Genomic DNA, 72,089 nt, shown 5'->3' on the forward strand with positions numbered 1-72,089 from the left:
ATGTGGCCGACCATTGCTTGGTCACCAAGTAATGGTCCGACCCTCTTCTTGGACACCAAGAAGAGTCTTACATTTGGATGAACTTGAGGCTATAATGAGGCTACAACAGGGACCTAGAGGAGAAATTGGTTTTGGCCTTCCGATGAGCTTGAGTATCCCGTGTTCGCCCTGAACACACAACTCAAGTTCATCGATAATAACTCATTCCACTAGAGAGTTATTACCGCACTACTGCACCAATCCCAAATTACATTATGGGCTCCTTCTTATCATGAGTGTGTTGGTCTCCCTGTGTTTAAGATTACGAATGTCCACTAATTAAGTAAGTTACTGACAACTCACTTAATTAATATCTAGCTCCAAGCGTAATATCACTCAACTTTATTGTCATGTCGGACTAGGTCCACCTGTAGGATTTAACATGTCAATCCTTATGAGCTCCTCTTGGGGACATTCTCAACCTAGATAACTAGGACACAGATTCCTTCTATAATCAACAATACACACTATAAGTAATATCATTTCTCAACTTATCGGGCATATTGATTTATCGAGCTAAACCTCACCCTTTGATAAGTCAAAGAAATAAATATTAAATATATGTGCTTGTTATTATATTAGGATTAAGAGCATACACTTCCATAATAACTAATGTCTAGTTCTTTTACTAAGTCAGTACAAAAAGAACTTACCTAAATGATCCTACTCAATACACTTAAAGTGTATCAGTGTAATTTATTAGTCAAGATAAACTAATACTTAATTACACTACGACTATACTGATAGTTTGTTCCTTTCTATCTTAGTCGCGAGCAACTGTTTATAATTTATAGAGAACCAACAACATGATCTACTGAGTGTGACACCACACTCCATGTTGTCTACTATATAAATTAATTGAATAATTACATTTAATAAATAAATGCAGATATTGACCAATTGTGATTCTTTTATTTCAACAAATAAATGTTTACAAAAGCTAGGCTTTTAGTATACACTCTAATAAGAATAGCATCACCCGGCTGGCTCCCACGTGCCGCGCGGCCTGCAGGCCGGCTATGAGGGCCTCATACTCCGCTTCATTATTGGTTGCTCGGTAGTTCAGCCGGACGGACAAGTGCATCCGCTCTTCTTGAGGGGAAAGTAGCAGGATGTCAATTCCGCTTCTGAGCCGAGTGGACGATCCGTCCACAAATACTTTCCACATAGCTTCGGGTTCGGGATTTTGCACTTCGGTCACAAAATCTGCCAAGGACTGCGCCTTAATCGCCGAGCGGGGTTGATACTGAATGTCGAACTCACTCAGCTCCGTTGTCCACTTGATGAGCCGCCCGGACGCTTCTGGATTCAGGAGCACCCTTCCTAGCGGGTTGTTCGTCATTACGATGATTGTATGCGCCAAAAAATAAGGACGCAATCTCAGCGCGACGAGGATCAAGGCAAACGCTAATTTCTCCAGACCAGTGTAGCGAGATTCAGCATCTTTTAGAATGTGGCTTAAGAAGTACACGGGCTGCTCTTCGCTGTTTGGACTCACTAATGCCGAGCCCATAGCATGCTCGGTCGAAGACAAGTAAATACGGAGCGGCTCTCCTACAACCGGTTTGGCCAGCACGGGCAAAGAATTGAGATAAGTCTTCAGCTCCTCGAACGCCCGATCGTATTCCTCATCCCATTGAAACTTGGTAGCTTTGCGCAGAATCTTGAAAAAAGGGAGGCTTCGGTCGGGCGTTCGGGAGATGAATCGTGATAGCTCCATTATCTGACCGGTGAGGCGCTGTACTTCTCGAAGATTTCTGGGAGGAGGCATATCTTGCAATGCTTTCACCTTGTTGGGGTTCGCCTCTATGCCCCGCTCGGTCACAATATAGCCCAAGAAACGCCCGCCTTTTGCTCCGAACAAGAACTTCTGGGGGTTCAGCTTGACCCCATATCTCCTCAGTGTCTGGAAAGTTTCTTCCAAATCCGCATAAAGGTCTGCCGCTCGGAAAGATTTGATAAATATATCATCTACATATATTTCCAAGTTACGCCCGATCTGCTCCCGGAATACTTTATTCATCAGCCGCTGGTAGGTAGCTCCTGCGTTCTTCAGCCCGAACGGCATTACGTTGTAACAGTAAGTGTCGTCCGCAGTGATGAAACTGACCTTCTCTTGGTCTCCTCGTGTAACGCCCGCCCTCCCTGCTAACCCTAAGGGACGGGGCTACGATACTCTACGTACAAATTACAGCGGAAGACTTAAAATAATTTTTCTTAGATTAATAAAACTTTTCTTTTGTTTGCATATCCGAACTACACTAATATGGTTTCCATAACATGATAACAAGATAAATATAAACATAACATCAAGTCACCCATTTAGTACTACAATTTATGAAACCAAAGCGAAATTCTTAAAAGTTCTTAAAGCAGGTTCTTATTTGGTTGCCTAGCCACAACCACACACATCTCCTTGCCTCTCCTGCTGCTCCTTTAGCACATCCAGCTTTTTCCTTTATCTGCGGTACAAGGAAAAGTAAGCTGTGAGCACTCATGGCTCAGTAAGTTCCTTTCCTACTCACTAAAACCGAAAATCATCATATGATCAAAGAATATCTCAACATAACATGATTTCAACTAGTCATGGCATAACATATCATACTCTTTAAGCATATCATGCAACATAACAAAAATCATAACTAGTCATGACATATCATCTCTTAAAGCATAGCATGATACATAACATAATCATATCTAATCATGGCATATCATAGCATCATCATAAGGTAGCATGACATATCAAGCATAGCATGAAACATAACATAATCATATCTAATCATGGCATATCATAGATCATAGCATCATCACAACATGATCATAAGGTATATGCAATATGATTTTGAAAACATGTATCCGAAAAAACATGTGTATGTCTCATGATCTTTAAAACCATTTCTTCTTACATATATACTTGAACGTAATATCAACATATTCAGGGCCCCGGCTTAGTACCACATACATACATAATGCGCGCATCCTAAGTAGATCCAAGGTAGCTAGTCTTGATCCTACTAGGAAACTAGGCCCGTAGCTCGACCTAGGGGCACGTAAGGAGCCCACCCTTTACTAGGCCGATAATTCGACCTAGGGGCGCATAAGGAGCCCACCCTTTTGGTACAAGCCATTCAAAGTAAAATACATGTCATACTTATACATATCATACATCATACAAGCATGCATCACTTAGGCATACATCATATAAAAGTATGCATCACTTAGGCATACATCATGTCATAAAAGTATGCATCACTTAGGCATACATCATATAAAAGTATGCATCACTTAGGCATACATCATATTAACATGCATATCATAAAAGCATACATATTTTAAGCATATAGCATATCATCAAAAAATGCATATTTCCTTCCACATAGCATATCATAAAAAGCATGCATATTCTAAGCATATAGCATATCATGAAGCATGCATATTCTAAGTACATAATATATCATCAAAGCATGCATATTTCTAAACACATATCATATCATAAAAACATGCATATTCTAAGCATATAGCATATCATCAAGCATGCATATTCTAAGCACATAACATATCATCAAAGCATGCATATTTCTAAACATGTATCATATCATAAAAACATGCATATTTTAAGCACATAACATATCATCAAAGCATACATATTTCTAAGCACATATCATATCATGGAAAGTAGAAATCACAAGCATACATATTTAAGCATAAGGGTGTATCATGTAATTATACTATCATAAGAAATATGGTAACATAGTTAGCTTGAGTTCTAAGCTTCCTAATCTCTTGGGTTCTTATCATGGCCGAACCCCCCTTAGATCTCAATTTAGGTAAAAACAACCTCCAAGTATGTGGAACCTAAATTATCATTACATAAATTTCATAGGAAGCATTATAAGTATGATTTACTTGGTTTCTAAGTTCTCCAAGTCCCTAAACTTCATGTGGCCGAACCCTATCAGGTGTGAAACAAGGTCCCAAATGTCATGAAAGCATGGAAACCTTAAACCACATTTATAGCATTTTTTTCCAAGTAACATAGTAAACATATTGAGCTAGTTCCTAAGTCCTTCAAGCCCTTAACATATGTCATGGTCAAACTTTTAACAAGTGTTCATTAGGGCTAAAAACAAATATACAATCATGTGAACTTGAACTAACATCATGTATAAATTCATAACAAGACATTATACAATATGTATGACCGAAACTTACCCTAGCCTCAAATAGGTCATTAACCAGCATATAGCATAGGAACTTTGTCTTTCTACTTATCATATTTCATGTAGAGTGACATAAGCATATTTAATTTTTGTTCTAGGGTTTCTAGGGCCTCTATCCCTTCATGGCCGAAACATACAATGGTCCATTTAGGTCATGGAAAAATTGTACAAGCATGTGACACAATCAACACATTATCATCTTTCCATAAGAAGCATTTTTAACACCTTTGGTTTCATTTCTAAGGCCTCTAGGTCTTTTAAACCCTACTTGGCCGAAACTCAACAGTATATAAACTTGCTTCAAATAGCCTAAAAGCATAAGAAATCATACAAGTTTCATAGCATGTATAAAGACAAGCATAATAAACATACATGTGAATTGTGTCTTAGGCTTCCTAGGTTTCTTTCCCTTTTTCTTTTATTTTTCCTCATGGCCGAAACCTACCAATCTTTAAACTAGGCTTTAAGTGGCCTAAAGCATGGAAAACCTAAGTAAGTTTCATGGCAAAAATTACTAAGAACATCATATACAAAGTGGGTTCATAAACAAGCTAGGACCCTTGTGATCTTACATGTCATATATCATGTAACAAATTTTCTATACTCCAATTAAACATGAGAGCATTAAACAACTTTCATATCATGATATCACAGAGGTCTTGAGCATATTAGAATTTTGTTCAAGCTTTTCTAAACTATCCATCTTATCATGGCCGAAAATCTAAAATAAGAGTTCATGAATTTCTAACAATGTTCAACATGCAATTCTTTAAGAGAACTCTATATTCTATCATACAAACATGGTTACTTAAATTTAAAGGTCTTCCTAACCCTAAGCCCTTTTTCTTGGCCGAAACATATAAATGGATTTCTTTTGGTTCCAAGTAACTTTCAAGCAAGAAAACCAATAAAAGACCCTTAGTAGTTCATGGAGGGAATCTTGTACTAGTTTGGTTACACCATGTTTTCCCTAACCTCCTTAAAATATTTTTGGCCGAAATTCTAGAGTTAGGCACTCCTCTGATCAAGCATCAATTAGGTATAAAAATATGAAGAAAATCCTTCCTACATAGCATAGAAAACATATCATAAAATAAAGACTTGTTTAAACCTTCCTAGATTTGAAAACCCTTTCTTTAGCCGAATTTTCTAAAATTCTTTTCTAGGTTTTCTAATCCTCATAAAATCTGAAAATCACATAAAAAGCCTTGTACCACAGGTGAGGGGAAGCTTACATCCTTTTCGCTTGTGGATCTAAGGTATGGTGATGGAAGAAGTAGCCTCTTCTTCTAGTTCCTTTCCCTTGATTCCCTTGCTAAGTCCTCCTTGTATCTTAGGCTTTCTTAGGGGAGAAACCTTGGCTTTGGGGCCGAAGATGGAGGAGTGGGGACTGATGTTTTCGGTGAGGGAGAGGAAGAATGAGAGAAAATGAGAGAAAAATAAACTTCTCTTTTCTTGCTCCCTTTTATGTTAAGGGGGAAGAGGTAGCAAGATTGGTTTTTGCTTTCCTTCTCCCTTAACTCATTTTCTATTTTTATTTCATTTATTTTATTTTCTAATTTATTCTCATCATTCATGATGAAATAAGGGGGAATGAATCCCCTTAATTCTTCATTTAAGGTCACGGCAAGAGAGGGAAAAGAGAGAGGAAGGGAGGAAGGCAAGTTGTCTTTCTCTTGCTCTTTTCTTGCTTTCTCTTCTTAGATCTTTACTCCTATCTTTATCATGCATTCCCTTTCCTTGCTATCAATATCTTCTCTCTATCCCAATTGGTTTCTACTAATTAATTCTATAAATTATAGTATAAGAGGTTCAAGGTTCAATCCTTAACCTTCACTTTTTTTTATTTCATTTTATTCCTTTTTGCTTCAACTCACTTCCTATTATTTTTCTAAGGCAAAATCCCACATTCATATATTTATCTTACAAGCTTAGTGGCTATTACAGTACCCCGTACCTCATAAAAAGTTCGTCCTCAAACTTTAAAATAGCTCCGGGTACTTTTGTTTCATATCGTCCTCGCGTTCCCAGGTGGCTTCTTCAAATCGTTGATTCCGCCATAGAACCTTTACTAAGGGTATCTCTTTGTTCCTTAACCTCTTGACTTCTCGGTCCAAGATTTGAATAGGTCTACTTTCATAACTTAGGTCCTCTTGAACCTGTATCGATTGTGGCTCAATTACTTGATCTGTGCTGGGAATACACTTCTTGAGCATCGATACATGGAACACATTGTGAATGGCTGTCATGTCTGGAGGTAGTTCTAGTCTGTATGCGACTTGGCCCACTCTTTCTAAAATCCGGTACGGTCCTACGTATCGTGGGCTTAACTTGCTCTTCTTTCCGAACCTCATTATCCCTTTCATGGGGGATACTTTAAGGAATACCAAGTCTCCGATGTTGAATTCTAGCGGCCTGCGCCGTTTATCGGCATAATTCTTCTGCCGACTCTAAACAGTTTCTATTCGTTGACGGATCTTTTGTATAGCTTGGGTGGTGTCATCAATAAGTTCCATTCGAAACCCCATTTCCTTCTTTTCACCACTTTCATACCAGCATATAGGAGATCTACACTTCCTCCCATATAGAGCTTCGTAAGATGTCATTCCAATAGTAGCTTGGTGGCTATTATTGTAGGCGAATTCTGCCAGGTATAAATATCGGCACCAGCTCCCCTTGAAGTCCAGGGCACATGCTCTTAACATATCCTCCAATATTTGATTTACTCTTTCAGTCTGCCCATCAGTCTGTGGGTGGAAGGCTGTGCTAAACAACAACTTCGTGCCGAGGGCCTTCTGAACGCACTCCCAAAAGTGCGAGACAAAACGTCCGTCTCTATCAGAAATAATGGTTTTAGGGATACCATGTAATCTGACGATTTCCTTAACATATAGCTGAGCTAGTTGTTCAGTTGAATAAGTCATCTTGATCGCCAAAAAGTGTGCAGACTTCGTCAATCTGTCAACGATCACCCATATAGCATCATATCCGTTTGTCGTCTTGGGTAGACCTGAAATGAAATCCATGGAGATTTCTTCCCATTTCCATTCTGGAATTTGGACAGGTTGTAATAATCCGCCGGGTCTCTGGTGTTCAGCTTTCACCCTTTGGCACGTCAGACAAGTACTGACGTATTGAGCCACTTCTCTTTTCATACCGGACCACCAAAATTTCTTTTTCAGGTCCTGGTACATCTTAGTGGAACCCGGGTGCATTGCATAAGGCGTTGTATGGGCTTCTTCCAGTATCTTCTTTCGCAACTCTGGATCCTCTGGAATACATAATCGATCCCTGAGGTATAATATTCCATCGTCTGCAATACGGAACTCGTCATTCTTTCCTTCTGCGGTCTCTTGCTTAATTCTTTGAAGGCTCGGGTCCCTGATTTGCTTCTCTAACATGTTCTCGAATAACGTTGGTGTTATGGTGAGGGTAGAGAGTCGTCCGGACATGGTTTCAACTAACGGATACGAAACATGTTTCAGTTTCTCGATGGATTCCCTCATCAGTTCGCTTTCAACATTGAATAAAAATTCTAGCATACTGACTGAAATTAGATAGCTGACCTGTGACGATAGTAGAGGCGTTCGCCACGTCATCTTGAGCGAGAGAGTAGACTCTGGCGTTTGTCATAGCGGGAGGGGCTTCCAATCTTCCTTGGCTGATTGAAGTCCCTTCTATGGCAGCTTGCATCTGGTGAAGCTGTGCGGGGGCACTCCTGTTCTGAAAGTTCTGCGGAGGTGGTGCCTGAGGTTGAGTTGGGCAATTTCTCACTAGATGACCTTCCTTTCCGCAGTTATAGCACTTTCTGGTACTTAGGAGACATACTCCAGAATGCATCTTCCCACATGTGGCACACTGAGGGTACTTGGTCTGCTTATTGGCCAGACCACCTTTTGTTTTATTTCACTGTTTCCTCTTTCCACTTGAGTTTCCTTTCCAGTCGGTTCTAGTATTGTGCGATTTTTGTCCTCCGGTCAGTGCTTGGTTCATGCCCTTGTTCATTGCTTTCGGTAGTGCTCGCATTAGGGCACCGCCGACTAGCTCCTCCGCAGTCATGGGTCTATTAACTCCGCCGGCTACGTTCAGAGCTATCTCGGGTCGGAGCATCTTTAACATTAACCGTACCCTTTCTCTTTCAGTACGGACCAGTTCTGGGCACAGACGGGCTAGGCGGTTGAACCTCTTGACGGCTTCGTTAACTGACAGATCACCTTGCCAGAACTCAGTGAACTCGTCATAGTGCTTGTTGGTCACTTGCATATGGAAAAATTCCTCTAAGAACTCTGTCTCAAAATCTATCCACTGCATTTGGTTTATTTGTCTTTTCGCCTTCACTCGGTCCCACCACATTCGGGCATCTCCGGTAAGGCAGAACGACGCGCATTTGACCTTCTCGTGTTCAGGTCAATCCAGTAGTTCCATTATGCTTTCGATGGTTTTGAGCCAGGCTTGCGCATCCCATGGTTCGCAGTTTCCCGAGAATGCTTCCGACTTAAGCCTTTGCCACTGAATCAGATAGGTCTCTTGTCGGACCATCGGAGTAGGGGCTGCGCGCGGCTGTAGGTATAACCGTAGTGCATTCTGATTTGCCGGTGTGGGTTGCCTTGCTGACCCATTAAGGTAGTGATCAGCTGCTGTTGCTCGGCAATCTGATGCTGGAGATTTGCGACTACCTGCGTAAGGTCTGGTGGAGTCACTGTTCCCTCGGTTCGGGTATTGCGTGTCCTAACCATGTTTATCTAAATAAGGACAATTAGACTAGTGTAAGTGGTTATCGTTTTTAGCCTGGTATTATTCCTAACCTACCAATATGAAATCTTAATCTAAATTTATAAGTAAAAGCATAGAATAAAGCATTAAACATAAGCAAGTAAAACATGAAGCTAAAACATAAACAACATAAAGAAATGTAAGAAGTAGAGTGACAACAATATGACATAAGGAAATAAAGCATAAACAATATAGCAAAGAAAATAAAGCATAAATCGTATAACATGAAACTAAGCATAAGCATATAAGAAATTCAAAAAATAAATCAAGCAAATAGTATAACACAAGAAAATAAACATGAGCATATAAAATTAAACATAAACATTTTTACTTGGAGTGGCAGGTCGGACGCTTGATGTGTGTGTAGTGAGCTGGCAATAACTTTGGCTCTGATACGAACCTGTACCGCCCGCCCTCCCTGCTAACCCTAAGGGACGGGGCTACGATACTCTACGTACATATTACAGCGGAAGACTTAAAATAATTTTTCTTAGATTAATAAAACTTTTCTTTTGTTTGCATATCCGAACTACACTAATATGGTTTCCATAACATGATAACAAGATAAATATAAACATAACATCAAGTCACCCATTTAGTACTACAATTTATGAAACCAAAGCGTAATTCTTAAAAGTTCTTAAATCAGGTTCTTATTTGGTTGTCTAGCCACAGCCACACACATCTCCTTGCCTCTCCTGCTGCTCCTTTAGCACATCCAGCTTTTTCCTTTATCTGCGGTACAAGGAAAAGTAAGCTGTGAGCACTCATGGCTCAGTAAGTTCCTTTCCTACTCACTAAAACCGAAAATCATCATATGATCAAAGAATATCTCAACATAACATGATTTCAACTAGTCATGGCATAACATATCATACTCTTTAAGCATATCATGCAACATAACAAAAATCATAACTAGTCATGACATATCATCTCTTAAAGCATAGCATGATACATAACATAATCATATCTAATCATGGCATATCATAGCATCATCATAAGGTAGCATGGCATATCAAGCATAGCATGAAACATAACATAATCATATCTAATCATGGCATATCATAGATCATAGCATCATCACAACATGATCATAAGGTATATGCAATATGATTTTGAAAACATGTATCCGAAAAAACATGTGTATGTCTCATGATCTTTAAAACCATTTCTTCTTACATATATACTTGAACGTAATATCAACATATTCAGGGCCCCGGCTTAGTACCACATACATACATAATGCGCGCATCCTAAGTAGATCCAAGGTAGCTAGTCTTGATCCTACTAGGAAACTAGGCCCGTAGCTCGACCTAGGGGCACGTAAGGAGCCCACCCTTTACTAGGCCCGTAATTCTACCTAGGGGCGCATAAGGAGCCCACCCTTTTGGTACAAGCCATTCAAAGTAAAATACATGTCATACTTATACATATCATACATCATACAAGCATGCATCACTTAGGCATACATCATATAAAAGTATGCATCACTTAGGCATACATCATGTCATAAAAGTATGCATCACTTAGGCATACATCATATAAAAGTATGCATCACTTAGGCATACATCATGTCATAAAAGTATGCATCACTTAGGCATACATCATATAAAAGTATGCATCACTTAGGCATACATCATATTAACATACATATCATAAAAGCATACATATTTTAAGCATATAGCATATCATCAAAAAATGCATATTTCCTTCCACATAGCATATCATAAAAAGCATGCATATTCTAAGCATATCATGAAGCATGCATATTCTAAGCACATAATATATCATCAAAGCATGCATATTTCTAAACACATATCATATCATAAAAACATGCATATTCTAAGCATATAGCATATCATCAAGCATGCATATTCTAAGCACATAACATATCATCAAAGCATGCATATTTCTAAACACGTATCATATCATAAAAACATGCATATTTTAAACACATAGCATATCATCAAAGCATGCATATTTCTAAGCACATATCATATCATGGAAAGTAGAAATCACAAGCAAACATGTTTAAGTATAAGGGTGTATCATGTAATTATACTATCATAAGAAATATGGTAACATAGTTAGCTTGGGTTTTAAGCTTCCTAATCTCTTGGGTTCTTATCATGGCCGAACCCCCCTTAGATCTCAATTTAGGTAAAAACAACCTCCAAGCATGTGGAACTTAAATTATCATTACATAAATTTCATAGGAAGCATTATAAGTATGATTTACTTGGTTTCTAAGTTCTCCAAGTCCCTAAACTTCATGTGGCCGAACCCTATCAGGTGTGAAACAAGGTCCCAAATGTCATGAAAGCATGGAAACCTTAAACCACATTTATAGCATTTTTTTCCAAGTAACATAGTAAACATATTGAGCTAGTTCCTAAGTCCTTCAAGCCCTTAACATATGTCATGGTCAAACTTTTAACAAGTGTTCATTAGGGCTAAAAATAAATATACAATCATATGAACTTGAACTAACATCATGTATAAATTCATAACAAGACATTATACAATATGTATGGCCGAAACTTACCCTAGCCTCAAATAGGTCATTAACCAGCATATAGCATAGGAACTTTGTCTTTTTACTTATCATATTTCATGTAGAGTGACATAAGCATATTTAATTTTTGTTCTAGGGTTTCTAGGGCCTCTATCCCTTCATGGTCGAAACATACAATGGTCCATTTAGGTCATGGAAAAATTGTACAAGCATGTGACACAATCAACACATTATCATCTTTCCATAAGAAGCATTTTTAACACCTTTGGTTTCATTTCTAAGGCCTCTAGGTCTTTTAAACCCTACTTGGCCGAAACTCAACAGTATATAAACTTGCTTCAAATAGCCTAAAAGCATAAGAAATCATACAAGTTTCATAGCATGTATAAAGACAAGCATAATAAACATACATGTGAATTGTGTCTTAGGCTTCCTAGGTTTCTTTCCCTTTTTCTTTTATTTTTCCTCATGGCCAAAACCTACCAATCTTTAAACTAGGTTTTAAGTGGCCTAAAGCATGGAAAACCTAAGTAAGTTTCATGGCAAAAATTACTAAGAACATCATATACAAAGTGGGTTCATAAACAAGCTAGGACCCTTGTGATCTTACATGTCATATATCATGTAACAAATTTTCTATACTCCAATTAAACATGAGAGCATTAAACAACTTTCATATCATGATATCACAGAGGTCTTGAGCATATTAGAATTTTGTTCAAGCTTTTCTAAACTATCCATCTTATCATGGCCGAAAATCTAAAATAAGAGTTCATGAATTTCTAACAATGTTCAACATGCAATTCTTTAAGAGAACTCTATATTCTATCATACAAACATGGTTACTTAAATTTAAAGGTCTTCCTAACCCTAAGCCCTTTTTCTTGGCCGAAACATATAAATGGATTTCTTTTGGTTCCAAGTAACTTTCAAGCAAGAAAACCAATAAAAGACCCTTAGTAGTTCATGGAGGGAATCTTGTACTAGTTTGGTTACACCATGTTTTCCCTAACCTCCTTAAAATATTTTTGGCCGAAATTCTAGGGTTAGGCACTCCTCTGATCAAGCATCAATTAGGTATAAAAACATGAAGAAAATCCTTCCTACATAGCATAGAAAACATATCATAAAATAAAGACTTGTTTAAACCTTCCTAGATTTGAAAACCCTTTCTTTAGCCGAATTTTCTAAAATTCTTTTCTAGGTTTTCTAATCCTCATAAAATCCGAAAATCACATAAAAAGCCTTGTACCACAGGTGAGGGGAAGCTTACATCCTTTTCGCTTATGGATCTAAGGTATGGTGATGGAAGAAGTAGTCTCTTCTTCTAGTTCCTTTCCCTTGATTCCCTTGCTAAGTCCTCCTTATATCTTAGGCTTTCTTAGGGGAGAAACCTTGGCTTTGGGGCCGAAGATGGAGGAGAGGGGACTGATGGTTTCGGTGAGGGAGAGGAAGAATGAGAGAAAATGAGAGAAAAATAAACTTCTCTTTTCTTGCTCCCTTTTATGTTAAGGGGGAAGAGGTAGCAAGATTGGTTTTTGCTTTCCTTCTCCCTTAACCCATTTTCTATTTTTATTTCATTTATTTTATTTTCTAATTTATTCTCATCATTCATGATGAAATAAGGGGGAATGAATCCCCTTAATTCTTCATTTAAGGTCACGGCAAGAGAGGGAAAAGAGAGAGGAAGGGAGGAAGGCAAGTTGCCTTTCTCTTGCTCTTTTCTTGCTTTCTCTTCTTAGATCTTTACTCCTATATTTATCATGCATTCCCTTTCCTTGCTATCAATATCTTCTCTCTATCCCAATTGGTTTCTACTAATTAATTCTATAAATATAGTATAAGAGGTTCAAGGTTCAATCCTTAACCTTCACTTTTTTTTATTTCATTTTATTCCTTTTTGCTTCAACTCACTTCCTATTATTTTTCTAAGGCAAAATCCCACATTCATATATTTATCTTACAAGCTTAGTGGGTATTACACCTCGGGCAAGCGACACTTGATGGTAGCCCTGGTAAGCATCCAACATGTATATCAGCTCGCACCCGGATGTGGAGTCTACTAGTTGATCGATTCGGGGCAAAGGGTAGAAGTCCTTCGGGCAGACCTTGTTCAGATCCCGGAAGTCAATGCAGACTCTCCATTTGTTGCCTGGTTTGGAGACCAGCACTACGTTTGCGAGCCAGCTTGGGAACTGCACCTCCCTTATATGGCCGGCCTCCAAGAGCTTTTCCACCTCCGCTCAGATGATGATATTTTGTTCAGCACTAAAGTCCATCTTCCTTTGCTTTACCGGCCGAGCATCCGGTTGGACGTGAAGCTCGTGCTGCGCTATGCTCGGCGAGACTCCCGGCAGCTCGCGGGTTGACCAAGCGAAAACGTCGTAATTTTTCTAGAGGCATCCGATCAGCTTCTCTTTCTGGCTCGCTTCCAGGTCGGATGCTATGAATGTCGTGGCCTCCGGTCGGGTAGGGTGGATCTGTACCTCCTCCTTTTCTTCATAAACTAGAGAGGGTGGCTTTTCGGTTATAGCGTTTACCTCGACTCGTGGCATTTTCCGAGCGGATTTAGCCTCGGCTCGGACCATCTCTACGTAGCATTGCCGGGCGGACAGCTGATCTCCTCGGACCTCCCCAACTTAGTCTTCCACCGGGAACTTGATCTTTCTGGCAGAAGGTGGAGACGACCGCTCGGAACTCGTTGAGAGCCGGTCGCCCCAAGATAACATTGTACGCGGAGGGAGCGTCGACCACGATGAAGTTGGCAGTCTGTGTTCTTCTGAGCGGCTCCTCTCCCAACGAGATAGCCAGTCGGACCTGTCCGACCCGCAAAACTTCATTACCGGTGAACCCGTAGAGGGGGGTTGTCATCGGCAGCAACTCGGCTCGGTCAATTTGTAATTGGTCGAAGGCCTTCCGGAAGATTATGTTGACCGAGCTGCCTGTATTAATAAAGACGCGGTGAATAGTATAGTTAGCTATTACCGCTCGGATGATGAGAGCGTCATCATGCGGGACTTCGACTCCTTCGAGGTCCTTAGGCCCAAAGTTGATCTCGGGCCCGTTCGCCTGCTCCTGACTGCAGCCAACCGCATGGATCGTCAGCTGCCTGGCATGCGCCTTCCTTGCCCTGTTGGAGTCGCCTCCGGTCGGCCCTCCGGCGATGATGTTGATTTCACCCCTCGACGCATTGCCTCTATTCTCCTCCTCCCGAGTGGATGGTCGGGGTCCTTCATGCGATGCCCGAGGAATGACCCTGTGCTGCTGGTTATGTTACCGCTCGGGAGATCTTTCTGTACGCCGGGCGGGACTTTGGTGTTGACGTCGTCGATTCGGCGAAGGTGATCAACGGCGATAGCTCCTTAGTGTAGGATGGGTGATTGGGGGGAGGCTCCGACAGTCGCGGGTGTTGTGAGTAGCTGACTGATGGAGCGAACAAAACATGGGAGTCCATACCTTCCTTTTCGATTTAGGCCGATCGGCCGCTACTTGTTGGACGGCGTGCGACCTTGCTTGCTGATGAGACCTGGCGACTTCTGCGCGGGGTCCTCTCGGTGGTTGATAATTGGAAGGCGGCTTCCGTTCGGCTTGAGCTGGTGGCTCGGCTGGTGCTTCCTTTTTCCTCGCCATCTGCGCTTCCTCCACGTTGATGAACTCGTTAGCCTTGTTCAACATGTGGTCATAGCTGCGAGGTGGCTTTCTGATGAGCGAACGGAAGAACTCACCGTCTACAAGCCCCTGTGTGAACGCGTTCATCATAGTTTCCGAGGTGACCGTTGGGATATCCATGGCCACCTGGTTGAAACGTTGGATGTAAGCTCGGAGCGACTCCCTCGATCCTTGCTTGATGGCGAATAGACTGACGCTGTTCTTCTGGTAGCGCCTGCTGCTCACGAAGTGATGGAGGAATGCCATGCGGAACTCTTTGAAGCTTGTGATAGATCCGTCCGGCAACCTCCGGAACCATCGTTGCGCCGATCCCGAGAGGGTGGTGAGGAACACTCAACACTTCACCCCATCTGTATATTGATGTAAAGTGGCGGTGTTGTCGAACTTACCCAGATGGTCGTCTGGGTCAGTGGTCCCGTTGTATTCCCCGATCGGCGGGGGCGCGTAATGCCTTGGTAGTGGGTCGCGCAGGATGGTCTCGGAGAACTGTCTATTGATCCGCTCAGGAGACGAGTTTGTCCGTGGCGCCTTGCCTTTTCTATTGTCCCGCGCGGGGGCTTCGTCTGACGAAGATCCTCGGTCGAGGTTGGCCTGAGAGACTTCCGACGGCGTTTGGAATAAAGCCTGATGGAACGATATCGGGGCAGGTGGAGCTTCCATCTGAGTGCCGGTCGGACCTTTGTTCTGGCCCCATATTGAGAGCTGCTCCGGCCGGTCGTCTGGTACCGCCCGACCGCCTGATGTCGACGTTGCCTATTGCGCTAACCGATCGGCTTAAGCTTTTTGCTGTTGCTCGACTATCTTGGCCGCCCGCGCTTGGATGAGCGTGTCTAGTTCCTCGGGAGAGAGTGTCACCATGAGTTGGCGTCCAACTTCTTCCATCGCCTTTGCTCGGATTCATGTGCGTTCCCACAGACGGCGCCAATTTGATCTTGTCCGAGCGCTGAGTCGATGGGCACTGGGGACGTGGCACTCTCCGCTGTCTTCTACGGGTGATGTGGATCTCCGGCGAACCTGCAAAGTGTTAGGATCCTACGTACTCGGCTAGAGAGGGGGGTGTGAATAGCCGCCCCAATTCACTCGTTTCTTCCTACAATTCGTTAGCGCAGCGGAAAAATAAACTAGAAACGACAGGAAGAATATCAAACCTTAACACAGCGATGTACGAGGTTCGGAGATGATGCTCCTACTCCTCGGCGTGTCCGTAAGGTGGACAAGCCCTATCAATCCGTCGGTGGATGAGTCCCCGGAGAACCGGCTAATATACACTCCTTCGGGGTGGAGAAACCTCACCACAATCATTGCAATAGCAATAAGGAGTACAAGAAGAACAAGAACACAAGAACAACAGGAATGTAAAAACACTTGCTTGCATCTTGTTGTCGATTGGAACCCAGATGAAACAGCAACTTCTAGGATCCAAACTCAGCTAGAAAACCAGCAGGAAACTTACGCAGAGCTTCAGCACAATGAGAGCTCAGCAAAGCTCTAATCACAGTAATCAGGAAGAAGAAGAAGTTGCACCAAAGCCTTGATCTCCTTTTATAACCTGCGAACCTGCACAGTGAAGACAGAAGCCAGCGACCCGTTGTAACTCAACGGTCGAGTCGTGGACCGATCAGGCTCCACCGTGATCGGTCCTATTCCATTCGATCTGGGACGCTCTGATCGGTCCCTAGACCGATCAGAATGCTTCACGAAAGTTGCCCAACTGTAGTGTTTCTGATCGGTCCTCGGACCGATCAGGGAACTTCCACCTCTCTTCTGCGTCTCCGATCGGTCGTGGAGACCGATCAGCATGCATCGATCGGTCCCCGCACCGACCGTAAGCTGTAACCGATGATCACCTTCGTTGTCATCCGATCGGTCACGGATCGATCGGATACACAATCCATCGATCTGCAGATCGATCCGAGCTTGGTTTTGCCCAAACCAAGTCCCAAACCTTCCAAACCAATATCCGTCAACCTTGACCTATTGGTACATCATGCTTAACATACGGTCACTCCCTTGACCTGCTAAGACTCCCACCAGTGTCCGGTCAATCCCTTCGACCCACTTGGACTTTCCTCTTCGTGCAAGTATCCGGTCACCCATGACCTACTTGGACTTCCCATCACCGGATGTCCGATCACCCCGATCCATCCGGATTTTCCCTGCAGCTTCACTCACGGGACTTTCACCTAGCTTCAGTCACTAGGGTTTTCACACTGCCTAACATCCCAGTTAGGACTTTCTCACTGCCTGGCTTCACTCACCAGGACTTTCCAACTGCCTAACATCCCAGTTAGGACTTTCCCACTGCCTGGCTTCACTCACTCACCAGGACTTTCCAACTGCCTAACATCCCAGTTAGGACTTTCCCACTGCCTGGCTTCACTCACCAGGACTTTCCACACTGCCTAACATCCCAATTAGGACTTTTCCGTGCCAAGTCTCCATACTTGGACTTTTCCAGTGCCAAGTCTCCATACTTGTACTTTTCCCGTGCCAAGTCTCCATACTTGGACTTTTCGCGTGCCAAGCTCCCTGCTTGGACTTTTCCAGTGCCAAGTCTCCATACTTGGACTTTTCTAGTGCCAAGCTCCCTGCTTGGACTTTTCGGTTGTCAAGTCTCCATATTTGGACTTTTTCCCGAATCAGGTCAACCAGGTCAACCTTGACCTACGGTTGCCCCAATAATCTCCCAAACATCTATTCTTGTCCCATATCAAGAATACAACTCTTCCACGAGTGTCAAACATCAACATGCAACTCAACTAGGTCAACCTTGACCTAAGGTTGCACCGACAATCTTCCTAAGTCAAACATCAAAATACAACTCGAGTTAGGTCAACTCGAGTCAGGTCAACCAGGTCAACCTTGACCTAAGGTTGCACCAACAATCTCCCCCTTTTTGATGTTTGACAAAACCCATAATCAAGTTAGGTTAACCCGATAACCTAACTTAGGTTTTCCAGTGCCATCTTCCAATGTCCAATGTTCTTTCCTTGAACATTCTCTGGACCTTCTCCCCTTAGGTTAACCCGATAACCTAACTTGGGTTCTCCAATAATTCTCCCCCTTTTTGACACACATCAAAAAGAATTCCAATGTTCTTTCTCGAACATTCCTTGATATTCTTCCCCTAGCTTAGGTTAACCCGATAACCTAACTTGGGTTCTCCAATAATTCTCCAATGAACACTCTCCCCTTTTTGACACACATCAAAAAGAAAAAGGAGGGTATCAAGGTCAAGAGTTTCTTCCTAATGAAAGTCCCATACCTTTCATTGAAACTCTTAATTTCCCCCTTGATACTAAACTCAACAATCAACTTAGTGATAATCCCATATCACTAATCCTCAAAAGTCTTAAGGAGTAAAAACTCCCCCTAAAAGTCAACTCCCCCTTGACAATTAGGTAAAACTCCCCCTAAAGGTCAACTCCCCCTTGATCATTGCACCAACAATGTCTTGGAGAGTTTCAAACCTTTAGAAACCCGAAACTCAACTCCCATAGCTGAAATTTCAGACCACAGTCGAAATTCAGCAAATTCAGCACGCCTGATCGGTCACCGGACCGATCAGAACCCCTCTGGATCGGTCCCCAGACCGATCCAGCCTTCCCTGGATCGGTCCAGTGACCGATCCAGCCTTGGATAGACTCGAGTTCTGATTTCCTTCTCCCGAAATTCAGAAACTCACAACAAATTCCAGAAAATTCGAAAAATTGTAAAATTTTGAGGATACATTCCTCATATCATACACTATCAAGGAAAAATAGTTTTCTATGAAAATAGTTTCCATTTTTCAATCTTGATACAAAGTTCAAAAACTTTGAAATAGTTCAAGTTTAACTCAACTTTGTATCACAATGTTCAATGATGAATGCAATCACTAGGAAGGCTTCATCAAGGTTTTTCAAAACAATTTTAAAATGCTTTTAAAACCATTTGAATTTAGGACCATAATCTTAGGGTTAGATGTACATGACTTGTACACAAGCTTTCCCTATGATCCTTAATTTCTTGAATTAGGGTCATCTAGGTACAAGGACTATGCACCTTGATCCTAACTCATGATCCTAATATCTCACACACATCTAAGGTATATCAAACCACACTCAAGTCAATTTGATGTGAGATATGGATTAAGGTCAACTTAGGCTAAGTTCTCATGCATTTTCTAAACACCAATTTGATCTCAATATCAAATTATATGTTTGTCCTTAAATCAATTTCATTGATTATAATGCAAGAGATGATGACATGACATATAATGATATCATAAGTAAAAACATGTGCCAATGTCATGATGTCATGGCATAAAGTTTGAAAACTCAAATAAAGCATGACATATAAACTAGCCTAAGCATTATCATGACATTTCAAATGATAATAAAACTAAACATGATGTCATGACATGTGAGGGCAAACAATCATGTCAAGATTCAGCATAAATAAATATACCTAGATTACTTATCTAAGTATCCTTAACCACTTTGCTAACCTAAAATTTAATCCTAGATTGCCCCAAAATGCCAAAATCCTAATTTTGACACTTCTTGAACTCTAGATTAATTCATGCCACTTTAAGATCAAATTTATCCTCAAAACTTGGCATGTTTCATTTTTCCTCGAGAGTTCTCTAAATTTTCCCAAATTGTGCCAATTGAGATTAAAAATGAAATTTCCAATCTTTAGGCACATTTAACTCTTCAAAGGAGTAAATGACAATTCCATTTCATTTTCAAAAGTTCTCAAAACCTTGAAAATGCTCCTTGAGTGTCAATTTCCTCAAAGTTGGGTTAACTACCCTTCTTATTGGAGTTGACACTCTCTAACCCATCTATGGGGTAGAGAAGATGCTCCTAGGAACCCAATACCTATTTGAACTCATTGGGTTCACTAAATATTCACTAGGGATAACTTCCCTAGCAACCCTCCTAATGACCCTTTTAGGCTTTGAAGCCTTGGTCATTTGGGACTCATCAAGATCAACTCTAGGGGTGACTCCCCTTGTGACCTTGGTGGTGGTCTTCCTAGCCCTAAGTTTTGTTCCATAATCGAATGGAACATTGTGGTAAGTGGGCTTGACCACTTGGGACTTAGATTTGTGACTCAAACCTTTCTTGTCCTGAGACTTTTGACCCTTAGGCCCTAGAGTTGACTTCTTTAAATTTTTAAGGGCCTTTTCTAGGGTATCAAGCCTTGACCTCAAGACTTGATTCTCCTTTTCTAATACCTCAAGTTTTGATTTGTCATTCTTTCTTGAGGTGTTCCTAGGCATGTGTCTAGTTGATTTAAGGTTTCTACCTAGGTTTTCCTTAACCTTAGAAGTGTTAATCCTAGGGTTAGCATTCCTAGTAGTATTCCTATCTAGGTTGACATGTTTAGCACCTAAGCACATGTATTGATTTCTAGTGTTAACATGCTTATCATTATTGACTAATGCAATAAAATTACTAGCATGTATCCTACTAGAATTGCACGAATGAACCTTAGAGGTTACCTTAGGGTTTGCCTTAGCTCTCCCTATGGATGTGCCCGGTCTCTTGCCCTTGTGAGGTTGCCTCCCCCTCGGACAATGGCTCCTATAGTGTCCCCTTTGCTTGCATTGGAAGCACACGATGTGCTCCTTGCCCTTGCGTTTCGGGACTCCGGCTTCCTTGACCTTTGGCGCCGGTGGAGTCTTTCTTACCCTCTTTGGACACTTACTCTTGTAATGTCCATGTTCCCTACACTCAAAGCACATAATGTGTAATTTAATTGAACTTAAATTGCTTGAGTTATCTAGGGTTGAGGGTAGATGCGAGCTCTCTTCTTCATCTCTTTCGGAGGTAGAAGCTTCTTCTTCTTGCTCCGAACTTGAAGAAGAACTCTCCTCCTCTTCGTCCTTAGATGTTGAGTAACCCTCAACTTCTAATTCCTCTCCTCCATGATGTGAGCTACTTGATGACTCACTTGTCTCCTGTTCATGACTTGAAGTGGAGCTCTCCTCATGGTACTTGGTCAAGTTATCCCACAACTCCTTGGCATTGTTGTATTTACCTATCTTACACAAAACATTAGTAGGTAATGAAAATTCAATTGTTTTAGTTACCTTATTGTTGATCGTGGATTGGTGGACTTGTTCCTTCGTCCACTTGTTCTTCTTTAGAGGCTCTCCTTCTTTATCCATTGGAGGAGTAAACCCTTCTTGTACACAAAACCAGTTCCACATATTAGTCCTAAGAAAATACATCATCCTTACCTTCCAATATGCGAAGTTGTCGTTGTAGAAGGGTGGAATGGTGATGTCTTCTCCGAATTGATCCATCTCTAGCTTGTGCTCCCACGGGTGTGAATCCGATGAAGAGCGACCTTGCTCTGATACCACTTGTTAGGATCCTACGTACTCGGCTAGAGAGGGGGGTGTGAATAGCCGCCCCAATTCACTCGTTTCTTCCTACAATTCGTTAGCGCAGCGGAAAAATAAACTAGAAACGACAGGAAGAATATCAAACCTTAACACAGCGATGTACGAGGTTCGGAGATGATGCTCCTACTCCTTGGCGTGTCCGTAAGGTGGACAAGCCCTATCAATCCGTCGGTGGATGAGTCCCCGGAGAACCGGCTAATATACACTCCTTCGGGGTGGAGAAACCTCACCACAATCTTTGCAACAGCAATAAGGAGTACAAGAAGAACAAGAACACAAGAACAACAGGAATGTAAAAACACTTGCTTGCCTCTTGTTGTCGATTGGAACCCAGATGAAACAGCAGCTTCTAGGATCCAAACTCAGCTAGAAAACCAGCAGGAAACTCACGCAGAGCTTCAGCACAATGAGAGCTCAGCAAAGCTCTAATCACAGTAATCAGGAAGAAGAAGAAGTTGCACCAAAGCCTTGATCTCCTTTTATAACCTGCGAACCTGCACAGTGAAGGCAGAAGCCAGCGGAGAAGACGGAGCGACCCGTTGTAACTCAACGGTCGAGTCGTGGACCGATCAGGCTCCACCCTGATCGGTTCAGGACCCTTCTGATCGGTCTCGGGGACCGATCAGGCTCTGGGCTGATCGGTCCCTAGACCGATCAGAATGCTTCACAGAAAGTTGCCCAACTTTCTGTCCGTTTCCTGATCGGTCCCTGGACCGATCAGGCCACAGCTGGATCGGTCCACAGACCGATCCCACCTCTCTCGGCTGCGTCTCTGATCGGTCGTGGAGACCGATCAGGCTTCATGCTGATCGGTCCCCAGTAAGCCCACAGAACCGATGATCACCTTCTGTTTGTCATCTGATCGGTCACCAGATCGATCAGATACACAAACGTATCACTGGATCGGTCTGCAGACCGATCCAGAGCTTGGTTTTTGCCCAAACCAAGTCCCAAACCTTCCAAACCAATATCCGGTCAACCTTGACCTATTGGTACATCATGCTTAACATACGGTCACTCCCTTGACCTGCTAAGACTCCCCACCAAGTGTCCGGTCAATCCCTTTGACCCACTTGGACTTTCCTCTTCGTGCCAAGTATCCGGTCACTCCTATGACCTACTTGGACTTCCCATCACCAGATGTCCGATCACCCTTGATCCATCTGGATTTTCCCTTGCCTGGCTTCACTCACCAGGACTTTCACCTAGCTTCAGTCACTAGGGTTTTCACACTGCCTAACATCCCAGTTAGGACTTTCTCACTGCCTGGCTTCACTCACCAGGACTTTCCAACTGCCTAACATCCCAGTTAGGACTTTCCCACTGCCTGGCTTCACTCACCAGGACTTTCCACACTGCCTAACATCCCAGTTAGGACTTTTCCGTGCCAAGTCTCCATACTTGGACTTTTCCAGTGCCAAGTCTCCATACTTGTACTTTTCCCGTGCCAAGTCTCCATACTTGGACTTTTCGCGTGCCAAGCTCCCTGCTTGGACTTTTCCAGTGCCAAGTCTCCATACTTGGACTTTTCTAGTGCCAAGCTCCCTGCTTGGACTTTTCGGTTGCCAAGTCTCCATACTTGGACTTTTTCCCGAATCAGGTCAACCAGGTCAAGCTTGACCTACGGTTGCCCCAATAATCTCCCAAACATCTATTCTTGTCCCATATCAAGAATACAACTCTTCCACGAGTGTCAAACATCAACATGCAACTCAACTAGGTCAACCTTGACCTAAGGTTGCACCGACAATCTTCCTAAGTCAAACATCAAAATACAACTCGAGTCAGGTCAACTCGAGTCAGGTCAACTAGGTCAACCTTGACCTAAGGTTGCACCAACACAAAGAAGCCGAGCCGGGAGGAGTTTCCCGGCGACGACCCTACGACGCTCAAGTCAGGCAGTGAAGAAGAAGAGGAGCAAAGTAACGCTACTGTGGCTACAGTGATGAGAAATAACATACATCCGTCAAAGTCTGGGGGTCCTTATATAGGACCCCGGGGAGGCGCGGGCACGCTTCCCCAAATATACCTCAGCAGGGTTGTGTCAGAAAAGTATGCCTGACTCCATTCCGCAATCGGCAGAGCATATCCCAGATGTGACGGTGGAAACTTCCACCGTACGATATTCTGTCCGCTCCGACCGTCGACCATGCTGTTTGTCGGCGGCAGGTGTCTCGAGGATGATGTTACCAGCTGTCCCTTTTGTCCCTTTTCGCCTCTTGCCTATTCCCAAGTCGAGCGGACTGGTCGCTCGGCGCTCATGGCCTTCGGGAATGCGCGTACCTCGGACCGGGCGGAGAAGCCCTGCTCATGTGCTCGGCTGGGATTACGCCTTATTATCCTGTGGCTCGGCCGAGCGGCCTATCCGCTCGGCCCAAAGACTCTTTTACCTTAGCGTCGGAAACCCGACTCCTGGTCGGGTTGTCTTTCGTCCGGCCTGGGAGCCTCCCAGCCGACTGCTCGGTCGGCCCGCCAGTCCGCTCGGCACGACCTCAGGGTTGACCCTCTTGACCCTTGACCTCCACGTGTCGTTGACCTCCCGCCAACGAGGGTCTCCCGTCCTTACCACCGGATCACTATGAAAATATTTTGGTATCCAAAGTTTCAATAGATTTTTATGAATTTTTTTAGAAATCTTTGAATATAAATTTTAACTAATAAGAGCTCTCCAAAATATTTGGTACAATTTTAAAAATAAAATAAAAAGTTTTCTCCTCACCCTTGAGATTTCTATAGATTTCAAATCGCTTTAATTTTTAAAAATAAGTCATCTTTTCGCTTCTCGATTTTGATTATTTCTTTGATCTTAAAGGTCCCGTCCTTGTTCAACCTCTCGACGACCTGCATCAACCTCTCCGACGTTATATGCGAAGCTGAGAGTCCTCTGAAATGTCATTCTTCGACGTTATAATAGTAAAAGAATGGATTGAAACGACTGGAATGGAACAACAATCGCTTGCAGCCTTTTCTCCAGCAGTGGCTCACGACGACAGGCTGTAGGCGGAGATTTTTTCTCTAGTTGCTCGTGATGGGAAATAATGAGTGTCATCCAGAGAAGCCTGTGGGGCGTTGGAAAAGGAGAAAAATAAATAGAAAAATTATTTGAGGCAGTCGGTGATGTTTCTGTCAGCTACTTACGAGTAGGTCAAAGTCGATTTGGACGATAGTACTGTGCGTAGAGGGAAAAGAAACTTGAGACATTAGGTTTTAATATAAAATATGTATTAATAAATCAAATTAATTCTCAACTTAATTAATAGATAGTTTAATAAAATCTAATAAAATTTGACCCTAAAAATATTCTATAAAATTTATTAAATTTTAAAAATTTCTAAATAAATTTTATATATTTATATTTATTTATTTTAATAATATTATTACTAATCAAATTAATAATATTATTATTAATTTTATTACTAATCAAATTTATCAATTCAAGACGTTATTTTCTATTTATTTTTAGTCAAAACAAGAGAAAAGTATAAAAAGTTGAAAAAATTTTTATGGATAAGTATGCTATTTATTATTTTATTGATAAAATAAATTTAATAAGATATTTTAGGTTTTATTTGAAAATAATCATCGTACGAGACCAGACCATGACCATCGAGATGAGATCCTCTGGTCTGCAAAAGTTGAACCAGTCCTTAGAGCCTTTGCATTGGTGGGGGGCAAGCCTTTACATTGGTGGAGGGCAATGACCCTCACCTGTTAATAGGTGGAGGTTATTGTCTCCCACCAATCCCTTTTTCTTGGTCCAGGAGCGAATCAGGAAAAGAGGTCCAAAGAATTTCATCCCATGCCCGTTTACTATTTTCTAAGATTGAATACACTCTTTTAAATCCACAAGTTTCTATGAAATTTTAAAAATGTCTGTAAAAGTTTTAAAAAAATCTATAGAACTCTATGAAATTCTTTTCACAATTATATGAGATTCTATAAAAGTTAATAAAAAACTATTAACTCCATAAAAATCTATCATTAAAAAAAATTAATAAAAGTCATTCAATCAAGAGATTGAACCTACCCCGTTAATTTGTCTTAGTTTTTGGGGAGCAAAACCAACAACTACAATATGATTGAGTTCAGATCAACACAACCTTCATGCAGTGAAAATTCAAAAGCAGTCATCAACTCATACAAAGGATAATGATATAACTGAGAAATTATTTAACACCTAAGAAATTATCCTTTTTTCTTTTTTTTTTCTCAAAGCATGACTGAAATTTTAGCAACAGATCAAGTTCATCCATCATCTAAAAGCTACACAAAGGAATTCCACACTATTACCACACATTAACAGATAGAGATTGAATATATTCAGCCTAAATGAAAGAAAACATTAAGAACATCACTTTAAGCATGGAAACTAATCGTGCGATAAAGAAGTACCAAAAAAACTTCAGCACAGGTCAAGTTCATCCAACATCTCAAGGTCATAGAGATTGAACTCATCCTAACCGAAAGAGAATATCAAGAATATCACAGTATTGTTAAGCATGGAAACGATCATCTCATACAAAGAAGCACCACATTTTCTTCAAACATATGTACTCTGAATACTCAATACCTAATAAATTTCCCCTTTTTTTTTTCTCAAAGCACAGCAGATCACACAAGTTAACAGCCGACGACAATAATAACAACAACAATCAAACTTTTATCCCACTAATGTGCCTATAAGATGAGAGGAACAAGTCATTAGAACCAAATAGTAGATTGTATATATTCATCCTAACTGTGAGAAAACATCAAGAACACAACATTGTATTGTTAAGAATGGAAACCAATATCTCATATAAAGTGCTAAATATTTTCTGGTAGATATTTACTCACAATAATCAACATGCAAGAAATTTCCTATTTTTCAGCTGAGAAACTTCAACAACGGGGCCATGTTCATCCAAGAAGATTTTTGTGTTTTTTTTTTTTGCTTTAAGAGATCACGACAATTGAGAAACTTTAGCAACAGGTCACGTTCATCCAACATTTAGAAGCCACAAGATATATCAACAGTGATGGTGATGGGGGTGATGGTGGTCGCGCTCCAAGCCAAGGCACCGTAAGATGGGGTAACATGACACGAAGATGCAGCTTCCAATTCCTCTAAGTACGGAACTCACAAGCAAGCATGGGCAGCAGCAGCAGAACAAGAAGGGATTCTCATATGGGTTGATTCCGTCATGGTGGTGGTGGTGGTGATGGTGACCCATTTGCCTGAAAAATTAGGGCTTTAGCAGAAACCCCCAAAACCAATGTCGAACAGGAGACACAATAAAAACCCAAAACAGATCACAGACGAACATAGATGTATTAGAGAAAAAGGTACTTTTTCATTTAGATCTCCGAGAAAGCACGCCTTAAAGCGATCGTTTGCTATAAAAAAAAAACCCTAAAGTCCAATTATTTACTGCGAGAAGAAAACATTCCTATCCAAATCACAATCAAAAGCCGATACGCAGATCGAAATCATAGTTTTACTAGCAGAAGATGATTATAGAAAAAGGGATCATCTATATACCTCGAGGGAATCGAACTCTTTTTCCGATGATTCAAAGAGATGCTGCAGTCGATCCAGAAATGATCTCCAAATCCCACAAGATTGCAGCTTTATAATCCGATTGGAGCGCACGCGGATTAGGGGCGAAGGAAGGCGAATCGGGAATGGATTCCAATTGAAGCAAACGACTATTGTTCTCGTCGTCGAGTGCCAGCGAAGATTTACGCGTCCTGCGGCAGTTAATGTTGGACCAATCCGTTAATTGTCAATCAACAGGGATGTAAATGAAAACATTGCCATGTATTGTAATCTTCCAGGTTGTTTACTCGAGGGTATGACTCAGACCATATCGGGTCGGGTCGGGTCGGGTCCTGCGGCGGTTTGCGTTCGGTTTAAAATTCCCCTCCCACGTTAAAATCGACAAGGTAGATTATCCGCTAGCTAGGACATTCCCATATCAAACGGAGCCGACCGAATCCGACGGCTGCTAACCGATCCATCATCGAGGCTTCACCGTCCTCTCTTTTTCCTCCGCCCCACTTCCTCCGCACCACCTCCGCCTCCCGTCCCTCTCTCCGAGGGCGAGTGGTCGACCGCCTCCTTTTGAACCCTAGAAACCAGAGAGAGAGAGAGAGAGAGAGAGAGAGAGATCGGATCCAACGTCTCGTCTCCTCCTCCATGGAATTCCACGACTGTTCCACCGACTTTCTCGTCGCCTCCGGCTTCGTTGCTGCGTTCCTCCTCGGCGGCCTCCTCTTTGCCGGGTCCCTTTCCCTCCTCTCGATCCGCCTCCTTCCTCCGTTTTCCCTTTCTCGGATGCGGCGGCGGAGGAAGAAGCCTGTCCGGGTTTACATGGATGGGTGCTTCGACATGATGCATTACGGGCACTGCAACGCGCTTCGGCAAGCTCGGATGCTTGGGGACCAACTCGTGGTTGGGGTCATCAGCGACGAAGAGATCAAGGTTAACAAGGGGCCTCCTGTCACTTCCCTCAGGGATAGGTATATAGATCGAACTATTTTTTTTTTTTGTTTTCTGATGATTAATGTTTTAATATTTCTTGCGTTTCGTGCTGAAAAAATTTCGATAGTGTTCTTCGTTCCTATACTATCATTTTTCATCATAGACGTTCTTTCCATTAGTGGCAATGTGCAACCCCAGCTTGGTTAATGCATTTAATTCGTATGTTTATTTTGTCTTTCCAATTAAATTGAAGCATTTCCCCATCCCTCCACTCATCAGTGTTTTCTGCAATTTGATAATTCTCCCTCTTTGTTTTTTGTTGTCGCATTTTTTTCGTTTGCTGTTTACTTGTAGCATTCAAAATTCCATAGTGGTTTACATGGTCTTCTTAGTTTGTACATTTTAGATATGTTAGCGTGAGATTTCCTTGAATACATGACTTGTTGTTCTGGTTGTTGCTGCGTTCTTATATTTTGTTGGGCTAATGAACTATGCTATATCTTATAAACTATCTGTTGCCGTACTTTGTTGGGCTGATGAATTATGCAATATCATCTACTAGTCTGGTATGAAAATGCCAAAATCCTTGCTTAATTGTCTTTTCAAATATGCATTTCCTTCTTTGTGGATAATTACACTACTTTAGATACTACTGGTTTTTGTTTCTATCATCATAAACTATGTTCCACCCATGTTTCCAGCCTTTCCATTTCAACACGTCCAGTGGAAAGGGTTTAGTTTATCTGTTTCAAATAGAAGCTTAGCTTTTATAGTTTATTATAAGATAGATTTGTTTGTTTCTATCTCACAAGTCAAGAATGTTCAAGGCTGTTTACTTTGGACAAATTCTAGAACTACCATTAATCAGAGATTTGTATATTCTTCTATATGTGATTCTATATATATTCTTTATGGTAGGATGTTAATGGTAGGTGCAGTGAAGTGGGTTGATGAGGTCATTCCAGATGCTCCTTATGCTATCACTGAAGAATTTATGAACAAGCTATTCACTAAATATGACATAGATTATGTTATCCATGGGGATGATCCTTGTGTACTTCCAGATGGCAGGGATGCATATGCCCTGGCCAAAAAGGCTGGTCGCTATAAGCAAATCAAAAGAACTGAAGGAGTGTCAAGCACAGACATTGTTGGTAGTCATTCTGCTCCTGCTTTTAATCATATCTGTATATAGATAACTCTTAATTTTTCTGTCAGCTAGCATAAAAGAATTGGACGAATTTGTTTGTATCTTGGGATGTATCATATTTGGTATTTGCATGGAAGATAGAACTCCTTATTTATTTGGTTTTTCTATTTGGTACCATCTTCACTCTAACCTTCCTAGTTCAAAATTTACTAGACTCTTGATTATCAATTCTTTGATCTAACATTTGCATGTCACAAAATCCTCATAGTCAAATTATAAAATTGCATACTTTCCCTAATTTTCTCAATTCTATTGTTTGCCATAGGATGGTTTATAATGTGGGTGCTCCAGTCTTCTAGTTTTCTTGTATTATCCATTTGACTGACTGGCTACATTTTACTTCCTTTACTTTTTTATAATTGTACTAAACGCATACTGCTTATGTATAGCAACCAGGTCACTTTAGGGGAGTTCTGTCCCTATTTATAAATGATGCTACTGGTTTATAATGTGTTTCAACCTTGTCTGATGAGGGCAGGGTGTGGCTTTTGGCAGGCTTTTAGGATGCTAGGGCAAGGAATGAATTGAGACACACATTGAAGTGGGGAAAGTATGAGCTATGGTTGTAAAATTCCTTAAATGGATTATGTACTCTAAACAACAAAGTGCGTTTTGATGAAATTGGCTTAGTTTTCCATAAAAATTCCATGGTTACTATGTTTGGTGTGGAGCATTTTAAGGATGAATGGTTAATTGGGAAGCTTCTTATCTTGAAATAAAATTCCACTTGTGACAAAATTTGTGAGGTCAATAGTATGGGGTATTGATTAAAGCAGACAATACCTCGACGTGTTGAGTGCTGGATTTGTTACAATATATGCATGATTCACCACTGGCTAACAATATTTGACTTACAGACTTTTTACTAATTATACTTCAAGCATACTATATGTAAAATAACCAAGCCGCATCAAGGACATTAATAAATATGCATTATTGAATCATGAAAAATTCGTCAAAAGGATTACACTTTAATATGATGACATAGTTTTTCTTTAGTCTACATCTTATCATCTTTAGCTAGTTTATATAGTAGCTTACGTTTCTTTTCATACTTTCAAAGCTTGTTTCAATGATCCCATATATAATTAATAGGCCGCATGCTTCTTTGTGTGAGGGAGAGATCACTTGGTGGCAGACATAGTCCTTCTTCTTTGCAAAGGCAGTTCAGCCGTGGGCACAACCAGAAGCTTGATGATTTGGGTTTTAGGACTCCAACTCGGATATCACATTTCTTGCCTACATCTCGTCGAATAGTACAATTTTCAAATGGCAAGGTATTCCCACCATAACTTTCCTAGTTAGACTACATAATTAATCATCTTAAATGCAATCTAAATTTTTCTTTATGAATATTTCCTTTAGAAAATCATTTTCTTGGTTTTGTTTTATTTCAGAAAGCTAAAAGTGGCACCTAAATTTGAAATTTGTTGCAATTTTTGTAATCATTTCATGGCAATCTTGTCCAACAAGAGAACTGCACACTGGTCCATACCTTTTTACCAGTTGTGCAGAAAATTTAACTTCTTTTACTATTGTTTTTTCTTCCTTCACTGGAATTTTGTTATGTCACCATTGAGATCTTCTTTAAACAAGCATTCTATACTAACCTGGCATTTGGCATTCTTATAAAGGGTCCAGGTCCTGATGCTCGCATAGTTTACATAGACGGCGCATTTGATTTGTTCCATGCAGGACATGTGGAGGTACATCACTGCTTTTTTTTTCTCCTCCTTAGGCACATCAACAATGAACATTAGTTGTAAAAACATACCAAAATTTTATTGCAAATGAGCATATATGACAGTTTGCTTTATTCATCCTTGTTTCATTTGGAATTTTGTAATATTCATTCCTCATTCATGACACTTCAAATATAATCACCCCCTTCTTACACGGCCATTCGGAATCGATTGCTAGAATGAGCCTCTTTTTTTCCTCCATACTTTTTAGTCTTACTAGACTTTATTAGTTTATATGTAAAATTGTGCTTTGACTTAGAATTTCTGAAGTTAAGGTATATTGCGTTGTAAACATTTCTTACTATCCCATTTTTTATATATTTGTTTTTTTTGTGGGTGCGCGTCTATAGTTCTTGCCAGCTCGAAATGGCCAAATACTCTTTGAGTCTAACCTTGATTACTGGGTTAGACGAGGTGTATAGCTGAATGAAAACCTGCTGTTAAAGGATATAATAAATCATTGCGAAGGTTCAAAAAGATTTTGCATCAGCAGGGATGGTTGGGAACAGGAAGTGAAATAGACTAACAATATTCTCAATTTTTATGAATGAATTACATATGTTCTTCTAGTGACAAAAGTACATGTGTTCTTCTAGTTATTTGATTAATTGGTCTATGGTATTAGGACGTTTAACTAATAAGAAAGTAGCATAAAAAAATAATTTGTCACTGATAACTATGCAAGTAATATAACATTTATGTCACGATAAATTTATTGATGGGATTGGCGTCCCTCGTAGTTATTGTTTATATGCTAATGCTGCTAAAAGGAGCCATGATAGCTCAACTAGTTTGAACTCCGAACTCTGGAAAAGTGGACCTTATTTCTCTGAGATCTGATGACAAAGTGAACACCAACTGGTAATGAATATAATGCCAAGAAGATGTTGCAGCAGTAGGGATAGTTGGGAACAGGAAAGTGAGTTAGACTCACAATTTTCTCAATTTTATGAATGAATTACAATTTTTTCTAGTTATTTGATTAATTAGTCTAAGTATGCTATTAGGATGTTTAACTAGTAAGCAACTAGCATAAAAAAATAGTCAGTGATACTATGTAATTAATATAACATTTTATGACATGATAAACTTATAGATGGGATGGGAGTCCCTAGTGCTAGTAGTCATTGTTTGTATGCTTAAAGGAGACATGATAGCTCAACTAGTCCGAATTCTGTACTCTGGAATGTGTCAATATACCTTACTAGTATTTAGGTTATGACAATAAAATGACTATCTTTTATGGTATAAATACTCCTTGCGGAACAAAAGTATGCATTTGGGCTACACACTTTACTGCCGTCAAAATCTTCCCTTTAACTGATTGACTTAGGCATTGGAGTTGGACCATTCTGCAGCAATTCCTACTGTCTGTTCCTCTGTGATGGGTGCCAATCCTAGAGAGGTCCATTGCACCACCTAATAGTAGAAACCTTCAGGTACATATCCTATATCCTCCAGAGACAACACTTGAGAAGGATTAGCATGCGTTGCAACACCTGAATGCCCTGAACATTAATGAGTGAAATTCTATTCCTAGGTGATTCACACTCTAGTTCGAGTAGCCTGCTCTACCACATCTTGTGCCTGCAATGTTAACCATTTGACATAGTGTTTAACTTGCACTCTGGATTTTAATATGAAAGCCTGCTACACATATCCTTGGAAAAACAATGTGTTGTAAACAAATTACTATTGTTCCAAAGCTAGACAGCCACCTAGAATATTATGAAGTTTTCTGTCACATGTTTTTTTTCTCCATGATACTATTAGAAATTTTTGGATGGATTCATAGACAATTTTTCTATTTTGAAATAGTGTTTTTGATTTTGTCATGGCCTTTGCTAATGATGACTGGTTTTAATTTTGCTTATAGATACTCCGACTTGCAAGAGAACTTGGAGATTTTCTACTTGTAGGAATTCATACAGATGAAACCATCAGGTTTCTCAAACTACTGAAGCTTCTGTCTTATCTGTTATTTGTCATTTATTAAAATTACAATTCAATATATCTATGATGCTGCTAGATTGTTTATAGATTTTACAAATACTGACTAGTAGTATGTTAAAGTGCTATACAAGGTGCCCATCGTCCAATTATGAATCTTCATGAGAGAAGCTTGAGTGTCTTGGCTTGTCGTTATGTAGATGAAGTGATTATTGGCGCTCCTTGGGAAGTTTCAAAAGATATGGTTAGTTTTTACACTGATGTCAGTTTCTATCCTGCAATCTTTAGTAGAAGAAAACAACTGATTTATGATCACTTTAAAAAACTGTGAAGTGAAATTCCTTTATTAATGAATGTTGGATTCTGGTTGCTTAAAGTTATCAATAATGTGAATGATTTTCATGGTTTTGACACTAATTGGATGTAGCTTGGACTAGCGCCAATCATCAAAACATCCTAATATTGGCTTGATCTATCCAAAATATAAGCGATCTTCTGCTTTGATCCAGAATCTGATTGTAACTCAATGTTTGTTGAGGTCTCTTTTGAGACCAGTCATTGCTACATCTCAAAACTCCGAAGATGATATGAGACTTATGTAAAGGCTGTTTTATGATTCTCAACTGGTTTTCATTACATAACATGACACTTCTTATTGCTTTTAGGCTATTTTATGATTCTCAACTGCTTTTCTTCACCTAAGATAACACTTCTTCTTATTGCCTCTGATGTTAACATGAAAATTTTAATATTTATCTCCAGATTACTACCTTCAACATTTCTTTGGTCGTTCATGGTACAATTGCTGAAAATATGAATTTCCGAAAGGTACTTTACTGATTTTTTATTTTATTTTACGTAGCACCATAATATTGTGACTAACTGACTATTCATACTATCGTCTGCTAAATTTGCAGGAAGAGACGGATCCATATGCCATTCCAATGGCTATGGGAATTTATAAGCAGTTAACAAGTCCTTTAGATATCACAACAAGCACAATTATAAGGAGGATTGTTTCAAATCATGAAGCTTATCAGGTACTTCTGCATTGTTGCTCATGTCAAGCCAAGTTTTGTTTTAATCATATATGCTGCTTATTCCTGCCGTGCTGGAGTGCTAAAATATATAGTTGGCCTTGCCACATTATTCATGAACAAAATTGACCAGTTAGGTGCTACTGTTGTAAATTGAATCTGTAGGTGATTTATTCAATAGGTAGTTCTTATTGCTAACACTTTGCTGATGTCGCCCGCTTTTGATGTTTGTTAGTAAATACTAAGATGATTTACAGCGTATAACTATATCGGACCATCTTTTCATATCGGGTTAACCTTTGATTGCTGGATTGAATATTGTGCATATACAAGGTTCCATGCAATTGCTGGCCACTGGTATATTCCTTGCGCTTGAGAGATTGGTATCAGTATGAAACATTGATGTAGAAACACAATTAGTGGAGACTTGTCTTTTCATGAAGATCTTATTAACTGCATTAAGAAATTAGAAAAATAAAGGGAAAATCTGTTTTTTTTGGTAGACAGTAGAAGATAATACAGCTTAGCCTTAAAAGAATCAGCCCATAGATAGCAACTATTAAATTTTGGTTCAAGTTGCAACTGTTTGGGTCACTAAATCATCTTCTTTGTATCGCGTGTACAGAAACGAAATGAAATGAAGGAAGCCAGTGAAAAGAGTTACTACGATAACAAAACATACATTTCTGGAGACTGACTCCTTGGATTTCAACTACTCACATTTCTAACACCAACAAAGATATGTCGGTTGGTGCGATAAGCCCAGGGTAATTGATCTGAGTTCTCATTCTTTTGTTTTCTTCATTAATGTACAATATGGTTCGATCAACAGGCTGGAAGCTTGATGTTTCGCTCTATAGCATTGTTTTTTTTGTCCATCTTGTTTCCTATTCCAGCTCTATTTGTTTTGTTATTGTTAAACGTTCTCTGGGCCATACAAATTCTTCAATGATGGATGCCCATTTCCTACATGTCTCATCTTAAGTTTTGAGTATTCGTTCATCGATATGTCGAATTCCTATGTATTATTTATTTTTTATGATGACGAGACATTATGATGCATTTGAGGTAAAAGATGCAATGAAGGGAATGTTTCGTTTTTATTATGGAATATGTTAACAATCAAATTTACAAACATCTATTTCAAATTTCAATAACTTTCTTTTTTATTTTTTATTTTTGGCAAGATTCTATTATTTCCTATATAATTCATATAAATTTATCCTTGCAAATGAACAAAAACTTGTGATACAAACTTAAATTATTATATCAATTATATGAATTCTAAAACGTGGAACTTCGTAGATAAATCACTTATGTAGCCATCTCAAAAACTTAAAAAAAAAAAACACAGCACGTCTTCTCTACAGTAGAGGATCAAATCATTTCCAGTAAACAAAGTATAAAAATGATTTTTTCAAAAGAAAATAAAAGAATAAAAAGAATTTTCTAGCACGTCAAAATTCTGAATCAGAGACAACAGCAAACAAATCATAAGAAATTCAGGAGCACTGAATCTCATTGTTCCAATGGTATTCATTTACACACGGTTCACTATGATAAAATCTGAAACTTATATCATTAAACTGTTGTTACAACAAGGAAAGGAGAAAAAAAACCCACAAACTTGAGCAAGAGGAAGAAGACAAGAGACTGGAATTAAAAGAAATACCACCACCTCCTGTTTCTGGTGGCCGGAGAAGTGACGGTGCTCTGAGACCTCTGAGGAAGTTGTTCCCTAGTATTGTGCTGGATTCTCACATCACCGGTAGGTTTTTTCAACCAGAAAGCCAAAGCGATCCCGACAATACTAACAATTGGAGCGGCAGCTAGAAACAGCCATCGGATTCTGTTACCTTCGCCTCTCGGTTGATTCAGCTCCTGTGGGTTCTCCACTCTACCTGGCTCAGTGCTTGTGCCATTGAAGTCGGGAGCTTCCTCGGTGTCCAGCTCAGTAAATGCATAATAGATTTCTGCATCTGTGTTGGGTGGCTGAGGCTCATGTCTTGCAGTAATGCTGTAGTTCCTTTTCGTCTCTTCGTACTCTGGATCATCGGTTGGAAGTTCATGCCGGCAAACTGGGCACGAGTTCCTCAACTTTAACCATGGCACGATACAGAAAGAATGGTACAGGTGATTGCAGGGAAGCTGCTTTGCTTCTGTATCAACGGCCAATGGATCCTTGCAAACCGCACAGATCTGAGTACCATGCCTCTCGTGGTTGTCCGAAATGACTACCGATGGAAGATCCCTCACTGAGGATGCTGCTGCAGGAGGTGCACCTCTTCTTGAGTTGTCAGCAGCCGCTAGCTGCTCGAGTAGTTCCTCAAAGCCTCTTGCATCGACATAGTCCTCCGGGTTCCCCACATACGCTGGTTGAAATCCTGATTCTTCAAAGTCATTATCACCATACCGTGCTTGTGCTTCGCCTACCCTGAAGTGAAACCAGGCATCATCTCGAGCTACTCTGCCATCGCCATTGGGACTGATGTTAGTAGCATCCTGGAATTGCTGGTGTGGGTAGACAGATCTGTGTTCTTCCCAAATAGCCTCTTCCCAATATCGTTCTTCATCCTCTTGGTCATCAGAGTTCCACTGATCTAGTCCTGCGTGCATTGGGTCGATGTCTGTGTCACTTGACCCAGAGCTTCCATTCTCGAGTTGCAAAAACAAATCTCTGTCAAATAAACTATGCCGATCCACAGAGGCATCCGAGTCTCCACCATAACCGCCAAAACTTAAGTTTGAGTCAGATTCTCCAAATATGGAGTCTGATTGATCAAGAACATCACTGTCATTATCAGATAATACAACCTGTTGTCTCCTGTACCTACTTCGAGCTGCATAATAGCTTCCACGTCGCCGAGTAGCAGGAGTATTGCTGCCTCCAACTTGTGTTTCATCATGACGGTTGGCCAAATTAATCAGTTGTGAAAATCTGCGAGAGAATGAATCCTCCATTGACTCCAAGCTCCTAAACCTGTCTCTGCTGTGTCGCCTTAATCGACGAATATCTCTCATGCTCAAATTTGTCTGATTATCATCAAGGATCATGATTTTACACTCTCTACAAATGTGGATTGCTTCAAAACCATCATTCACTTCGGCTTCCAAAGAAAAACTTCTTCGGCATAATAAGCATCGTACTCCTGTTGGGCTCGAATGAGGAAATAAACTTTGGTTTTGGGGCGAATGGTCTCCAGACAATGGCGACTCAAGGTAGAATTCCTGGGATTCACCATCCATCTGGGAACCTGATTTGATAGAAAATGATTCTCAATTCCAAGCGAAAGCAAATAAAAAAATTGTTATGAAACTGTTCAATAATGCCAAAAATTCATTATCAATTTCTTAAAGCTAGATGAAGCAAACAAGCAATACAGGCGATGACTAATGTGTTTTACTTAAATTATTAACATTTACATGTAAAATCATGTCAGAAAAAAAAAAACTGCTTGCTATCAAGCTCAACTATGTAAACATTTTTTTTTTTTTGATGAATGAGATCAACTATGTAAACATGGTGGCATGAGGTCATGCCACCATGTTTACATAGTTGATCTCATTCATCAAAAAAAAAAAAAAAGGCTTGACAGAAAGTAGACAACAATTATTCCACAAACATTAGTCTTCAACTTCTGGAAGATATAAAGAGAAAGATATTTATAAGAAGATAAATGTAACTTATTAAATGCTCACTATATGAGATAAAGTTGAGAAGGATAAACTATTACATTATTATTGTATAGAATTACAACTCATGCACTTTTAGCCGTCCAACATAACTTATTCTATTTGAAACTTAGACATAGAATCTAGGTCATTTGACACTCCTCTAATTACATAACTAGAAAATATTTCACTAGAAAAAAATATACATTAATAAAAAAAATAAACACAAAAATAGTGCAACATAATGAAAACACAAGGTCTTGGATTCATCTTTCAAGAGTTGTCCACTGGACTTATGGTTGTAAAGAGACAAGAACTTTGAAATGTGAAGTTGGTGACAATTTTTAAAAGACAAGATAATCTTCTTTGGCTGCTTCTCAGACTAAAGACAGCATAGGATCCTAAAGTTTTTTGAGGATAGATTACAATTGCTCTTCAAATGAGGAGTTAAAATACGAGAACTTATGTAAAAACTGATATTACAGTGAGAGTTGAGGATGTTAGAGAGATTGATTAAAATTTTAACATCTACTCCAGAGAAAGAGGATGATGAACAAGAGATATAACATCCTCTTTCTCTGGAGTAGATGTTAAAATCTAATATACTTTTAATTAGGTCCTATTTGGACCAGTCCTAGCAGGACTTGTTAAGGATTTGCTTCCAGTGGGTAAGAGATGAACCCCACTAAGGTCAGTGTTGCCACTGCCATATAACAAATCCATGTTCCTCTACACAAGCTCATTTCCCAGGTGGATGGAAGTGATTAGATGGCTTGATCACTTCTCAAAACTGCAACAACAAAAAACGCAAGGTCCTCTTGAAGCACAAGAATGAGGAGACCACTTGGAAGGATACTTGGGGGTTCCAAATGGATTCCATAGATCTTAAAAGTCCTTCAAATTCCATTGGCAAGTGGAGAAGAGGCTAGACAAATGGTGTATGGGAGGAAAGCTATGTCAGAACATGGAAAGAAAGAAGAGACTTTATCCAAGTGAAGAAAGTGATATCAAAGACCAGAAAGGATGATGATGATCCAACACCATAACTAGCTCTATGTCCATCATCTAGAGGAGATGTTGCAGTGGAGGGAAGAATGATGCTATCGAGGACTCTGATGCTTTGGCATTGCAAGGACACTAGCAATTTGTGTTGCTAATATCGTGCTTTTATAGGAGAGAGGAGCACCACAAGCAAAAGGGGAAACCAATTAGGAGAAAAGGCTATACATTGGAGAAAAAGGTTAGAGAGGAAAGAAAATTAAGTTTTATAAAGGAAAAGAAGTGTGATTTGGTCAGCAACGGAGGAAGGAAGGAAGGAAGGCCTTCTGCTTAGCAAATTGAAGAAGGAAAACCTAACCATAGCAGAGTAACCCACTCAGATATTAAGTTGAAAGGAATAAAATATTGCATTAATATTGTAGAGCTGCAACTCGTGTATTTTAGTCCCCTCCAACAAAACTAATTTGATGTTAAACTTAAGTATAAGACTAAGCTATTTTTTGTATCTAAAAAGATAAATAGTTATCACCATCCATCAGTGTTAATGCCATAAGATTTAGACACTTTCAACATCAGCAAGGCTTAGCCAATCCTCCACTTTTTTTCATATAAGCTTGGGACTGACATTTACAGTTTTAAATAACATCTAGTGAGCAAATGAAGGCAAATGGGAAGAAAAACCCGAGTTTTGTCAGCAAAGGAACCTCTTATCTTGCTCCAGTAATTTTTATATTTGATAAATTCATTTCTTTGACACAAGAAGATTTATACAAGAGTTCATTATTCTCAAAACTGGAAAAAAAACAACGTGCAGTCCTATGGGTGATTGGAAATTTTACAATGCAATACTAGTTCAACTGTTAATGTAAGAGTTAAACAAAAGAGATTAAGAATGTCAGTAGATGCCCAACCTGTAGAGCTGAACCTTATATGCTAGTGAATCAAGATATTGCCTATCATCAATAAAGGTTATCTTCTATACTATTTGTTTGCACAACAAAGTTACAAATAGTACACATACATTGTTGAATTTTTTTACAGTTGCAAGATATTAACAAACAATTTCATGTCATCAGAAACTCATAATCCTTCTGATTATATAAGTCATATTCGTGAAGTGCCAAGAACAGCATAGTACAAAAATAAATAAGCTCTCATTCAAGGCAATTAAGTGCAAACATAAGTCATCTTTCATTAAACCTAAGTGTTATATAAGCATCACCAGAATGATAAATGACAATAAAACTTCCCAAAAAAAAAACAGAGGAAATCCTAGCCCCATCATATTAGGCACATCTAATTAAGTCATCAAGTTCCTACATAAAGAACAAGACATGCTTAGCACAATGAGTAAAAAATAATTGAGACCTCAGGAACTAAAATAGCTGGAATAACTAAAATCAAACAAGTGAAAGTAAGAGTTTTTACAAACTACAACTAAGGATATTGAAATAATTTATGAATACAATCAAGAAATCAAGCTTACTTGTCCTATTCACCTAAGGTGATAAATCATAACGTTTGAAAACAACAAACATTTTCATATAGTGTGTTGGCATCATCCAACCTTGATGCACAACTCGTGCAAGGCTGCTGTCCACCGAATGATGCTTGAAAACAAGGTGCTAGATTGTCGAACAAGAATTAGTGCCAAACATGAGTTGTCAAACAGACAAGGATGCATATGATAGAGGCAATGCATGCAGGCTAGGAGGATAAGTCAAGCAGTAAGAGGAATATAACTGTGAATTCATTTCCTGTCTACATATCACTTCCAAGATAGCTTTTGGCAATGTCATATTGGATAGTATCATAGTATTAGATCTAGTATAAGAAAGCCGATGTAGTGTTAGGTTGGATTGTGTCAGATTTATTACTGAGACAAGTCAGATTTTCCCTTCTAATTGAAATGGAAATAAGCAATAAACTATCCAAATCGCTCAGGTAACAAGCTACAGGGAAATCACATTTTTTCTCAAACATTCAGCCCCATCACCTATCATCTTAACTTCGTGAACATAGATAAAATGTGTAATGTTGACTGCCACAAATGCAAACATGCTTAGAATTATTTATCAATCAGACTATTTAATTGGACAAACAAACTTTGTTTCTTTGATGAGCTAACGATCTCTGAAATGGGATCACATTTCAGATTTTACTAGAAATAAAATCTTTGTCTGATTACTATTGGTTGAACAATATTTAGAGAAGTCTGTATCCAATAATGGAGCATTATCACTACCATTCTCATATCTCCAAGTTTGAGTAGTGAATTGGTCCTACAATTTTCAGGCATTTTCAATTGATGGAACAAATATAATGGTATCTCAAAAGCCTGATATTTTTATCCACATATTTCCTCTATGTTCTCATATTTGTTATGCCTTGTATTTGTTCCTTCCACAAACTTGAAAAGAAAATATCAATTACCATTTTCTCCTAGCTTTTTTAATGTTAAGTATCCCTGTGCAATGGCAAATCCCAATAGAGCTCACTGGGAACAATTGCACCAACTGAGCTCTAGGTGTCAACGGTGACGATAAATCTATCAAAGGAATTTATGTAAATTTTATTTATCATTACACCCAGCAGTTAGTCATCTGGTCATGCTAGTTGCATTCCTTTTTGTATTTACGTTAACAAAGGTTCAAGTACCTACTAGCATAATACACTATCTTTTTAATAAAATCTCTATCAAGCCATTTTTTTCAGTAATATCTATGTTTAGCGTTTATAATATTCAAAAATATTATGTACCAATTTTTTATCTAATAAAAAAATATATTTCTAAACTTTAGTATTAACAAATTTTTCACAAATGTTATTTTATTGATATTCTCATCATGCTTTGTATTATATGTGATTCCAAAATTCTTGCTCCTAATGAGTCAATCCTCTTTTTTATTAAGTAAAAAAATCTATTACCTTACCAATTTTATTATGTTTAGTGTATTGTTTTTGTTATAAAATAATAGATAAGATGGAAAATTGAATAATTGAAAAATTATGGTAATATATTAAATGCTATTAATGATTGGCAATCTTAACTTATAAAAGTTCCTAATATACTTTTTTACTTTGAAACTCTAGTTGCAAATGATAATGTTATTTTCTTTGGTCAGATATAATTTGCTTGTTATTTATATTTACTTTCAACTAGTTAACTAATCACATCACATATTCACATGCATCACAAAAATTTAATCATTCTCAAAATGTTCATACTATCTGAATAATATCCAATTTAACTCTAATGGAAACAATTAAAGTAAAATCTTACTAAAACTTAGTTTACTTCAATTCAACTAGAGTGAAAATATGAAATATTTTGCCCAAAATGATAATTATCCAACACGATGTCCAATTGAACTTTTTTTTGCTGTGATTTCTTAATAATTAAGCAGTTTGCTCATTATTAAAAAAGGGAATACCCTTATAAAATATACTAATCAAGCATAACCTACTTAAATAATTAAAAATAGATATACAATTGATGTAAATTCATCTTAAAGTTATATACCTTATGGTAGTGTATCATATCTGAATAATATCCAATTTAACTATAATGGAAACAATTAAAGTAAAATCTTACTAAAACTTAGTTTACTTCAATTCAACTAGAGTGAAAATATGAAATATTTTGCCCAAAATGATAATTATCCAACACGATGCCCAATTGAACTTTTTTTTTTTTGCTGTGATTTCTAAATAATTAAGCAGTTTGTTCATTATTAAAAAGGGAATACCCTTATAAAATATACTAATCAAGCATAACCTACTTAAATAATTAAAAAATAGATATACAATTGATGTAAATTCATCTTAAAGTTATATACTTTATGGTAGTGTATCATATCTACCCTTGAATATGTATATTCTAAAATGTGAAAAGATTATCAATACTCTGTATATTTCCTGTTGTAAAGGCATAATTAGATATAAGAATGTTTTTATGGTTAATGCTTTTATAGTAATGACTTTGCTCCACAAATCTTTGGGTCTAGAACCTGTGACAATGTAAAGTTCCTATGGCTAATTTAATCCATTTCACAGATGTGAAAAAAAAAAAAAAAAAGAAATATTCTACCTTTCCAATCAAAAGCTAATTTTGAGTATGAGGTAAGTTAAACAATTCCAGTGAGAGGGATTTTAGTCCCACATTGACTTGAGATGAGAGACTTTATTATAGTGTATCAAGTAACTCCCTCCTTCCCCTTGAGGCGCATTTTAAGAGTGGGAGAAGCCAAAAAATAAAGTTGAGATGAGAAGGGAAGCCTTGACGCAACGGTAAAGTTGTTGCTTTGTGACCAAAAGGTCACGGGTTCGAATTCTGGAAACAGCCGCTTGTAAAAAGCAGGGTAAGGTTGCGTACAATGGATCCTTCCCCGGGACCACGCATGGTGGGAGCTTCGTGCACTGGACTTCCCTTGAGGCACATTTTAAGAGAGGGAGAAGCCAAAAAATAAATGCTCTAAAAATAAACATTTCCTCGAGGAGGTGATGTGTTTGTGCTAGCATGCAAAAGATGTTCTCTTCAGTTATTATCACTTATAGGTACAATAAAAATGCTTTTGTTTTTTCAACTAAAGGTGGCTAATAAGAGGAACACAAATTTCACAATAGTTAAAGATGAGGAATCTATACACTTCTGTGAGGCAAGGTAATCCTTACCACAAGGCACTTAAAAGAAACAAAGAGAGAAATGGTCTTTTTTGCTTCGCAGCTTGCGTGAAAATAATAGCAACATACCTAGAGGTTAAAATTAATGTGCAAAAATAATCTCATTGGACGAGACATGAGGTTTCAACTCCCTACATAAAGGCTTTGAAGAGGGAGACTTTAATCCTACATTGGCTAGGGGCTTTGTACCTTCATCAAGCTCTAGACAGAAGCTCCTCACCTCCTAATGAATACATGTATTTTGAGAAAGGGAATATAAACGAGGATCTCATTCCACTCCAGATCCATTTCAAACAATAGGTCAACAAACATGAGAGCTTTGGTTAATGTCCAAAAAATTATAACAAACAACATTTTTAATGCAAGGATGAAACACTTCCAAGTCCCATAAGGAGGAACTTTTCAGAACCTAAACAAAATTGTAGGATCAAGAAAACACAATTGTGTGAGAATGACTGCATAGATAATTCATATTAATCAATCATCTTGGAAATATGCAACTTGGAGATGACATTAACACATTTATATGAACAATAGTATTGAATCATATGATTAAAATCTAATCTACGCCCCTCTACATGATAACCCATAGAAGTAAAGTAAAAAAAAAAACATACAAAGTGATTGCCGATTCATTACAACAATATGTGGGAAAAAACCTGCCCTATCCAACACAACTCCCCAAACATTTCTTGGATAGTTTCGACAAATTTTCTGCATATCAAAACATCAATTCCTACGGACTCTCATACTTTTTGCAGTCATCCCAGCATTGGTTAAAATAAAGGACTCATTTTGAGAAATGCGAAACCTAGAAGACAGTATGTCAATGCAAGATTTGCCTTCGCCCAGATCATTGCGTTCGATTTGCTACATATGGGCAATATATTCCGGACAGGAAACCCAAACCAATCTATTAAAAAGCAAGGAAATCCTGGAAGTTGAACCTCACATACGTGCATGATAGGTAGGATGAGAGATCGCAGGGCAATCAAAAACCGATTTTACGAGAACACAATTTCTTACCTCACCGTTGCTCTTCTAGCATGAGATCGCGATGGCACGGGCAATAAAACTCGAGCTGGCTACTGCTGGGGAACAAAGAAATTGATCAGGCAAAACTGCAGGTAGAAGACGAAGGAATCCAAAGAGGGGATTGCTAGGATGCCTGGAGCAAGCGATCGGAGATTAGGACCGTAAATTCCACGGGAGGAAATTGGAAGAAAGGGGACGAGACAGAGGGAGTTAGCGAGGAACACGGATTTGTAGCGGTCGCGACTCGCCAAGCCCATGGTAAATAAACCGGGCCAACATCCGGTCCAACGGGAGACTCGGAACAGGCAGATCGAACCAGCTCAGCGAACCGGCCCCATCGTTGGCATTCAACGCTCGAATACATATACCATATTTAATTTTATTGATTTTAAAAAAAGGAAATAAAAAAAATCATTAATTCCGTAGATTTATCATAATAAAGAATATTTATGGATTTCGATTCTTAGAAGAATCTAATTTGATTATTCATTTAACCTGTATATTCGATCAAACAATGAAATATTACAATGTAGGAAACCAATGTGATCTCACTGTATGCTCTCACTTTATATTACACTGTACAAAAGCAGAATAATAATAATAATAATAATATTTTAAACCATGAGCAACTGTCTGTTGTACTACAGTGGACAGCAACGTTATGCATCAAGATCACCATTTACATCAAGTTTCAAACCTGGAAAAGCAAAATAGAAGGTTTCAAATTTCATTACTTTTGCATCAAGATCATCACTTGTTGAATTGAACCATAGGCAACTAAAGGGAAACATGTCTAAGAACATGTTGGCTTTATGAACCGGTGAATGTGTGTGCGATATTGGTTATCCTGGTTTAGCCTCGCATCGAAAGTTGAACAACCAAGTTGAGCTTAAAAGATATCGAGCCACAAAAGTCGTGCTTTGCAATCAAATGGTGACACAGTTATAGACTTTGTAAAAACTAACATGCTGGTTTTGATGGCAGAGAAATGTGTATGCAATCAAATGGTTTGTGTCAATTTAGCCTCAGTATCTCGTAATGAGAATTGTAGTACAGCTAAGTTGAGCTTAATAATTTCAGGCAGAATGGTTTGAACCTAGCAATGCTTCACATCTATGATAGGCGACCAACTCATGAAACTTGGAAGTAGAACAAACAAGTTAGCTCTTTGATAGCCAAGACATGCAACTCGAATCGGTTGTCTCAGTGTAGTCTCTCTTCAAAATTTTACTAGGACTAACTCAAGCCTCTTAGTGTCTCACATCTTGTATAAACCCACTCATGTCAATTGGTAGTAGAACTAACATGTTGATTTTGATGGCTAAACAATGTGTTTATTGCATTGATCATCTCAATTTAGTCTCAAATTGAAAGTTGTACAGTCAAGTTGAACTCAACTATATCGGGCCTCCTAGTTGGAACCAATCAATTTTTCACATCACTGATAGACCATCTCATGGGCAATTGTCAATAGAGGGGCCATTACTTCGAGTTAGGCTTGGCGAGATGATTCTTAAAAAGTATATACCGAATGGTATAACTTTAAACGACTAGAAACTTCAAAGATATTGAAAAGGAGAAATACCTCGCTAGCAAGTTTGCTGGAAAGCCAATCCAGCCCCTCATACAAACCATCACCAGATGTTGCACATGTGCTCTGTATGTACCTATCAATCAACACCCATTTTCATGAACAAAGAGTAGTTAACAACGATATAGGCAATGATACTGCCAAGAAACAAAAAGTCAATCAGTATTCAAATTACACTGAAAAAATCAAGACTTTTAACCTTTCTTCAGTTAGTTTTAGTGTCAAGCTAGTGAGACAATTTTATAGTCAGTTTTTTCTCATGTATTTAGTGGAAGGTTTAGGCAATTGGTTCTTCCCTCATCAGAATGACAAAGTTATGGAATATGTTGGAAAGATATAATAGCCTTGCATAGAACACAATAAAAGCATAAGATCGAGATAGTTGACCCCAAACAGTTGGGCAAACATGGCTTGATGGAATTTTGTTTATTTGGAATATTAAGTCACTCTTCAGTAACTCCAACTAAAAGAATGAATGTCATGAAGGATGAGGTAAGTTGGTTGCATACTTGCAAACAAAACAAATAAAAAGGGTTTGCAAAATAGAATGACAGAGAAGAAAGGACAGAATTGAGCAACAAAATGGCAATGTGTTGCCAAAAGCTAGAGGGTAGTATGGTGTTTGATTCCAGAAATAGTCTTGACCACCAAACCTTGCTTAGCGTGAACATATAAAAATCTAGCATTTCTAGAAATAATATGAACATGAAGCATCATACCAGTGTCGCTTGTTCAGAGAGTGCAGACCAAGCTTATCAGTAATTTCAGCGACATTCATTGCATTTGGTAGATCTTGCTTATTTGCAAATACAAGCAACAAAGCATCACGTAACACATCCTGCACGCACACCAGAAGGCAGTCAGAAACTGATACTACCACCATTTATTTTGTATTTTGAGGTTTTACCAATCATGATACACCATTTCCTCGAAAACTTTGATGTCACTGCAACTTTTGTTCTTCTTAAAAGGTCAAAATAGATAAGTGGGCAAATTTGGCATTGGTTAAGCATCGAACATGAAGAAGCATATGATGCACTCTACCAGGAATTATCATAGAGGTGGCCATTTATTTTGGATTTTTATGTTTTACCAATTTTGTCACATAATTTCTTCTAAAACATCAAAATTTTGTTTTTTATTATTATATATAAAAGGATAGAAAAGATAAGCAGGTAACTTTGGCATCGAATAAGCATCAAACATGAAGAAGCATACAAATTTACATGGAAGCACAAGCTACAAGTAATCATGTACTCTACCTTCAAGTAAAGCTACCACAGAGTTGAACCTACCTCATTTAGTATCACGTGCAGCTCATCCCTGGCATCCATAATACGGTCTCTGTCGATGCTGTCAACGACAAAAATGAGTCCTTGGGTATTCTGGAAGTAGTACCTCCATAGCGGTCTAATCTGTTTTGATAAGGCAGAGAAAAAAATAAATCAAAAACAGCTATCAAATAAACTCTAATCCTTTCATGCAGCGTTTCTAAAACCTCTGATAGAGCATATTATCATCATTGTCTCAACGATGTATGTGGTTGAACTAAGTTACAAAATTAAATCAAGTTACCTTACTTTGGCCACCCACATCCCAAACGGTGAAATTAATGTTCCTGTATTCCACAGTCTCCACATTGAATCCTGAAAAGGGAGGAAACTTTTTGAGTGTGAACAACTTAAGAGAACAAAAAATATTTTTCTTCTATGAACAGTGGCATTCAGTAAGAAACAAGTTTAAGAGGAATCTGTGATATGACCTAACTCCCATGTTTCAAGGAAACTATCTTAGAAGATGGATACTAGTTGCCGACTTATGGAAATTACTCAAGAGTGTAGCCATATCATTTTCAAAGACATGGATGGATTAATCTCTGTAGCAACTGGAAATATCCTCGAGAAGTCCTTAGAGGAACTGTTGAGTTGATATCGATGCATCAACCCCAGTCCTATCTAGATGAGCCATAAGATTTGAGGAACCTTCTTCAGACCAATGACCAAAACTCTGAACAATATAAGTCTTATCTGTAGACCTGGATTCTGTAAAAGGCTTTTTCATGTGTTAAATCAATGGATTTATGACGGAAAACAGATTTGTGATACTCAACAAACTATAAGAAAAGATGACAGGAATTTAGCATATTCTTCTAAATTTTAGGACTTTTTTATTGCTTTCGATTTGTTTTTAAAGCATAATCAAAGCCAAACAAACTAATGGAGCTGAACCAAGGCATCGGGAAATAGGATAACATCCAACCTTTAACTACTCCCCCAAAATTGCAATCTTGCATAATAATTTGTTTGAAGCATCACGTAGCAAGTCAAGAACTGTACCAACGGTAGGGATCGTAGTAACGACTTCTCCAAGCTTAAGCTTGTACAGGATCGTGGTTTTTCCAGCCGCATCCAGTCCGACCATCAAAATCCTCATCTCCCTCTTTCCAAAGAGCCGGCTAAAAAGCCTCGTAAAAGTAAGCCCCATCCCCTTTACCACTGATGAGCACAATGATCCAACGCCAAAGAAAAAAAAAACAACCAAGAAACAGATCAAGCAGCTGATATCCACAACATCAACAGCAGAACGGATTAGAACGAGAAAAATAGATCAATCTTCGTAACGAGAGATTCACATAGAACATAAGAAGCATGGAATGTAATGCGAGGAATTTTACCCTAGTGATTTCAACTTCTTGGACTACGCTTCTCCAGTGAGAAAGGAAGAGGAAGAGGAACGATGCGAGGTGAAATCGAAGAACCTAATTGCTTCCCTTTTATAGACGGTAGAGTAACGTTGTTCTACGCGGCACGTTGTTGTTGGATGTTGCTGGTGGGCCCGTAAACCGGGAAGGGTTCCATGTCACGAGGTTAAAGCAGACCGTTAGATTAAAATCAGTGTGAATCTACACCGTCAGTTTAAGTTTCCACTTGAAAAGATCGTACCCGTGCTTACGCACGTTGACTTTAGTTAGAATGGAGAGGAGTAGACATTAAGAAAACAATTGGAAAGATCCATTTTTAGTTGCTTATGGTTGAAGGTTCTTCAGGCTTAAGACCCAAGCTCGAGTCAGGTCAGGCCGAGCTCGGGTCTAGTCAAGTCAAACAAACTCGAGTCAGATCAGACCGAGCTCGGGTCTAGTCGGCCCCTTTAGAAGACCAAGTCAAGTTTGTGTGAGAAAGTGGGAGAAAAGAAAACAATTGCCATTAGGCAAAAAGGTGCACCTCCCAGTCCAAAGGTGAGAGAGCTTCATACATCCCAGTCCATCTATGCCTATGCAATGACATTCCACAGATCAAAACATTAATTGAAACAACTTATTTTTGTTTTAAGTTTAATTACCTAGTGACAGCTATAAAACATACTATAGTGATGCTAATCTTTATAGCCCGCAAAGCACAGTGATATTGATGTTTATAAATCAGCACCATTATTGTTTCAATCCTTCAAAACTGGACCCATAACTTCATATAGGACGTCAGTCTCATCGTACCATAAAATCTTAAATTAAAGGTTTTCATAGTGTGCACAGTTTGTTTTCATATATTCAATTGGCGTGTCAATTGATATTGTAATATACGGTAAATTTAATAATGAATGTTATTGGAGAAATAGTTTTATTGAATTTTTCAAGAATTTTTAAAAAAATTTCTAGATTAAAACAGAATTCGTATGACACGTTTAAGAAAATGAAATTAATAGGACTTAGAGAAAACCTGTTTGATATATCAATTTAGTGGGAGTTGATTGAGAAGTTAACTTAGGATTTAATAATTAATCCTAAGTATTTAATTAAGCCCTAATTTTCGTTCCTCTTCCATTCCCGATCCTTCTTCTTTCCCCTCTCGCGTCTCTGCTTGATATCGCCGACACCGAGCTCTCCCGACCACACCACGCCACACGACGTCGTCGAATCACCGCAAGCACCGACGACGTTACTCCTCCGCCTCCGGCCAGCCGTCGTCGTCCCTCTTTTGTCCCTGTTCCGTGCCCTAGATTTTCGCCAATCATTGGACATCATGAGCAGCCGACGCTGGGAGTGGTTCGACCTTCTCTAGCCACGAGATCATCTCACTGTGCATTCTTTGTGGTGTGATTTCAATTTGTCGTCGTCCCTCTTTCTCCACTTCCCATAGCTTTATCATCGGTCATGCCACCCTTGCTCAGCTATCACATTGTGCGTTGAGGGCCAATCGGTGGCAGCCACTCGATGTCGCTTCACTTGGTGATCGATCACCGTGGCCAGACTCATAGATCTCTCTGTTGGATTGGACTCGCAGCCGCCAGACCCTGTTCTCCGGCCTCAAGAGGGTACGATGAGCACCCTCATCTCTATTTTTTTTTTCCATATGATTGTTGGCTATAGTATTCATCTGATCTGCATATAGGTTGCAAATCTTAGTTGTCGCACTACAACCCTGTTGAATTCTGGTCAGCCAACTCTGGTTTGGGGTACTAGATGTAATGGGGTAATAGTATCACTTAGCCCTAGCCATTAGCTCCAGTGACGACCTCCAACAACGAATCATCAGTTGAGTGCAATGGAATTGGGTAAGTTTTAGAGTTGATTCATGATGGCTATTTGGTATTTGATTGATTTAGTTGGAAGCATGATCGATGTTAGGATCATCGAATTGTTGTGGTGAATTGTTAGGATTAGAGTTATTATCCAATTGATTATGTGGATGAATTAAGTGTGCATTAATCTTAGAAGATGGTCATGGTTAAATTGATTAACTCATGAGTAGGATTGAAGTGAAGGAATCATGAATTGAGTTAAACCTAATTGGATTAATGAAATAGGTTAATTATTTCGATTAGGGTTTCCCCTAATTAGTGTGGGTTTTCCCTAATTAGGGTTAATCATGAATTGATTAACTCAGTTTTTCCCCATCTTTCTACCACGCAATTTTTTATTCAGTCAATATCCGTGATAGAGTTCAAGTATACGTTCAGTGCGTCACGTCAACCTGTGCTAGGTTGTGTCATGGTCTCACCATTTTATTTTGGGAAACAGACGTCCAAGTGTGACCTCTTAACACCGCTAGAGATGATGAATCTATTTTAAGGAGACTATCTCGCTATAGAACTCAACGTCTTTGTTCCTCAAATGACACTCCTAATGTAACTCGGGCTCTGGCTCTGAGTTTGTTCAATGTTCATCTCGAGCCTTTGGCATCAACTTCCTTGATTCAGCACTCGAAGCACTTGCCGACTTGATAACTAGGCAAACCAGCGTCTCGACAAATTCCTAGTCAACTCAGACTTGGACAGCTCGAGACGACATTGACGATTTGTAAGCAGCTGTTGCGCTAAACACGTAGAAAGCACAGCGGAAAAACAAGTTCCTTTCAGAAGATCCATGCGAAAGAAAAATATATACTAAGTTTCTACATGATGTAGGGAGTTATACATTTGATGCATGCACTCGATCTTCTGACTGTTAGGATCTCAACATGATCACACGTTCACGCCTCTAACGGTATCCACATGAACAAGCTTCTCGTCCATCTCACGAACTCAAGGATTGGAAAAGAAAATCACCTAAGGTTGTGCTAGCAACCAAACAAGGTGGTTCGGTGGAGGAAAGAAGAAGAGTGGAAGATGAAAAGAAGACCAAATGAACACACTTCTTCATTGGCCGAAATTCACCTTTTATACCCCTAATGGAATACCAAAAGTCCCTTTTACCTTTTGCTCTTCCTTCATAAATGACTTTTAGTCATCTTTCATGAAGAGCTTTTTCATCTTCTATTAAGAGCCTTTTCATCTTCTTTTACATGATCAATTCAAAATTGATCTTTCCTCTTCCTTAGTGAATTCGAGTTCATCTAATGAATCTAACTCATTGGACCTCATCAATCCAAATTGACTCCATGAATCTAATTCAAATTAGACTCAATCCAATAGTTGGATCCAATTGAGTCTAACTCAATGAGTCTAATTTGGATTAGATTTAATCTAATGATCTATTATATGAACCTATCTCCAAATCAACTTGTTCTTTATATGTAACCCAATAGGTTCCGTAACGTTGACAATGTATCCAAATTAATATTTTAGAGACATAAACAATGAGAGACATCTAGGAAAGCATCATTGCTACTCAAGTGATGAGAATGTCGAGATTCGACTTAACCTTTCCATGACTATTATTTTGTATGTCTTGGTCGTTCTATCTTTGATATCTAGATTGATCAATGAGGCATAGATCGTGTCATCCTTTTATCAATCTTTGTGTTTCTTGATTTCTAGGTAGACACACTCAATCAAATAAGCTCAATATCTCATATTGACTCATTTGAGCATGACCATGCATTCTTGTGTCCTACTAATCAAGGGGCACACAGATATCACTTCAGTCATATGGAAGGGATAGATCCCATCTACATCACTCACATCTCTCCACATAAGTTATTGCATACCCAGTGATCGACTTTATAGTCCACCCTGTTACAGGTGACGTTTACCGATACCAAAGTATACAACGCCTTATGTAGGGAATCGTAGTGATTCAGGTCTAAGAATAATTCATATCAATAGTCACATAAGAATATTTATGACACTCATATGACGATCCATGAAAGATTCTCATGACGGATCATTCAGTATATATTCTCTAATATATACCTATGTGTCAACCTGATATCTTATATCCATGACTTGTGAGATTAAGTCATTCGTTGACCTACATACTAGTCTCAACGCATTAATATTGTTCTTGTATATTAATGCTTGATTAGGAATAGTTAAGAGTAGTGTTCTATGTATATCTATAATATCTCACTATCAATTCAACCAATTGATATATTGTAGATTAGAACCTCCTACTCAAGGACATTATTATACTTATTCATTCGGCACTGAATTGAAATAAATATAAGAACCAACTTTACCATTTATTAATAATGAAATATGATACAAAAGGAGCTCTTTACAATCATCTCATAATTGGTACTGTTGGACCCTTGGGCGGCCGGCTAGAGGGGTGAATAGCCCTGTACAATAAAACAAAAAAGACCTTCCTCGACTTACATCTTTATCAAAATCAACACTTGCATAAATAGTATTAAAAGACTAAAAAGGAGAGGCACAATAGATTTACTGGTTACAACCGGCAGGTTGTTAATCCAATGAAGATGAAAAGCTCAATAAAAATATCCTCTGGGCAGAGAAGTCTCTTACAGCAATTAAATCTCACAATTGGAAAGTTAAACTCAAAAGAAAATGATTTCAAGTGTTGTCTTTCATTTCCTAGGTCCAGGAGTCTTTTTATAGCCCTTGAAAAATCTTATCCTGGGCTGGAAGGCACCTCCAACATGTTGGAAGGTGCCTCTAGCGAGGCATCAAAGGATAAAGTTTTATCCTTTGCCAACGACAAAATTTGCCAAGTCGAAGGCGCCTTCAAGTGCTTGAAGGCGCCTTCCACCAGAAGGTCGCGAGGGTGTCTTTAATCCATTGAAGGCGCCTCCAATAGCTACTATAGAGTTCTAAACTTCTCCTTTAGCTCTTCTGCTGCTCCGCTCGTTTGGGTGATTTCGGCCAATCAGAATAGGGCTTACCCAAACTCATTTTCCGACCTTCTCCTCGAGTAGTCTTCCTCCTGGCTTCTCATCCCTCGGACCGCTACACGCTTCCTTCTCGTCCGTCGGTGAACTTTTCTACAGCACCTCATCTCTCGGCCGCACTGAGCCCGTCGGCTCTCTCCCGTATCGTCCTTCTCGCTAGTTGCGTCTTTCGCTCGATTTCCTATGCTCCTAAGTTCCTGTGCACTTAGTCACAAAGATTAAATACTAACAGAACCTAACCTAATTTAATTTATCATATTAAAACTACCATAAAATATTAATAGATACTAAAATTAATACTAATATGATCGACTTATTTAACTTGGCTAATAGTTTAAAATTATCGATTCAAACTATCTTAATAAATAAATAAATAGATAAATAAATAAATAAAAATGGTCCCTCCGATAGACTATCTTAATAAATAATAACTAAATGAATATGGTCCCTCTGATAGACTAGAGAAAAAATTAACTATATTTTAATACACCATATAGACAATTGACACAATTAACATAACACATTGGAACTTAAATTCACCAAACTAGCGGACACTTGCCATCTCCCCGCGCACCTGGTCATATATTTTGATCCTGTCCGAGAGCTGAGACGATGGTCGCTGGGGGCGTGGCGCTCCCTGCTGGCTTCACACAGACTTCGGGATAGTGTAGACCTCTGTTAAGAACCTACAAGCATAAAATCGAGCCGGGAAGGGATTCTCGGCGACGACCCTTCGACGTTCAAGTCAGTTTCCGATGGCAAGAAATCGAAGCAGAGTAACGAGTACTGTAGCTACAGTGGTGAATAGCGCATACCTCCGTTGGAGTTTGGGGGTCCTTATATAGGACTCCCTGAAGGCGCATGCACGCTTACCAATGTTAGGATCGATGATCGCGGCTAGAGAGGGGGGGGTGTGAATAGCCGACCCCAAATCTTCGCGTTTCTTCCTACGATTAGGGTTAGCGCAACGGAAATAAACAAAAGAAACGACAATGGAGAATAGCAAACCTCAAACTCGTCGATGTAACGAGGTTCGGAGATGATACTCCTACTCCTCGGCGTGTCCGTAAGGTGGACGAAGCCTATCAATCCGTCGGTGGATGAGACCCCGGAAAATCGGCTAATAACAACTCCTTCTGGGTGGAGAAACCTCGCCACAATAACTTGCAACAACAAGATAGAAATACAGCAAGAAATACAAACAATATGAATGTAAAACACCTTGCTTGCCTTCGACTGGTTTCCGTTGATGAAGCAGCAACTTCACGGAAGAACAGCAGCAGCTGACCAGCCGAGGAAGCTCACACGAAGCTTCACGAAGCAGAGAGCTCAGCAAAGCTCAAGTGCAGCAAGAAGCAGGGGCAAGAAGGAAGAAGTATTGCTGTAGAAGCCCTCGATCTTCTTTTATAACCTGCACTGCAAAGAAGACAGCGAAGAAGACGGAGATAGCCGTTGTCACTCATAACGGCTATACCTGGACCGATCAGGCTCCACCCTGATCGGTCCGAGGCCTCCCTGATCGGTCTTGGGGACCGATCAGGCTGAGCCCTGATCGGTGACCTTTCTGTGCTTAAGGTCTGGACCGATCAGGCATTCTCCTGATCGGTCTAGCTTCATCCTGATCGGTCCTGGGGACCGATCAGAGCTTTCTCTGATCGGTCCAGGGGCCGATCCCTGCAGATCGATCAGCCGTATCACTGGATCGGTCACCAGACCGATCCAGGTTTAGAGCTCCCAGCCCTAAACCCTACTTGGTCCTGAGAACGAGCTACCGAGCCCTCTCCGACTTCGTCCGGTCCAGAGAACGAGCTACCGAGCCCTCTCCGACCACAGTCCGGAGAACGAGCTACCGAGCCCTCTCCGACTTTCCGTGCCAAGTCTCCAACTTGGTCTTCTCCGTGCCAAGTCTCCATACTTGGACTTTTCCCGTGCCAAGCTTCCTGCTTGGACTTTTCACCAGATGTCTGATCAACCTTGACCCATCTGGATTTCCCTTGCCTGGCTTCACTCACCAGGACTTCCACTTTCACCTAGCTTCACTCGCTAGGATTTTCACCTGGCTTCACTCACCAGGACTTTCCGAACTGCCTAATATCCCAGTTAGGACTTCCCAGTCAAGTATCCGGTCAACCTTGACCTACTTGACTCTTCTTCATTCAACCTGATCAGACCCTGATCAGTATCTCTCCGTATGGACAACTGCACCTGTATTGTCCATGTCTACATGTCTTTCTGTATTGTCAAACATCGAAACCATGACCAAGGTTTACGCTTGGTCAAGGTCAACCTTGACCTACTGGAAATTGCACCAACAATCTCCCCCTTTTTGATGTTTGACAATACCTTTAAGTTAGGCTAATCCAATAGCCTCAACTTTCTTCATGCCACTAGGTAATGAAACATAAGTTACAACCTTACATTCTCCTTCTAAGAAGGCAACCTCCTTCTTAGATAATGAAGGTCTAACTTAAACCCTTCATTCTCCCCCTATTGACACACATCAACAAACTCTCCCCCTGAAGAGTAAGTTATCGTTGTTCACAACTTCACTCGTCGTGATCAACAAACTCTCCCACTAACTCCAATGTTCTTCCTTGAACATTCTCTAGACATTCTTCCCCTTTTTGACACACATCAAAAGGAGAGAATCAAGGTCAAGAGTTTCTTCCTAATGAAAGTCCCATACCTTTCATTGAAACCCTTAATTTCCCCCTTGATACTAAATTCAACAATTAGTGATAATCCCATATCACTCTTAGGAGTAAAAACTCCCCCTAAAAGTCAACTCCTCCTTGACTAATAGGTAAAACTCTCCCTAAAGGTCAACTCCCCCTTGACCATTGCACCAACAATGTCTTGGAGAGTTCCAAACCTTTAGAGCTCGAAAACACCACCTCCCGAGCTGCAATTTCAGCCAAACAGTCGAAATTCAGCAGGTTGGCACGCGCTGATCGGTCACCTGACCAATCAGACCTTCCCTGGATCGGTCACAGTGACCGATCCACACAGACCTGGACCGATCAGGGAACCTCCTGATCGGTCCACGACCTCTGATTTTGATTTCTGAAGTTTTCTTCTCCCGAAATTCAGAAACCTCTAGAAAATCACAGAAAATTTCAAAAATTGTGAAAATTTGAGGATACATTCCTCATAACATATACTATCATGGAAAAATAGTTTTCTATAAAAATAACTTCCATTTTCAAAACTTGATACAAAGTTCGAAAAACTTTGAGATAGTTCAAGTTTAACTCAACTTTGTATCAACTTGCTCAATGATGAATGCTATCACTAGAAAAGCTTCATCAAGGTTTTTCAAATCAATTTTAAAATGATTTTAAACCCTTTAATTTGGGACCACAATCTTAGGGCTAAATGTACATGACTTGTACACAAGCTTTCCCTATGATCCCCAATTTAGAATTAGGCTCATCTAGGTACAAGAACTATGCACCTTGATCCTAACTCATGATCCTAATATCTCACACACATCTAAGGTGTATCAAACACATCCAAGTCAATTTTGATGTGAGATATGGGTTTAGGTTATCTTATTCTAAGTTCTCATGAATTTTTTTTCTAAACAACAATTTGATCTCCATATCAAATTGTGTTTCTTATCCTTAAATCAAGTTAATTGATCATTAATGCACAAGATGATGACATGGCATATAATGATATCATAAGTGAAACATGTGCCAATGTCATGATGTCATGGCATAAGGTATGAAACTAAAAATAAAGCATGTCATTTAACTAACCTAAGCATTATCATGACATTTTAAATGATCATAAAATAAATATGATGTCATGACATGACATATGGCAAACAATACATGGCAAATAATATATAAAGGTATAGAGAATACCTAATTCTAGCCTTAGTTGCCATTTTTGATAATTTTGATCATTTTACCATAAATTCTATATTCCTAAGTGTAATAGACCTAAAATCATATCCTCAAGACTTTTAGATCAATATGTGCCAACTAGATTGACTCTAGAAAATTCCTCGAATGTGGTTGGCACATCCTAATCACCTTAGGAATAATTCTTAATTTCATTTTCAAGGCTTGATTGCACCTTGAAAATTCCTAAAGTGCCACCTTTTGCCATGATTAGGTTAACTACCTATTCAAGTAAGGTTGGCACACCCTAACTTATCTAGCGTGATGAAATCACGCTCCTAGGAACCCAATACCTATTGGAGCTCATTGGGTTCACTAAGTATTCTCTAGGGATGACTTCCCTAGCAACCCTTCTAATTACCCTCCTAGGCTTTGAAGCCTTGGTCATTTGGGACTCATCAAGATCAACTCTAGGGGTGACTCCCCTTGTGACCTTGGTGATGGTCTTCCTAGCCCTAGATTTTGTTCCATAATCGAATGAAACATTGTGATAAGTGGGCTTGACCACTTGGGACGTAGGTTTGTGACCAAAACCTTTCTTGTCCTTGGACTTGGGTTTTTGACCCCTAGACCCCAGAGTCAAATCCTCAAGAGCCTTTTCTAGAGAGTCAAGTCTTGACCTCAAGACTTGATTTTCTTTCTCTAATACCTCAAGCTTTAATTTATCATTTTTCTTTGAGGTATTCCTAGGCATATGTCTAGATGATTTGGGATTCCTACCTAGGTTTTCCTTAGCCTTAGATGGGTTAATTCTAGGGTTGGCTTTCCTAGTGTTATCCTTATCTAGGCTCACATGTTTGACACCTAAGCATGTGTATCGATTTCTAATGTTATCATGCTTACCATTATTAACAATAGCAATAAGGCTACTAGCATGTGTCTTATTATTATTGCAATAATGTGCCTTAGAGATTACCTTAGGGTTTGCCTTAGCTCCCCCTATCGATGTGCTCGTCTTCTTGTCCTTGTGAGGTTGCCTCCCCCTCGGACATTGACTCCTATAGTGTCCTTTTCGCTTGCATTGGAAGCACACCACGTGCTCCTTGCCTTTGCGTGTCGGGACTCTGGCTTCCTTGACCTTTGGCGCCGGTGGAGTCTTCCTAACCCTCTTTGGACACTTACTCTTGTAATGCCCAAATTCCCTACACTCAAAGCACATTATGTGTAATTTATTTGAAATTAAATGGCTTGAGTTACCTAGGGTTGAGGATGGATGAACGCTCTCTCCTTCATCCCTTCTGGAGGTAGAAGCTTCTTCTTCTTGCTCCGAACTTGAAGAAGAACTCTTCTCCTCTTCTTCTTTAGATGTTGAGTGACCCTCAACTTCTAAATCCATTCCTCCATGAAATGAGCTCCTTGGCTCACTTGACTCCTCTTCATGACTTGAAGTGGAGTTCTCCTCATGGAGCTTTGCCAAGTTATTCCACAACTCCTTGGCATCGTTATATCCACCTATCCTACACAAAACATCATTAGGTAAAGAAAATTCAATGATTTTCGTTACCTCATCGTTGATGGTTGATTGGTGGATTTGCTCCTTCGTCCACCTCTTCTTCTTGAGAGGTTTTCCTTCTTTATCCTCCGGAGGAGTGAAACCTACTTGCACACACCTCCAATTCTCAAGATTAGTCATAAGAAAATATTTCATTCTTACCTTCCAAAACGCGAAGTCGTCGCGATCGTAGAAGGGTGGAATCGTGATGTCCTCTCCGAGTTGATCCATCTCTAGCTTGTGCTCCCTCGGGTGTTAATCCGGCGAAGAGCGACCTAGCTCTGATACCACTTGTTAGGATCGATGATCGCGGCTAGAGAGGGGGGGGTGTGAATAGCCGACCCCAAATCTTCGCGTTTCTTCCTACGATTAGGGTTAGCGCAGCGGAAATAAACAAAAGAAACGACAACGGAGAATAGCAAACCTCAAACTCATCGATGTAACGAGGTTCGGAGATGATACTCCTACTCCTCGGCGTGTCCGTAAGGTGGACGAACCTATCAATCCGTCGGTGGATGAGACCCCGGAAAACCGGCTAATAACAACTCCTTCTGGGTGGAGAAACCTCGCCACAATAACTTGCAACAACAAGATAGAAATACAAACAATATGAATGTAAAACACCTTGCTTGCCTTCGACTGGTTTCCGTTGATGAAGCAGCAACTTCACGGAAGAACAGCAGCAGCTGACCAGTCGGGGAAGCTCACACGAAGCTTCACGAAGCAGAGAGCTCAGCAAAGCTCAAGTGCAGCAAGAAGCAGGGGCAAGAAGGAAGAAGTAACTTTTAGAAGTAACTTTTAGCAGAGGCAGTAGCTCCTCAACCCCTTTTGTAACCTGCGAAAAAGACACAGAAGAAACTAGCCGTTGCTACGCAACAGCTAGGACGTGGACCGATCAGGCTTCATCCTGATCGGTCCACAAGGGTCCTGATCGGTCACAAGACCGATCAGGCCCTTCCCTGATCGGTCATGTGGACCGATCAGGTCCTTCCCTGATCGGTCCCATGACCGATCAGGACCTTTCCCTCCCGAAGGTGATCTCCTTCTGATCGTCTCCTGATCGGTCTGCAGACCGATCAGGAACTTCACTGTATGCTACTGATCGATCACTGATCGGTCTGCTGATCGATCACTGATCGGTCTGCTGACCGATCAGATAAGCAACAGAATGCTTCTGTTTGGTTACTGATCGGTCACCAGACCGATCATATAACCCAGCGTATCACTGGATCGGTCACCAGACCGATCCAGGTTTAGAGCTCCCAGCCCTAAACCCTACTTGGTCATGAAAACGAGCTACCGAGCCCTCTCCGACTTCGTCCGGTCCAGAGAACGAGCTACCGATCCCTCTCCGACTTTCCGTGCCAAGTCTCCAACTTGGTCTTCTCCGTGCCAAGTCTCCATACTTGGACTTTTCCCGTGCCAAGCTTCCTGCTTGGACTTTTCACCAGATGTCTGATCAACCTTGACCCATCTGGATTTCCCTTGCCTGGCTTCACTCACCAGGACTTCCAAACTGCCTAGCTTCACTCACTAGGACTTTTCCTCTGCCTGGCTTCACTCACCAGGACTTCCACTTTCACCTAGCTTCACTCACTAGGATTTTCACCTGGCTTCACTCACCAGGATTTCCTGACTGCCTGGCTTCACTCACCAGGACTTTCCGAACTGCCTAACATCCCAGTTAGGACTTCCCAGTCAAGTATCCGGTCAACCTTGACCTACTTGACTCTTCTTCATTCAACCTGATCAGACCCTGATCAGTATCTCTCCACATGGACAACTGCACCTGTATTGTCCATGTCTACATGTCTTTCTGTATTGTCAAACATCGAAACCATGACCAAGGTTTACGCTTGGTCAAGGTCAACCTTGACCTACTGGAAATTGCACCAACAACCAAGATGTGTGCGCTTCTCAAAGCATACCTATAATGAGTGTGTCAAAAAAGCGTGTCTGACACCATACCTTAACAAACCGGGCATATCCCTAACGTGACAGTGGAGGCTTCCACCGTACGATTCTCTACCTGACCATGCCACCAACCATGCCGATTGTCGGTGACACCTGCCTCGAGGAAGATATCCCCTCTTGCTTATCTGGCCGTTTACAAGATCGAGGGGGGATCTGTTCGGCTGCACTCCCATACTGCTGAGGGAGTGATCGAGCCAAGTGGGAGGCCCGCTCGTCCCCTAGTGCCTCATCCTGCTTTCGCCTCGCCACACGCGGTCGGGCAGTGTCCACCGTTTGGCTGAGCGGGGACTTCGCTCGACCCCTGAGTGTTGGAAACCCAGCGTTGAGCTAGGTTGTTGCATCGCCGCCCGGGCAGTACACTGGCCGGTCGGCTGAGCCCGGGCTGTAGGCCGTGCTGACTCTGACCCCCACGTGCCCTTGGCTCCTCTACCATCCGGGTCTCACTTTACCCCCGGATCACATGCTTCCCCTTCAAGTTTAGTCGAAGGAGGCTGTAAGTCCGACTGACTGGATAAATTGGTTTAGTGCTTTGCCGGCCGCTCGGTCGTGATGATGAAATGCTTGAGGTGGGCATGGGCGATCCGCTCGGCCGAACCCTGCCGCCAACCATGCCGATTGTCGGTGACACCTGCCCCGAGGAAGATATCCCCTCTTGCTTATCTGGCCGTTTACAAGATTGAGCGGGGGATCTGTTCGGCTGCACTCCCATACTGCTGAGGGAGTGATCGAGCCAAGTGGGAGGCCCGCTCGTCCCCTAGTGCCTCATCCTGCTTTCGCCTCGCCACACGCAGTCGGGCAGTGTCCATCGTCTGGCTGAGCGGGGACTCCGCTCGACCCCTGAGTGTTGGAAACCCAGCGTTGAGCTAGGTTGTTGCATCGCCGCCCGGGCAGTACACCGGCCGGTCGGCCGAGCCCGGGTTGTAGGCCGTGCTGACTCTGACCCCCACGTGCCCTTGGCTCCTCTACCATCCGGGTCTCACTTTACCCCCGGATCACATGCTTCCCCTTCAAGTTTAGTCGAAGGAGGCTGTAAGTCCGACTGACTGGATAAATTGGTTTAGTGCTTTGCCGGCCGCTCAGTCGTGATGATGAAATGCTTGAGGTGGGCGTGGGCGATCCGCTCGGCCGAACCTTCGTCGGCCGCTCGGCGGGGAGTGCGCCGATACTTGTTAATTTTATCGCTCCATGTCCGGGTCTGCTTGCGGTCAAAGCTGTCATCATCGAAATCCCCTCGAAATCCGTGTAAATCCCCGTCATCAAAGCCGAGCACGCGGCCACGCCGATTGATGGCCTCCATTAAATATCGCCCTGTAACTTAGCGCCACATGGCGCCACCACCGTCATCGTACGACGGGGGTGTCAACTCTGATGGGACATGTGGCAGTTTCAATTTCACGGCCAGATGCAAGCCTCGATCCCTGTGACCTAGATCGGACGACCCTGGCTAGCCGAGCTCAATTTCTATAAAATCCTGAGGCCGACTTCTGTTCCATTGTTGCTGCCTTCATGCTTTGGCGACTTCTTTTATGCCTAGTGCTCCGGCGACTCGCTCCTTTGGCGTTCAGGCGAACTCTCGACACACTTCTTCTTTGCATTTCACTTTCTAGTAAGCTTCTTCGTTGCTCTACCTTGTTGTAGCATTCCTTCGTGCTTTGGCTTTCCTTTCTGTGTGTTGTTTCTGCCCCTGTCGGCCTTTTCCCGTTGATCCGTCAGCGAAACCGCCGAGCTTTTCATTTTCCGGTCATGGCCAGTTCCTCTGACCCTTCTCTCGGCCTTTGGTATCACAACATGGAGAGTCGGTTCTGTAGGACCGTTGCGGCAGGCTTAGAAGGGGGATGGATATCCTGCAACAATAAAAAGAAAGACAACCCTTCTCGAACTCTTTAAGCTAACACTTGCATAATGAACAGAGCAAATAAATAAAATATTAAAAGACGAGGCACAAGATATTTACTTGGTTACAATAGATGTGGTTGTTAATCCAAGGAAGATTAAGCACTAAAACTCCTTCAGGCAGAGAAGCCTCTTACAACGTTGAAGCACAGAAAACAGAAGCTCAACTACAACTAGAAGTGCACAAGCATTGGAATTACAAGTAATGAGTTCGTTGAAAAGCTTCTGGACTAAGGCTATATTTATAGCCTTGGTCGGGGCACCCCGAAGGGTTCCGGGCACCTTGGGGGGATAAACTTTATCCCCCAACGATCAGATCGAGTCAAATCTCGATCCTGGTCAAAAGTCAGGTCCGGGCGGCTAGAAGCATTCAGGGCGCCCCGGAGCAAAAAGTCAACCATTGTTGACTTTTTGTCCGGGACCTCTTCTCTGGTTCAGTCCCGCTTCGGTCTGGGTCTTCCACTCTAGATCCGCTCGCTTGGATGATCTCTGCCATCCAGAATAGGGCTCACCCGAACCCAACTTCCGGTCTTCTCGAGCAGCCTTCCGCTCCGGCTTCTCGTCCCTCGGAATCGCCGCGTGTTTCCTTCTCATCCACCAACGTACTCATCCGCAGTCTTCGTCCCTCGGTCGCACCCCGTGCCTGTTGGTTGCTACTCGGAAAACCCAATGGCTCCACTGTACAAAAATTTTGTACGTGATCTGAACCTTTCCTAGCTACCATGTGTTCTTTTAAGTTAAACTTGTATCTCCTGCGGAACTTTACACGTTTGATTCCAAGTTTAACTTATATGTTCTTTTAGGTTTAGATTTAGATCTCCTGCGGAACTTAACACGTTTGATCCAAATCACCTAGGTTATAAATTCAATTAAATATTAGTTTTCAAAATTGGCTTCCAGTACTGCATGGCGAGGCACTTGGCCTTCTTGAATATGGGAGCAACCACCACCGACTAGACAAAGTCTTTTAAGGAAAGTTAATATTTAATTTCCTTATATAACTCTAGGTTAACCAAAAGGAACAATCAAATCACAAGGAAAAAAGAAAAAAGAACACAACATCGAAATTAAATTCGAAAAACAAGAATCGAATGCCTCTTGTATTTGGTATTTATACAAAGAAAAATTAACTAGTATGATGCGGAAATTAAATACTAGTTATACCTCTTCCTTGTATGCTAAAAACCTCGAGATCTTCTGTCGTATCCCTCGCCTCCTCTTGGACGTCGTGTGGGCGACGATCCTCCAAGACGAACACCACCCGGAGAGCTTCTCCTCCTTCTCTAGAATTCGGCCACCACCACCACAAAGGAGCAAAAGAGAGCAAAGGGAAGAGAGGGAGAGGGGCCGACCACTTGATGATCTCCAACAACACAATATCAATTGTTATGTTATTCAAGGCCTCCCCTTCCCTCCTTTTTATATTAGTCTCCCAACGGAAAATTATGGAAAGAGTTTTATAAAAAAAATTAGACTCATTCCTATTTTTTTTTTCTTTTTCTTTCCTTTTAATTAATCAATCCTAGATTGATTTATTAATTAAACAACTATTTGTTGATGTTTAATTATTTGACCGGCCCCTTCCTTGGGCACCAAGCAAGGTGGCCGACCACTTATTAAAAGGGAAAGAAAGAAAATTTTTTTATAAAATTTTAAAAGAAGAAAACTTCTAATAAAATTTTACAAACTCTTTTTTTTTTCTAATGTGGATATTAAAAGGAAAGTTTTAAAATTTAAAATCAAGTTTTAAAATTTAAAGCATCTCTAATAATATTTCTTTTTAAAAGAAAGTTTTATAAATTTTACAACTCTCTTTTAAAACCTTGTGGCCTAATTTAAATTAGGAAAATTTTATAAATTTTTAAAATCTCTCTTTTTACAAATTGTAAATATCTGAGGAAATTTAAAAATTCAAAAACAACCTTCCTAATTTAAATATTGCGGTCGTCCCCCTTGCCTAAGGCAAGGGCCGGCCATTTCTAGAGAATATGTGGTCGGCCATTGCTTGGTCACCAAGCAATGAACCGACCCCTTCTTGGACACCAAGATAGGCTTTTCTTTGGATGGACTTGAGGCTTTATTGAGGCTACAACAGGGACCTAGAGGAGAAATTGGTTTTAGCCTTCCGATGAGCTTGAGTATCCCGTGCTCGCCCCGAACACACAACTCAAGTTCATCGATAATAACTCATTCCACTAGAGAGTTATTACCGCACTACCGCACCAATCCCAAATTACATTATGAGCTCCTTCTTATCATGAGTGTGTTAGTCTCCCTGTGTTTAAGATTACGAATGCCTACTAATTAAGTGAGTTACTGACAACTCATTTAATTAATATCTAGCTCCAAGAGTAGTACCACTCAACTTTATTGTCATGTTGGACTAGGTCCACCTGCAGGGTTTAACATGACAATACTTATGAGCTCCTCTTGGGGACATTCTCAACCTAGATAACTAGGACACAGATTCCTTCTATAATCAACAACACATACTATAAGTAATATCATTTCCCAACTTATTGGGCATATTGATTTATCGAGCTAAACCTCACCCTTTGATAAGTCAAAGAAATAAATATTAAATATACATGCTTGTTATTATATTAGGATTAAGAGCACACACTTCCACAATAACTAAGGTCTAGTTCTTTTACTAAGTCAGTACAAAAAGAACTTACCTAAATGATCCTACTCAATAAACTTAAAGTGTATCAGTGTAATTTATTAGTCAAGATAAACTAATACTTAATTACACTACGTCTATTCTGATGGTTTGTTCCTTTCCATCTTAGTCGTGAGAAACTGTTTATAATTTATAGAGAACCGACAACATGATCTTCTAAGTGTGACTCCACACTCCATGTTATCTACTATATAAATTAATTGAACAATTACATTTAACAAATAAATGTAAACATTTGACCAATGTGATTCTTTATTTCAAAATAAATGTGTACAAAAGCTAAACTTTTAAGTATACACTCCAACAGTGCCGACCTTCTCGCTAGCTGCATCTCTTGCTCTCCGAGCAATCTTCCGCTCCGGCTTTCATCCCTCGAAACCACGGCACGCTTCCTTCTCGTCCACCGGGGTACTCTTCCGCAGCACCTCGTCCCTCGGATGTACCGCGTGCCGTCTTTCTCTCTAGCTGCGTCTTCCGCTCGAGTACCTGTGCTCCTAAGCTCATGCACACTTAGACACAAGGTTAGTAACACACATAACCTAATTTAACTTGTTGATCACACCAAAACAACCTTGGGGTTCCAACAATCTCATCCTTTTTGATGTGATCAACCCAAGTTAAGCTAGGGTCAAAAATAGACATGAAAATGAAATAATTTATATTGCAATAACATGCAACAAGATAGAAAAAATTAAATTTCAAAAATTCCAATTTTCAATTTCTACCTCCCCTAGACTTATACTTTTTCTTTTTCCCCTTTGATCACATAAAAAATTGGGGTTGGAAGAAAAAATCTAATGGTTGACACTTAGAAAATTTTTTGGAAATCTATTTCAATGATTTTCTGGAAAACATTTCTAAGTCAAGGAAAATTTCTAAGTTCAAAATAACTTTTTGAAAAATTTCTAAGTTCAAAATAACTTTCTTAAGCCGAAAACTTTATGCAAGAAAATTTAAGAAAATTGATAACATTAAAAGAAATTTTCTATGCATTTATTTATTTATATATTTTATTCTAATGCTTTTATCAGAAAGTTTTAAATTTCCATTTTAATATATCATAACTTCTTAAATCACACTTTTTCATATTTAAAGCAACAAATATTAAACATGCAACAAATTGTATCATGTTAATTTCTATTAATAGTTTGTCGAGATACTTTAATCGACAAACTATTTCTTTTGACTTTATAGACTTTATTTCACAAAATTCTTTTGATAACATAATTTGTAATTCAAAAGAATATTCGAAGAAAATTTTCGACAATATTTCTAACTTGCAAAATTCTTTTATCAAAATATTTTGTAATTCGTAAGAATCTTTCGTCGAAACATTTTGCAATTTTAAGAATTCTTTTGATAATATTTTTAATTTGCATAATTCTCTCGAAAGAATGTTTTGTAATTCACAAAAGTCTTTCGGCAAAATTTCTAACTTGCAAAATTCTTTTGTCAAAATATTTTTTAATTTGCAAAATTCTTTCAAAATGATTGGTAAACCGAAACACTCTTTCGATAATTCAATTTTTAAATCGCAAAAATCTTCAGGTAACTTTTCTATTGAATTAACCAGTTGTTCAGAGGGTATAGGTCATACCTTACTTACCTCATTGGTCGTTGGTCCTCCCCCTGTTGAATTACTTTCTTTCGAAAATTCTCCCCCTTCATAGATGCTCATTGAAGAAGGGCTTTCTGTGTCCTTGGGATGAATTTCGGCAGTTTCGCCAGTTTCTTCATTCTCGGACTATTCTGTCGGCGGCTTGGTGTCCATTGAGTTGTCGGCTTCCAAAGGTTCTTCGTAGAGCTTCAAGAACTTCTCTCAAAGTTCTTTTGCGCTTTTATATTCGCCAACTCTATCAAGATCTTCATTTGGTATTACGGTTAGAATGTGAAACTCTGCCCGACCGTTTGCCATATACTCGTTACGTTGCTTCTTGTTCCAGAGGCGTTTATCGAGTTCTTCTCCATTCGTTGTCTTTGGTGCTTTGAAACCAAATTTCAATATTAAAGAAATACCAAAATCTAAATTTAAATATACCTCCATTTTTTGTTTCCAAACAGCAAACTCCCCCTCGAATACAGGTGGGTAGACGCTATCTCCGACCATCGTTTTGTTGCTTTAGACGGCGATTAGTCCTTTTGAGGCATCTCAGCTCTGATACCACTTGTAGGACCGTTGCGGTCGGCTTAGAAGGGGGTTAAAGAGGCTTGCGACCAACTACAAATCGATCGAGCCGAGCTGCTGCCCATGACAACCCCCCTCTACGGGTTCACGGGCAACGAAGTACTTCCGGTCGGACAGGTCCGACTAGCTATTTCGCTGGGAGAGGAGCCACTCAAAAGGACACGGACCGCAAACTTCGTCGTGGTAGACTCTCCCTCGGCGTACAATGTCATCCTAGGGCGACCAGCGCTCAGTGAATTCCGAGCAGCAGTCTCCACATTCTATCAAAAAATCAAGTTCCCGGTAGGAGACCAAGTGGGAGAAGTACAAGGAGACCAGCTGGCGGCCAGGAAATGCTATGTCGAGATGGTCCGAGCCGAAGTTAAATCCACATGGAAGATGCCTCGAATTGAGGTAAATACTATAACTGAAAAACCCCCCTCTTTGGTTTATGAAGAAAAAGAGGAGGTACAAATCCATCCTTCCTGACCGACGACCACCACATTTATAGCGTCCGACCTGGAGGCGAGCCAAAAGGAGGAGGTAATCAAATGTCTCCAGAAAAACTGCGATGTCTTCGTCTGGTCGATACATGAGCTGCCCGGAGTCTCTCCCAGCATAGCTCGGCACGAGCTTCACGTCCGGCCGGACGCTCGGCCGGTAAAGCAGAGGAAAAGAGACTTCAATGCCGAGCAGAACAGCATAATCCGGGCGGAGGTGGAAAGGCTCTTGGAGGCCGGCCACATACGAGAAATACAGTTCCCAAGTTGGCTCGCTAATGTGGTGCTGGTCTCTAAGCCAGACAACAAGTGGAGAGTCTGCATCGACTTTCAGGATCTAAACAAAGCATGCCCAAAGGACTTCTACCCTCTGCCCCGGATTGATCAGCTAGTGGACTCCACAGCCAGGTGCGAGCTCATTTGCATGCTGGACGCTTATCAAGGTTATCACCAAGTGCCGCTCGCACGAGAAGATCAAGAAAAAGTTAGTTTCGTCACGCCCGACGACACTTACTGTTACAATGTAATGCCGTTCGGACTAAAGAACGCAGGAGCTACCTACCAGCGCTTAATGAAGGCACTACAAGACATGCCGCCGCCCAGAAATATGAAAGAAGTGCAGCCACTCACCGGTCGGATCACGGCGCTATCACGTTTCATAGCCCGAACGGCCGACCGGAGCCTCCCTTTTTTCAAGATCTTACGCAAAGCTACTAGATTCCATTGGGACGAGGAATACGATCGGGCGTTTGAGGAGCTGAAGACATATCTGAGCTCCTTGCCCGTGCTAGCCAAGCCAGCTGTCGGTGAACCGGTCTTTATTTATTTATCTTCAACCGAGCATGCTGTGGGCTCGGCGCTAGTCCAGTCGAGCGGCGAAGAGCAGCCAGTGTATTTTCTAAGCCATATTTTAAAAGATGCTGAATCTCGCTACACTGGGCTCGAGAAACTAGCGTTTGCCTTGGTCCTAGCCACTCGGAGGCTTCGCCCATACTTCCTGGCCCATACCATCATTGTCAAAACTAATAGCCCGCTGGGACGAGTACTCCTAAATCCAGAAGCGTCCGGACGACTTATTAAGTGGACAACGGAGTTGAGTGAATTTGATATTCAATATCAACCCCGCTCAGCAATTAAAGCACAGTCCTTAGCAGATTTTATAACTGAGGTGCAGAAGCCAGAGCCAGAAGCTATGTGGAAATTATTTGTGGATGGATCGTCCACTCAACTTGGAAGCGGAATTGGTATAATATTATTTTCTCCGCAAGAAGAGCGGCTGCATCTCTCCGTTCGGCTGGACTACAGGGCGACAAACAATGAAGTAGAGTATGAGGCCCTCATAGCCGGATTGCAAGCTGCTCGGCACGTAGGGGCCGGCCGGGTCACCCTTTACTCAGATTCTCAACTAGCCGCCCAGCAGCTCTCGGGGACTTTTGAGATAAATAACGCAAGACTCAAGCTATATGCGGAAGCCTTCAAGAAGCTCAAGGCCAACTTCAGAGAGGTCATTATCCAGAAGATACCCCGAGCGGAGAACCAGGCTGCAGATGAGTTAGCCAAACTTGCAAGCTCAATATCGCCGGTCGTCGTACAATAGCCAATTGAGCAAGTATCTATGGTGGCGCATATCGACCGGATGGAGGGCCTCACTTTCCCGAATGACTGGAGGACAGCCATCATGGAGTTCCTCCGCTCGGGTGCAACACCTTCCGATCGGGATGAAGCCCAGCTATTGAGGAGGAGAGCCGGTCGGTTCACACTCGTTGGTGACCAACTCTACAAGAAGGCTTTCTCCCGCCCACTTTTGAAGTGCGTGAGCTCGGAGGACGTTGAATACATCCTCCAGGAAGTACACCAAGGATTATGCGGAGGACATCCGGGCGGACGATCTCTGGCCAGGAAAATCCTGCTGGCCGGGTATTTCTGGCCAACGGTGCAAACAGATGCCGCTCGAACCGTCGCAACGTGCCTCTCCTGTCGGAAGTACCACAACATCTCCCACCGACCGGCGGAGGAAATGAAGGCATCTACAGTTTCCTGTCCGTTCGATCAGTGGGGAATGGATATCGTGGGTCCGTTCCCTATGGCGACCGGTCAGCGAAAGTTTTTACTGGTGGCTGTCGACTATTTTTCCAAATGGGTGGAGGCCGAGCCACTAGCCAAGATCACCGAGCAGATGGTCAAGAAGTTTATCTGGCAGTATATAATTTGTCGTTTCGGCATTCCTCGTTGGCTTGTATCTGATAATGGACGACAGTTCGCCGGGAAGCTGCTAGAAGATTGGTACAAAAGCTACGGCATCGAGCAACACTTCACGTCCGTGGCGTATCCCCAAAGCAATGGTCAAGCCGAAGTAGCCAACCGGGAAATTCTTCGCATTCTGCGCGCTCGGCTCGATCATTTGGGAGGAAGTTGGGTGGATGAAGTGCCGGGCGTCCTATGGGCCATCCGAACGACCCCGAAGGAGGGAACGGGCGTGACGCCATTCCACTTAGTGTATGGTGGTGAAGCAGTGGTTCCAGTTGAAGTGGGCGTAGAGTCCGTCCGGGTCCAAAATTACGACGAAGACAATGCCGAGCGGAGGTAGCTGGAGCTAGATTTAGTCGACGAAGAACGGGCTAAGGCATCCGTCCGGCTGATGGCGTATCGACAAAGAATGAAGAAGACCTACAACCGGCGTGTGATCCCCAGAGCGTTCCAAGTCGGTGACTTAGTATGGAAGAAAGTAAAGCCGGTCGGGGACGTTGGCAAGCTGGAGGCCCCATGGGCAGGGCCATTCAAGGTCATCGAAAAACTCCGCTCGGGCACCTATTATTTGGAAGATGAAGACGGACGGCAGCTAGATCGACCGTGGAGCGCTATCCACCTCCAGCCTTACCGGGCAGGGTGAGAGGTGCGCCAATGTAATATGCTTTGTACACTTGCTATTCGGTTATATCCTCTTTATGTAGGAACGAAGTGAAAACTCGAGTAACATTGTTCGCCGAACGGCTTATTGATCGAAGGCCCTGGACCGTTTGGCCGGAGGTATATTACCCGGAAGACCGTCGAGCTCCGACGTTAAAAATCGAGAGTCGAGCCGGCGACTATAAACCCTCCGAGCGGAATACCGTCGAGCTCCGACGTTAAAAATCGAGAGTCGAGCCGGCGATTATAAACCCTCCGAGCGGAAGACCGTCGAGCTCCGACGTTAAAAATCGAGAGTCGTGCCAGCGACTATAAACCCTCCGAGCGGAAGACCGTCGAGCTCCGACGTTAAAAATCTAGAGTCGAGCCGGCGACTATAAACCCTCCGAGCGGAAGACTGTCGAGCTCCGACGTTAAAAATCGAGAGTCGTGCTGGCGACTATAAACCCTCCGAGCGGAAGATCGTCGAGCTCCGACGTTAAAAATCGAGAGTCGAGCCGGCGACTATAAACCCTCCGAGCGGAAGATCGTCGAGCTCCGACGTTAAAAATTGAGAGTTGTGCCGGCGTCTATAAACCCCCCGGCCGGAAGACCGTCGAGCTCCGACGTTAAAAATCGAGAGACGAACCGGCGTCTATAAACCCCCCGGCCGGAAGATCGTCGAGCTCCAACGTTAAAAATCGAGAGACGAACCGGCGTCTATAAAGCCTCCGGACGGATAATTTTTTGCATGGTACGACCCGGTTGTAAGCGCCGACCCATAACCGGTCCTGTTATTAAGGCAAGAATAAGGCCATCGTGCAGACGAGCGGCTCCCTTATAAAGAATACTTAGCGTGGAAAAATTATTATGACCGAAACAAAGGTTAAGGATGAATATTGGTCTAGCAAGCAAATAACAAGCAAAAACAGAGTTCATTTACGCCGAACGGCGGCTAGACAAATGTAGTAATAACAAGAGTGTTCGCACCGAACGACGGGCATACAAAAAACGGTTCAAATACTC

General features: G+C 40.8%; 3 protein-coding genes and 1 long non-coding RNA gene across 5 annotated transcripts; 1 reads left to right on the forward strand and 3 right to left on the reverse strand.

Moving 5' to 3' along the window:
* Window positions 1-26,301: 26,301 nt before the first annotated feature.
* On the reverse strand, window positions 26,302-27,367 carry LOC121987483. The gene is made up of 2 exons (XR_006113618.1): window positions 27,138-27,367; window positions 26,302-26,833 (listed from the first exon to the last, which is right to left on the reverse strand). It is a non-coding gene; the product is annotated as an uncharacterized LOC121987483 (long non-coding RNA).
* Window positions 27,368-27,565: 198 nt separating this feature from the next.
* Window positions 27,566-34,989, forward strand: LOC121984519 (ethanolamine-phosphate cytidylyltransferase-like). The gene is made up of 9 exons (XM_042537478.1): window positions 27,566-28,117; window positions 28,998-29,233; window positions 30,385-30,566; window positions 30,924-30,995; window positions 32,908-32,975; window positions 33,105-33,225; window positions 33,744-33,809; window positions 33,899-34,021; window positions 34,644-34,989. The coding sequence occupies exons 1-9, from the start codon at window positions 27,795-27,797 to the stop codon at window positions 34,713-34,715; spliced, it is 1,263 nt and encodes a 420-aa protein (XP_042393412.1). The 5' UTR covers window positions 27,566-27,794; the 3' UTR covers window positions 34,716-34,989.
* Window positions 34,990-35,512: 523 nt separating this feature from the next.
* On the reverse strand, window positions 35,513-44,626 carry LOC121984520. Of its 2 annotated transcripts, XM_042537479.1 has the most exons (3): window positions 44,541-44,622; window positions 44,399-44,460; window positions 35,513-37,272 (listed from the first exon to the last, which is right to left on the reverse strand). In XM_042537479.1, the coding sequence occupies exon 3, from the start codon at window positions 37,262-37,264 to the stop codon at window positions 35,678-35,680; it is 1,587 nt and encodes a 528-aa protein (XP_042393413.1). In that variant the 5' UTR covers window positions 37,265-37,272; window positions 44,399-44,460; window positions 44,541-44,622; the 3' UTR covers window positions 35,513-35,677. The 2 variants fall into 2 exon arrangements, with proteins under 2 accessions (XP_042393413.1, XP_042393414.1); XM_042537480.1 differs by having other exon boundaries at window positions 44,404-44,626.
* Window positions 44,627-44,870: 244 nt separating this feature from the next.
* On the reverse strand, window positions 44,871-48,747 carry LOC121984521 (ADP-ribosylation factor 1-like). Its single transcript, XM_042537481.1, has 7 exons — window positions 48,673-48,747; window positions 48,335-48,493; window positions 47,574-47,644; window positions 47,294-47,413; window positions 46,718-46,836; window positions 45,993-46,074; window positions 44,871-45,104 (listed from the first exon to the last, which is right to left on the reverse strand). Exons 2-7 carry the CDS (start codon window positions 48,480-48,482, stop codon window positions 45,099-45,101), a joined length of 546 nt encoding a protein of 181 aa, XP_042393415.1. The 5' UTR covers window positions 48,483-48,493; window positions 48,673-48,747; the 3' UTR covers window positions 44,871-45,098.
* Window positions 48,748-72,089: the final 23,342 nt, after the last annotated feature.

Source organism: Zingiber officinale, chromosome 5B, assembly GCF_018446385.1.
Source record: "Zingiber officinale cultivar Zhangliang chromosome 5B, Zo_v1.1, whole genome shotgun sequence".
NCBI classification, from domain to species: Eukaryota; Viridiplantae; Streptophyta; class Magnoliopsida; order Zingiberales; family Zingiberaceae; genus Zingiber; species Zingiber officinale.

Excerpts from the sequence above, each read along its gene's own strand:
- LOC121984519 (XM_042537478.1), top strand. The coding sequence starts at position 27,795 with ATGGAATTCCACGACTGTTCCACCGACTTTCTCGTCGCCTCCGGCTTC. Across the intron at positions 30,567-30,923 it reads TACAATTTTCAAATGGCAAG|GGTCCAGGTCCTGATGCTCG; the intron begins GTATTCCCACCA and ends ATTCTTATAAAG. Across the intron at positions 34,022-34,643 it reads CAAATCATGAAGCTTATCAG|AAACGAAATGAAATGAAGGA; the intron begins GTACTTCTGCAT and ends TCGCGTGTACAG.
- LOC121984520 (XM_042537480.1), bottom strand. The coding sequence starts at position 37,264 with ATGGATGGTGAATCCCAGGAATTCTACCTTGAGTCGCCATTGTCTGGA.
- LOC121984521 (XM_042537481.1), bottom strand. The coding sequence starts at position 48,482 with ATGGGGCTTACTTTTACGAGGCTTTTTAGCCGGCTCTTTGGAAAGAGG. Across the intron at positions 46,837-47,293 it reads TGCACGTGATACTAAATGAG|GATGTGTTACGTGATGCTTT; the intron begins GTAGGTTCAACT and ends GTGTGCGTGCAG. Across the intron at positions 46,075-46,717 it reads TCTCTGAACAAGCGACACTG|GTACATACAGAGCACATGTG; the intron begins GTATGATGCTTC and ends GTTGATTGATAG.